The sequence below is a fragment of the Borostomias antarcticus genome, assembly GCF_949987555.1.
Source record: "Borostomias antarcticus genome assembly, contig: scaffold_159, whole genome shotgun sequence".
NCBI classification, from domain to species: domain Eukaryota; kingdom Metazoa; phylum Chordata; class Actinopteri; order Stomiiformes; family Stomiidae; genus Borostomias; species Borostomias antarcticus.
Genome location: NW_028176352.1, coordinates 1 through 72,089, shown reverse-complemented (window position 1 = coordinate 72,089; position 72,089 = coordinate 1). Strand labels below are relative to the sequence as shown.

General features: G+C 43.8%; 6 protein-coding genes across 6 annotated transcripts in view; 3 read left to right on the top strand and 3 right to left on the bottom strand.

The window, feature by feature from the left end:
- Positions 1–192, top strand: part of LOC311328596 (aspartate/prephenate aminotransferase-like) — a gene marked incomplete at both ends in the record, with an annotated part of 786 nt that extends 594 nt beyond the window's left edge. Inside the window, one exon of the mRNA XM_084462542.1 lies at positions 1–192. This exon is cut by the window's left edge and continues 594 nt beyond it. Coding sequence (XP_084318668.1) covers positions 1–192 — 192 coding nt within the window.
- A 27,106-nt stretch (positions 193–27,298) lies between these two features.
- Positions 27,299–31,078, bottom strand: LOC311328595 (fatty acid oxidation complex subunit alpha-like; the record flags this gene model as incomplete). Its single annotated transcript, XM_084462541.1, has 3 exons — positions 27,299–28,965; positions 30,847–30,913; positions 31,058–31,078. The coding sequence occupies 3 exons, from the start codon at positions 31,076–31,078 to the stop codon at positions 27,299–27,301; spliced, it is 1,755 nt and encodes a 584-aa protein (XP_084318667.1).
- Positions 31,079–34,789: 3,711 nt separating this feature from the next.
- On the bottom strand, positions 34,790–36,565 carry LOC311328594 (ATP-binding protein Uup-like; the record flags this gene model as incomplete). The annotated part of the gene is made up of 3 exons (XM_084462540.1): positions 34,790–34,795; positions 35,348–35,421; positions 35,506–36,565. The coding sequence occupies 3 exons, from the start codon at positions 36,563–36,565 to the stop codon at positions 34,790–34,792; spliced, it is 1,140 nt and encodes a 379-aa protein (XP_084318666.1).
- Positions 36,566–47,231: 10,666 nt separating this feature from the next.
- LOC311328593 (chaperone protein HtpG-like) lies at positions 47,232–50,697 on the bottom strand (the record flags this gene model as incomplete). Its single annotated transcript, XM_084462539.1, has 2 exons — positions 47,232–47,291; positions 49,093–50,697. 2 exons carry the CDS (start codon positions 50,695–50,697, stop codon positions 47,232–47,234), a joined length of 1,665 nt encoding a protein of 554 aa, XP_084318665.1.
- A 3,971-nt stretch (positions 50,698–54,668) lies between these two features.
- LOC311328591 (putative glutamine amidotransferase YafJ) lies at positions 54,669–55,421 on the top strand (the record flags this gene model as incomplete). The annotated part of the gene is made up of 1 exon (XM_084462538.1): positions 54,669–55,421. The coding sequence occupies one exon, from the start codon at positions 54,669–54,671 to the stop codon at positions 55,419–55,421; it is 753 nt and encodes a 250-aa protein (XP_084318664.1).
- Positions 55,422–61,416: 5,995 nt separating this feature from the next.
- Positions 61,417–61,902, top strand: LOC311328590 (spermidine N(1)-acetyltransferase-like; the record flags this gene model as incomplete). Its single annotated transcript, XM_084462537.1, has 1 exon — positions 61,417–61,902. The coding sequence occupies one exon, from the start codon at positions 61,417–61,419 to the stop codon at positions 61,900–61,902; it is 486 nt and encodes a 161-aa protein (XP_084318663.1).
- Between the last annotated feature and the right edge of the window lie 10,187 nt (positions 61,903–72,089).

The window sequence follows — 72,089 nt, the reverse complement described above, 5'->3', positions numbered from 1 at the left end:
GATTTCAGTGAAGCCATAAAAAAGATGGGTTTTAAGAAGGATACAGAGCTTGCCACTCTGTTCTTGGAAAAAGGCGTCGCCTTGGTTCCTGGTTCTGCCTTTGGCTCTGATGGATGCATGAGACTATCCTTCGTCACCAGCGATGAAGCTTTGGAACAAGCCATGGATAGACTGCAGACAGCTCTTTCCTGAGCTGCTAATTTCTCCAAGGAGTACCAATTTCTTGTACTCCTTGACTTGACAGACATCTCTTGATCCCCGATAGCTCAGTTGGTAGAGCAAATGACTGTTAATCATTGGGTCGCTGGTTCGAGTCCAGCTCGGGGAGCCATTCATATAGTACTGTCTATCTTATTTATCCCAATTGTTCATAGATTGCTGAAATGTAAATAGTTGCGAATTCGACTGTCACTGTGAATAAAACGACTATTGTAGTGGTTGCAGTGTTAGTGGAGCACTCTCAGTGTCCTAGTCAGTCTAGCCAGCAATGCAAGATGATAATAAACCAAGGTCATCACCTACTCTTGTTACTCCATCCCAGCACCACTTTTTTAGAAGAGCAGGATATCTATGCTGGGCCATCAGGTGCTTCTGGACAACCAATAGGCAATAGTAGTTTTATCACAAAAAATGCGCTCAATAACTGGCCAAACAACAACTAGCGTGGTAATACTAGTTGCTACTCTCAGTGAACTCAACAAGAGGAGTAACAATCATTCTTTCAACCGTATTAATTGTAAAAGCAGAAACCCTACAAAATAATGAAGAACAGGAAAACTATCGATATGTGTGTTTATATGCATGAGTACTCGTATCTACTTCTTCCCTAAGCGCCAGATGCGGATCGCAAACAACAAAGACTGCTAGCAATTGAATTTAACCAATTTGGTATTCTCAATTTCTCTATTTAACATGAGTTCGATAGTTACAGACAGTTGAGCCCCTGCCATTTAGCTATCTTTCTGATACCAAACCATAGATAACGACTGGGAGGCTACCATGTCTATTGTCAGTGTATTCTGTGATGTGGATGATTCCTGCATAACATTTGAATAACAATGGCATAGACAACTAATCTGCCATTCAAAAAAGCCTACGGTGATATCCAAGATATCGCTCAGTGAAATAATGACCACCAGCATCTATTTCCATCAGAGTGCCTTTCGCAATGTCCAACACTATTACCAGCGACTGATCACGCAACATAAATCAGACTATTCCCCGAACATGGTATCTTGCAATAGCTTTGGGTGTGGTTCCCTTACTACATGGAAGTTCCAATACTCCTGCCAATCTACACTAAAATCCAGTGAGTGTAGTTTCAACACGGTTTCTGCCCATTACACACTCCACTTTGCCATGGTTAGATCTATACGGTCATTGATCAAATGGCGGCAAGCTGCCTAAATGACTCCACTGTCAATTGGACAGCCAGCATCCAGCACCTTGTCGTATCAGAGCCACGGGCGGTTTTTTTGAAGATAATATGCACACTTATCAATGGCCTCATGTTTTGTCTGACCTCTCTTGCTCGCACTTTGCCGGATTCCTCTGGCCACCTTGCCAGACTCTCCCCTAAGTATCTTCATGGACCGTTCTGCGACCCATCTTTAAATAGCCTTATACCCATTGTCGTGTAAGCAGTCCAAAGCTTTCCACAGATATTCAAGTATATGGATAAAGTCCATGATGATGGTTGCCTTCACTCCCTTATTTTCCATAATCTAGGTAATCAGTTTACGCTGATGATGGAGCCCATCAATAACAATGACCAACTGCCGTTTCTGCTCCGGATATCGCCTGAGAGCTGCCTCGAAAGATTCTTCTAACAAGGCTTATGCCTCTCTTTCTACACTTGCCCACACTCTCTTATTTCTGACTGGAGGACGGGCTATCACAATGTTATCGCTCTTCCGATCCATGTCTATGACCGATTCTGCCGTTCGAGGATTGGGTTTTACCGTATAAACGCTGGCTACTTGTGCCATTAGTTTGTGATCTTTCTTCTCTCCTGAACTGAGCTTGGTTTGCAGCTTCTACTGACTCTTTTGCACATTCTTCTTAGTTGCTTCCATCAACCATTCTTGACGCATCACCAAGCATTACCGTCAAAACTGAGGATCTGCAGGTCTTCTGTTTGCTCAATCACACCTTGCGCCGTTCGTGAAAAGCCTCAAAGTCTTGAGCCGTATCTGCTACCAGTGGCATAACCTTTTGTTTTCCAACCATACTTGGGCAGCTCTCACGATGTCGTTTAATCGTTCGATCATAAGATCAATCCATCACATCGCTTACAATTTTTTCCCTCATGCCATCATAGTACCGGTCAGGATGGAGGTTTAACTGAGCATCAAGCGTAAACACGCTGGCTTGCTTCCGCTGACTGTAACTACGCCAAGACCCAACAAGCTGGTCAGTTACTGTGAGGTATTTTTCCTGACGTGATGCCTCTGCTCACCGTCGCTACTTGTTACCGACGATTGCTGAGGCTCATCATTAGCCTGCTTATACAGATACCAGTGAAGGATAAGGCGCAGCACTTCGTTTTCTTCAGTCCGGATATAGCTCCCTACGATGCCATACTCTTGTTAGATAGTGGATTCAAGATGCTTAATGATAGCGCCAAAATGATCACGAGCTAGAGAGAAAAATGAATAATCGCTGGTATTACCGCAGGGTGCGTTCACAAGCGAGGGTGTTATGTAGTTATTGGTTGGGCGACGTTATATCACCATAAAACCTTATCTTTTTCGTTATCTGATATATCGAAAATCATTATGTTTTAGCGTCTGCATTGTCGTACAAAAAGAGCCAAAACGTTATTATTTGCATTAGTAATAATGGACTAAAGATCAAAAATGACAGGCTTATTTCATATTGGAAGAGACTTCTTGTTACATACTGCCCAGAGTTTCTACTATGGTAGCTTGTTTTTTATTGGTAAGTTTTGTAAAAATAATGGACCTGTGCCAAAGTTGCTAAGCCTTTCTACGTAGTGATTTAAGCAAATTTTTCATTCGTGCTTCCTACATAACGTGAGTTCGACGTTAAGAAAGCCATTGGGACACCTTCTGTTAGTACTGAAACATCCAATATGTGACTTTCTGGGCTACCGAGCATAGGCAATTAACCATGCCGTCAGGTTTACAGTAAAGATAAATCTGATTGCCTCTGTGCTTCAGCCAGCTTAAGGAGACTTTTTGGCATGGGCTAGGTGCGCGCAGCCATGTAACCAAGCCTTGATACCATTGCTTTCAAATCAAAGCTCTGGTTTGATCGATAAGAGTGGAGTTCTTTTGATACAACAATGCAGCCGCTGAAACATAGTGGTTTTCGATATATCAGGTAACGAAAAAGATAGGGTCTTATGGTGATATGACGTTGTCAACCCAATAACTATATCACACCGTATATTGTGAACGCATCCTACACCAATACCAATACCATTGATTATTCATTCTTATCACCAGCTCGTGATAATTTGGACTCTATCATTCAGCACCTTGAATCAACTATCCAGCAAGAGCATGTCACCATAGAGAGCTATATACATACTGAAGGCAACGAAGTGTTGCGCCTTCTACTTCAAGGGTATCTGGATAAACAGACCAATGATGATCCGCAGCAATCGTTGGTAACGAGTAGCGACGGTGAACAGAGAAATCACGTTAAAAAAATACCTCACGACAACTGACCAGCTTGTTTGGTTCTGTCGTAATCAAGCGTCGCAGTTACAGCCAGCAGCAGCAACCAAGAGTGTTTTCTCTGGATGCTCAGTTAAACCTCAATACTGACAAGTACTCTGGTGGCGTATAGGGAAAAATTGTAAGTTATGTGATGGATCGCTCTTATGATCGAACGATTAAACGACATCGTGAGAGTTGCCTAGGGATGGTTGGAAAACGACAGACTATGCACCTAGTAGTGAATACGGTTAAAGACTTTGAGGTTGTTTACGAACAGTGCAAGGTTGGGATTGAGCAAACAAAAGACCTGCAGATCATCAGTTTTAACGGTCAGGGTTTGGTGATATGCAAAGAATGGTTGAGGGAAGCAACCAAGAAGAACGCGCAAAAGAGTCAGCAGAAGTTGCAAACCAAGCTCAGTCCGGGAGATAAGAAAGATCGCAAACGAGTGCCACAGGTAGCCACCGGTTATACGGTAACACACAATCCTAGAACGGCAGAATCAGTCATGGACATGGATCGGAAGAGCGACAACGTTCTTAAATTCCGGCCTTCAACCAAGAATAAGAGAGTGTGGGCCAGTGTAGAAAGAGATGAGGAGGACGTGATAGAATAAGTTCTCTAGGAAGCGCTCAGGTTAGATCAGGAGCAGAAACGGTAGTTGGTCATTGTTAGTGATGGCCACCCGCATCATGGACTTTATCCATGTACTTGAATATCTGTGGAAGGCCGGTCACTGCTTACACGGCAATGGTGAGAGGATATTGAAAACTGGGTGGCAGAACGGTCCATAAATATACTAAGGGGAGAGTCTAATAAGGTGGCCATGGGAATATCTGGCAAAGTGCTAGCAAGAGAGGTCTGACAAAACGTGAGGTAATTGATAAGTGTGCAGACTATCTTCAAAAAAACCGCCCGGGGCTCTGCTACGACAAGGCGCTGGTGCTGGCTATCGATTGCCAGTGTAGTCATTGATGGAGCTTGCCGCCATTTGATCAATGACCGCGTGGAACTAACCGGGACAAAGTGGAGTTTGCAATGGGCAAAGGCTGTGCCGAAGCTACGTTCACTGGATTCAAGTGGAGATTGGTAGGTGTATTGGACCTTCCATAAGGAATGCTCGCGCTTTCGTAATCTTGGAGAACTAATGAATTTGGCGTCATAACAATGGACAACACCAAGTTAATTTTAAGGGCTCTAGGCGGAATCTTTTTTTGAAAAGTACCAAGTGGCTCCTTCTGAGCCTTGCCAGCTAATAACGTGCTCAAATCACTCTTTCCCTGTAACATAAATATGCACAAAAATTCTCAAACCTATGTAGTGCAAGGGATTATCTCGTCAAACTTACGTTAACAATTAAACGACATCATGAGAACTACTCGAGTATGGTTGGAAAACACAGGCAATGCAACTGGTAGCGGATACTGCTCAAGACTTTGAGGCTGTTTACGAACAGCAAAAAGTTGGGTTTGGGAAAACAGGATACCTGCAGATCCTCAGTTGTGATGGTAATGGCCTAGTGATGCGCCTGAAATGGTTGATGGAAGCAACCAGAAGAACGCGTAAAAGAGTCAGTCAGCATAGGCTACAAACTAGGCTCAGTCCTAGAGAGAATAAAGATCACAAACTAATGGCACTGGTAGTCACCGTTTATACGGTAAAACCAAATCCTCGAACGGCAGAATCTGTCATGGATATGGCGCGGAAGAGCGACAACATTGCTAAATTCCATCCCCCTCTAGGAATAAGAGAGTGTGGTACAGTGTAGAAAGAGAGACGAAAGCCTTTATAAAAGAAGCTTTTGAGGAAGCTCTCAGGCTAGATCCTGAGCAGAAACGGCAGTTGGTCATTATTATTGATGGACACCATCATCAGCGGAAACTGATTACCGGGACTATGAAAAAGAATAGAGTTAAGGCAACCATCATCATGGACTTTATCTAGGTACCTGAATATTTATGGAAAGCTGGTCACTGCTTACACGACAAAGGGTGATTAGGCTATGGACAGCTGGAAGGCAGAATGGTCCATGAAGATACTCAGTGGAGAGTCTGGCAAGGTGGCCATGGGAATCCGGCAAAGTGCGCGCAAGATAGGTCTGACAAAAATGGTGGCCATTGATAAATTTACAGACTTTTTCCAAAAAAACCGTCCCAATCTATGCTACGACAAGGCGTTAGATGCTGGCTATCGATTGCCAGTGTAGTCATTGATGGAGCTTGCCGCCATTTGATCAATGACCGTATGGATCTAACCGGGGCAAAGTTGAGTTTGCAAGGGGCAGAGGTTGTGTTTAAGCTACTCTCACTGGATTCAAGTGAAGATTGGCAGGCGTATTGTAATTTTCATAGGGAATGCTCTTGCCTTCGTAATCATGGAGAACTAATGAATTGGGCGTAGTAGCAAGGGACCCACTCCATATCCGTTCGACCGTGGTCAAGATTCAGAACAAGGCCAATACATAAATCAATGCCACAGACAAGAAGCTACGACACCATCAGCCAGCCTGCTTCAAGAGCAACTGCCTGTTGAAGGTATTGATCATGGTAACTATATGCCATTGTAGGTAGCAGGCGCGTAAACAACTTCAGAAAGCGCCGAACTCGTCCACCGTCCTGATTTACACACATCAAGATGTCAGGACGTAGCTCATGTATTTCACTGGTCATAGTCTTAATTGATCCATGCTTTGGTAGCTTTTTGAGAAAATAACCACACCTGCGATACTTTCAAGAAGCATAAATGGTTCTTCTTCAGCAGTTAGCTGTGTCCACTCAAGATAAATCAGAAGAACACCACTATTTTACCTCTAAGCACCAATTGTTACTACAAATACGAATAAGAATAAGAATGGTATTAGGTAAGCTGTATATCGATCTTAATGCCTGCGTCAATACTATCATACAAGTCAAGAATATCGGTGCCATGCATACGAATACATCCACGAGAGCCTGGCTCACCCATAACAGCAGTATCTGGCGACCCGTGAATATAGATGTACCGTCGCATGGTATCGACATTGCCCAGACGATTAAATCTAGGCTCAAGACCGCTAAGCCATAAAATCCGCGTTAATATCCAGTCTTTTCTTCCATGATATTGATCACAGAGTTCTGCCGAATAAATTTCCCCGGTAAAGCGACGACTGACAAATACAGAGTTGACAGGCAATCCAGAGCCAATTTTTGCCCTTATAACATGTAATCCCAGAGGTGTTTGCCAGCTACCTTCCAGCTGCCCAGTACCTTTACTGGCAGTTGATATTGAATAATGCCGTTGCTTGCCCTTCTGTCCATGAAGGACCATCACCTGACTAGCAATATGCACGGTAAGATGCATCAGTTTAGATAGCCCCTAGTTTATATCAAGTATGTGCCTTCAGACCTGCAGCCATGAAAGGAACCATCTTTCTCATGATTTCTTCCAGTTCGTAGTGGACCCCATAATCACTTTCAGCAATCGCTCTCAATGCATTTGCACCAGAAAGTGTAAACACTGCTGAACCGAGTATAAAATAGACACGCCAGAACAAATCATCCATTGGAAGGTTTGGGCAGGCTTTGACTAACAATTGAAGGTAGGCTTGGAATACATCACCATAGACTTCTCTCAAATATTTCTTCAAATGTCCCTGCCCTTGGGTGTATGCAAGTCCAATCAATCGCATACATACGGAAAGATCTTCTGAACTTCTAGGCTTAACAGCCATAATCTGGTCAACTAGCAAATGCATTATTCCCTCCAGATCAATAGCATCCTTATTATCCTGATACTTAACCAATGCTTGGGAAATGTTACTGACAAAAGGATCCAAGAACCTTAAAAAAACGGCCTGTATGAGAGATTTTTTTGAACCAAAATGGTAATTAACAGCGGCCAGATTTACTCCGGCCTTACTGGTAATTGAACGCAGGGAGGTCTCTGCAAATCCATGCTCAGCAAATAACTTCTCTGCAGCGTCCAGAATCCTGCCTACTGTCGCTGACTGTGACATGCCAAAATAGCCTCCATGTAAACATTTGTTTAAAACTAACGTTCGCCAACTAAAATATCAAGTCAGATTTATAGTTTGATTGTTGCAGCACCAAAAATACTGTATATAATTACATATACTGCGTGGTGCGTGACTTCCATTATTTGCCAGAAAAGTTGACATTTCCTGATTTTAAATGGCTCCAGCCAATACGCCATATGACCAAACTCTGGAAACTCGAGAATAACGCCCAACTTAAACGTAGATAGCCGGCATATTAAGCATAACCATGCTGCATGTTGTGCTAACGTACACATTTACGTTGTAACCATTGGTTTAGTCAGGTATTTTAAACTTCCCTGTCTCTAAAAAAATAGAACATCACGTATGCACTGTATAAAAACACAGATTAGAATATGTATAAATTGACCAAGCGCCAGACAGAAATCCTTGACCTGATAAAGTCGCATATTGAAGAAACCGGCTTTCCTCCCACACGGGCAGAAATAGCAAAGACTTTCGGCTTCAGATCTTCCAACGCATCAGAAGAACATCTCAGAGCTCTCGCCCGAAAAGGCGCTATTGAGATAACTCCTGGAGTATCCAGAGGCATCCGTGTACCATGGACAGAATACTCAGGCCTTCCTATTGTAGGACAGGTTGCAGCAGGAAGTCCCATTCTCGCTCAAGAACATATTGAAGATCATCTATCTATAAACCCAGAATTCTTTTCACCAAAAGCCGATTTCATGCTTAGAGTCAAAGGCATGAGTATGAAGAATATCGGTATTCTTGATGGAGATCTTCTTGTTGTCCATAAGACATCAACTGCATTTAACGGACAGATCGTTGTGGTAAGAATAGAAGATGAAGTGACGGTTAAGCGCTTCAAACAAATCAGAAACAGAGTTTATCTTCACCCAGAAAACGAAGAGTTTGCAACCATTGAAGTGGATCTCAGTGTTAATGCTTTTGCTATTGAAGGCCTGAGTGTAGGGATTATAAGGAACTAGGCTCTGTTGACCTGAGATTATGTCCCACGTAGCGCCAGTTATAGAGGAGCTGGCATGCACGCATTGACATCATCAGTCCACCAAAGTGGCAACTGTTCTTTTCATGACAATGAGTCTACAAGCTTTATTGATGAGCTGATACTCTCAGGGCCACCATGGCAGGCAGAACGCTTTTTGAAGCCAGTGTTAAGTGACTTGACCAATGATCATAATTAATGGCGTTGGCCATTAATTTTATTCAGTGATCGACATCATCTTGCATCAGTAGACACATATTACAAATTCTAAACCCATCAACACAATCAGACCAATTGAAACTAACTCGCTAGGCACCGGTGTCAGGAACCAACCATACAGTCGCCAGCTGTATTAGTCAACTGGCTAGCATTACCAGTTCAGAACTTGAGACTGCTGATCGTTCTGTGCGATGCCAACAACTGGCAATCAGAAATAGAGCTTAATATTGAGCGAATCAGTGCAGAACCATATTTCTAGGAACGTATTCTCCAGCTTCAGCTTTCCGCCTTGCTTCAGCGATACAGGCATCCAGCATAACTCTGGCTACTGCAACATAATCGCCTTGGAGAAAGTCGAGAAGTTCCTCAGAAAATGACATAGTCACCAATGGTTCAGCGTTTTCTTCATTACTGCGGCGCAACACGATTTCACCTGAAGATAACTCAACAATTTCAAGGAACGACGCTGACATAGTGATACCGGAACTTAGTGATAGCAATAAAGCATTGTGCATGAGGTGTCAGAGGCTTTCAAGGCTTTCAGTACATAGATGCAATAATCTAAACAACTGATCTGATTGCGGGAAAATAAAATCGTATGTATGCTTTATTACTGTTTTTCACCATCACAATTGATATTTCCCTGAATCCCACTGTCCAAACGGTAAAAGGCATTGGATGTGGTTCTTTTGATACGACAATACAGCCGCTCAAACATCAAGGTTGTCTACATCTTCCGGTAACAAAAAATAGACGGTTTTATGGTGATATAACGTCGTCAACCCAATAACTACATAACTCCGTCTGTTGTTAACGCATCCTACGCCAATACCCTAGATTATTCATTCTCCCCACCAGCTCGTGATCATTTGGACGCTATCATTCAGCACCTTGAATCCACTATCCAACAAGAGCATGGCACAATAGAAGCTATATCCGGACTGAAGCCAATAAAGGGTGCACCTTATCCTCCAATGGTCTCTGGATAAACAGGGCTAATGATGAGCTACAGCAATCGTCGGTAACTGGTAGCGACGGTGAGCAAAGAAATCACGTTAGAAAAAATACCTCACTATAGCTGATAAACTTGTTTGGTTCGGTCGTAGTCAGGCGTCGCAGTTACAGCCGGCGGAAGTAATCCAGCGTGTTCCCGCTGTATGCTCAGTTAAACCTCAATACTGACAAATACTCTGATGGCATGAGGAAAAAAATTGTTATGATGTAATGGATCGCTCTTGTGATCGAACGATGAAACTACATTGTGAGAGTTGCCCAAGTACGGTGGGAAAACGACAAGCTATGCAACTGATAGTGGATACGGCTCAAGACTTTGCGGATTTTTACGAACAGCGCAAGGTTGTGATTGAGCAAACAGAAGATCTGCATATCCTAAGTTTTGACGGTAAGGGCCTAGTGATGCGCCAAGAATGGTTGAGGGCAGCAACCAAGAAGCACGTGCAAAATAGTAACAGAAGCTGCAAACTAGCTCAGTCCTAGAGAGAGAAAAGATCGCAGACGAATCGCACAGGTAGCTACCGGTTATACGGTAAAACTCAATCATGAACGGCATAATCGGTCATGGATATGGATCGGAAGAGCGACAACGTTGTTAAATTTCGTCCTACAATCAGGAATAAGAGAGTGTTGGCCAGTGTAGAAAGAGAGGCGTAAGCCGTGATAGAAAGCGCTTTCTAGGAAGCGCTCAGATTAAATCAGGAACAGAAACGGCAGTTGGTCATTGTTATTGATGGGCACCAGCATCAACGGAAACTGATTACTTGGATAATGAAAAAGGAGGTAGTTAAGGCAACCATCATCATGGACTTTATCTATGTACTTGAATATCTGTGAAAAGTGGCCACTGCTTACACCACAAGTGGGATGAGGCTAATGACAGCTGAGTGGCAAAACGGTACATGAAGGTACTAAGGGAGAGTCTAACAAGGTTGCTAGGGTAGTCAGGCAAAGTGCTAGCAAGAAAGGTCTGACAAACTTAGAGGTATTGATCAGTGTACAGACTATCGTCAAAAAAACCGTCTCAGACTATGCTATGACAAGGCGCTGGATGCTGGCTATCCGATTGCCAGTGGAGTCATTGATGGAGCTGGGCGCCATTTGATCAGTGACCGTCTGTATCTTGCCTAGGCAAAGTGAAGTTTGCAAATGGCAGAGGCTGTGTTGAAGCTACGTTTACTGGATTCAAGTGGAGAGTGGCAGGCTTATTGGAACTTCCATAAGGAATGTTCTCGCCTTCGTAATCATGTAGAACTAATGGATGTGGCGTCGTAGCATGGGAACCACACCCAATTGCGATAGGCACTCTGATGTAAATTAGGTGATTAGGGTCATTATTTCACTGAGCGATAGCTTGGATATCACTGTAGGCTTGTTTAAATGACATATGCGTTGTCTATGCCATTGTGATGAAAATGTTATGCAGAAATCATCCACATCACAGAATATACTGACAGTAGACACGTGAGCATCCAGTTCGTTATCTATGGTGTGGTATCCGAAAGATAGCTAAGTACTGTGGCTTACCTGTCCTGCACCAACGAACTCATGTTATTATGCCGCACTTACGTGCACTATTAGCGCTGTAATCATTACTAAATCAGAGATTTAACACTTACATTGCTTCTTAAAAAGTCTAACATTGCGTATGTACAAGCAGCTTGCTTCGTAGCATACGAGAAGTACGAGGATGCACAGGCTTCACTGGGTTGTTTGATGTTGGGCACGAACGACCTGAATCAAGAAGATCTGAATGCAGGTGAATTGTTGTCTACCTATAAGTCGCAGCAACATGTTGAAAGAGGATTGCGATTTCTGAAGAGCCAAGATTTCTTGGTGTCGTAACTTTACCTAAAAAAGCCTGAACGCATTGAAGCGATTCTGATGGAGTATTTTCCAATCCTAAAATGAGCCTGAAAAGAGCATAAGTCAGTGATTTCAAGCCTTTCGTTCAAAAATGGTTTTAAATAACGTGAATTCGACGCTCAGAAAGCCATTGATACACTTGCTGTTAGTACTGTCATATCAATATGTGGCTTTCTGGGCTGCCTTGCATAGGCAATCAATCATGCCATCAGGTTTACAGCCAAGTTAAACCTGATGGCCATCTGACCTAAGCCTCCTTCTCGTCTAAACTTACAACACTGTTTTTCCTCGAAGTATAAGATGCATCATGGCCAAGAACAAAATTCAGTTTCAAAAAGGCATAAGCCTTGTAGAGTTGCTTTCAGCAATATGGCCAAGAACAACAATGCCGTGCCAAGTTTTTCAAATGGCGCTGGCCGAATTAGTTTGAATGTCCTCTGTGTTGTTGTCAGGAGTATTGCACTCTAAAAAACCGTGAGCTCTACCAGTGCAATCGCTGCCGTCACCAGACATCATTGACCAGTGGCACCATTCTGGGAGCTAGCAAACTGCCCTCTACCACTTGGTTGATAGCTAAGTGGCTGTGACTTACCTGTCTTTCGCCATGAACTAACGTTAACTACATAACACAGTCTATTGTTAATGCATCCTGCGCCCATACCTTATATTATTCAGGCTTCTCACCAGATCATGATCATTTTGACGCTATCATTTCAGTACCTTGAATCCACTCTTCCACAAGAGCATGGTACCATAGAGAACTATATCCAGACTTAAGGTAACGAAGTGTTGCGCCTTCTCCTACAAGGGTATCTGAATAAGCAGGACAATTATGAGCCGCAGCCATAATTGGTAACTGGTAGCGGCGGTTAGCAGAGAAATTACGGCAGAAAAAAATACCTCCCAACAACTGACCAGCTTGTTTGGTTCTGCCGTAGTCAGACGTCGCAGTGGCAGCCAGCGGAAGCAATCCAGCGTATTCCCGCTGGAGGCTTTGTTAAACCTTATACTGACCAGTACTCGGATGGCATGAAGAAAAAATTGTCAGCGATGTGATGAATCGCTCTTATGATAGAATGATTAAACGACATCGTGATAGTTACCTAGGTATGGTTGGAAAACGACAGGCTATGCACTGGTAGCGGATACTGTTCAAGACTTTGCAGTCTTTTTACGAAAGGTGTGGTTCCCTCACTACGACACCACATTCATCAGTGCTCCATGATTACGAAGGCAAGAATATTCCTCATGGAAGTTCCAATACGCCTGCCAATCTCCACTGGCATCCAATGATACGTAGCTTCAACACAGCCTCTGCCCCTTGCAAACTCCACTTTGCTACGGTTAGATCCATGCGGGCATTGATCAAATGGAGGCAAGCTCCCTCAATGACTACACTGGCCATCTGATAGCAAGCATTCAGCACCTTGTCACAGCAAAGCTTGGGATGGTTTGTTTGAAGATAGTCTGTACACTTATCAATGACCTCACGTTTTATCATACCTCTCTTGCTCGCACTTTGCCTGATCCCCCAAGCCACCTTGTCAGACTCTTCCTTTAGTATCTTCAGGGACCGGTCTGCCACTCAGCTTGCAATAGCTTCATACCACTTGTTGTGTAAGCAGTGACTGGCTTTCCACAGATATTCAAGCACATGGATAAAGTCCATGATGATGGCTACCTTCACTCCCTTCTTTTTCATAATCTAGGTAATCAGTGTGCACTGATGAGGGTGCCCATCAATAACAATTGGTAGGCTCTTTTGATATGACAATGCAGTTGCTAAACATCGTGGTTTTCGATATATCCGGTAACAAAAAAGAGACGGTTTTATGGTGATATAATGTTGGCAAACCAATAATTACATAACACTGTCTCTTGTGAACGCATCCTACTACAATACCCTCTATTATTTATTCATTCTTATCACCAGCTCATGATCATTTTGACGCTATCATTCACCACCTTGAATCCACTCTGCAACAAAAGCATAGCACCATTGGTAGATATACTCGCTGGATTCAAGTGTAAATTGGCAGGCTTATTGAAACTTCCATAATGAATGCTCTCGCCTTAGTAATCACGGATAACTAATGAATGGGGCGTCGTAGCAATGGAACCACACCCTAATCAGGTTCCGCTGATGAGGGTGCCCATCAATAACAATGACCCTCTGCCCCTTCTGCTCCGTATCTCGCCTGAGCGCTTCCTAGACAGCTTCTTCTATCACGGCTTACGCCTCTCTTTCTACACTGGCCCACACTCTCTTATTCCTATCTGGAGGACGGGATTTAACAACAATGTTGCTCTTACAATCCATATTCATGGCCGATTCTGCCTCTTGAGTATTGGGTTTTACCGTATAACCGGTGACTACCTGTGCCATTCGTTTGCGATCTTTTTTTTCTTTAGGGCTGAGCCTAGTTTGCAGCTTCTGCTCACTATTTTGCGAGTCTTTCTAGCTGCTTCCCTCAACCATTCCTAGCGCATCACCAAGCCATAACCGTCAAAACAGAGGATCTGCAGGTCCTCTGTTTGCTCAATCACAACCTTGCGCTGTTCGTAAAAATCCTCGAAGTCTTAAGCCGTATCTCTACCAGTTGCATAGCCTGCAGTTTTCCAACCATACCGTGGCCACTCTCATGATGTCATTTAATCGTTCGATCATAAGAGCGAGCCATCACATCGCTGACCATTTTTCCCATCATGTCATCAGAGTACTTGTCAGTATTTAGGTTTAACTGAGCATCCAGCGGAAACACACTTGATGCTTCCGTTGGATGTAACTGCGAGCCTGACTCAGACAAAACCAAACAAGCTGGTCAGTTGTATGGAGGTATTTTTTCTAACGTGATTTATCTGCTCATTGTCGCTACTCATTGCCGACGATTTGCAGCTCATCATTGGCCTATTTATCCAGATCACCTTGGAGGAGAAGGCGCCACACTTTATTGTCTTCAGTTAGGATATAGCTCTCTATAGTGCCATGCTCTTGTTGGATAGTTGATTCAAGGTGCTGAATGATAGCGTCTAAATGATTACTAGTTGGTGAGAAGAATGAATAATCTATGGTATTAGCGTAGTATGCATCCACAATAAACGGTGTTACGTAATTATTGATTTGACGACGTTATATCACCATAAAACCTTCTCTTTTTCGTACCGATATATCGAGAACCATGATGTGTTAGCGGCTGCATTGTCATATAAAAAGCACCACCCCCAAGACAAGGCCGATTCTTTCCAAATCAGCAGAAAAGGCCCTGCCAGAACCACACGTCAGATGGGTATTATTCTGTTTTGGTGTGGTGCCCTTGCTCCGACGCCACATTCATTAGTTCTTCATGATTACGAAGGCAAAAGCATTCCTTATGGAAGTTACAATACGCCTACCAATCTACACTTGAATCCAAGTGAGCGTAGCTTTAACACAGTCTCTGCCCCTTGTGAACTCCACTTTGCCTAGGTTAGATCAATACGGCCATTGATCAAATGGTGGCAAGCTTCCTCAATGACTCCACTGGCAATTGGATAGCCAGCATCCAGCGCCTCGTCATAGCAGAGCCTAGGCCGGTTTTTTTGAAGATAGTCTGCACACCTATCAATGGCCTTCCGTTTTGTCAGACCTCGCTTGCTCACACTTTGCCTGATTCCCATGGCCACCTTGTCAGACTCTCCCATGAGTATCTTCAGTGACTGTGCTGCCACCCAGCTTTCAATAACTTCCTCCAGTTGTCGTGTAAGCAGTGACCAGCTTTCCACAGATATTCAAATACATGGATAAAGTTCATGATGATAGTGCCTTAACTCCCTTCTTTTTCATAATACAAGTAATCAGTTTCCGCTGATGATGGTACCCATAAATAACAATGAGCAACTGCCGTTTCTGCTCCTGATCTAGCCTTATCGCTTCCTAGAAAGCTTGTTCTATCACGGCTTCCACCTCTCTTTCTACACTGGGCCACACTCTCTTATTCCTAGCTGAAGGACGGAATTTAACAATGTTATCGCTCTTCCTACCCATATCCATGACTGATTCTGCCGTTCGGGGATTGTGGTTACCGTATAATCGGTGGCTACCTGTGCCATTAGTTTGCGATCTTTCTCCTCTCTAGAATTGAGCCTGATTTGCAGCTTCTGCGGACTATTTTGCGCGTTCTTCTTGGTTATTTCCCTCAACTCTTCCGGGCACATCACTAATCCCTTACCGTCAAAACTGAGGATCTGCAGGTCTTCTGTTTGCTCAATCACAACCTTGCACTGTTCGTAAAAATCCTCAAAGTATTGAGTGTATCCGTTACCAGTAGCATAGCCTGTAGGTTTCCAACCATTCTGTGACAACTCTCACGATGGCGTTTCATCGTTCGATCATAAGAGTGATCCATCACATCGCTGACAATGTTTTCCCTCATGCCATCAGAGTACTGGTCAGTATTGAGGTTTAACTGAAAATCCAGCGGAAACACGCTGGATTGCTTCAGCTGGCTGTAACTGCGACAGCTGACCACAGCAGAACCAAACAAGTTGGTCAGTTGTCGGGAGGTATTTTTTTTGACGTGATTTCTCTGCTCACCGTTGCTACTCGTGACCGACGATTGCTGCGGCTCATCATTTGCTTGTTTATCCAGATACCTTTGAAGGAGAAGGCGCAACACTTCGTTGCTTTCAGTCCTGATATAGCTCTCTACGGCGCCATACTCTTGTTGAATAGTGGATTAAGGTGCTGAATGATAGTGTCGAACTGATCACTAGCTGGTGAGAAGAATGAATAATCGATGGTATTAGCGTAGGATGCGTTCACAATAGACGGTGTTATGTAGTTATTGGTTTGACGACATTAAATCACCATAAAACCGTCTCTTTTTCGTTACCTGATATATCGAAAACCATGATGTTTGAGTGGCTGCGTTGGCGTATAAAAAGAACCACCACCTTCTGTTTTCATGGAATTAATGAGTTAATGATCAATAATCAATAGCAACATGTGGTTGGCTTGAAGGAAAAACAACGGCCGATCATACAAATGGTAGGTGTTTTTTACGAGTCGGTATATGCCTGATAGGGGTGATGAAAGACAGATACAATATAAATCAGACTATTTCCCAAACTTGGTATCCTACAATCTCTTTGTAGAACTCATGAAACAGGCTTTGATACCACTGACGGTTTATCTAAAGTCTCAGTGCATGTGGCAACCACAGGGGATGTCATTCATGATTCGACACCTATAGTTGACTGTTACAACCATAGGATCAACAGCCACAAGGTCTTCAGTGAAGAGGCTAAACGTGGGAAAACGTCTACAGGGTGGAAGTTTGGTTTTAAGTTACCCCTTATAATCAACCATCTTGGATAATTATATCATTGTGGCTAACAACGGCTAACAACGATGACCATAAACCAGTACCAGATATCATTGAAGAGTTAACTGGTTTGATTTATGGAGATAATGGCTATATCTCTGAGAAGTTAGTAGCCTAGTTGCAGGATAATAGCCTGAACCTAGTAACAAAAATCAGGAAAAATATGAAGCCAAAAGAGCTGAAGGCATTTGACAAAGTGATGTTGCGGAAACTGGGAGTAATAGAAAGCGTTAATGATCAGTCGTGGAATATTTCGCAGATCGAACATACTCGACATCGGTCATCATTTAACTTCCCTATTACCACTGTTCATCAGCACGCCTAAGGATCCTTGCTGGCATTGGGCAAGTTAGCGCAGCCATGTAACCAAGCCTTGATATCATTGCTCTCAAATCAAAGCGCCGGTTGAATCGATAGCAATATTCAACAAGGTATCTGAGCAGATGTTTCTGATAAATATTGTGGTAACTGCCTTTCAGAGAACTTTTTGACGTTCCCTATCATAGTGTTGACCCACGTAAACAACTTATTAGCCATTGATTCGTGACCACCCCCTGTCACCACTGCTGTATGTTGGTGTCCGGCGTCGGCTATTCATGTGAATGCACTGAGGCCATTACTGACAATACAGCAAGTATGATCACCGAGACGCTTTTGCGCCCAGAGTTCCAGCTCCTTTCCTAGGAAACTGGTGGCAATGCGGAAACGCATATACAACTGGTAGTTGTCCTAGTTGGTTTGCACGGAGGCAACAAACTGGCGTTTGTTTTCATAACCTCTTCCACGTTTGCCTCCATGTTTTTCACCACCCAGTAGGAATCATCCATCTGAACATGTCCCTGCATAGGACGGCTGTCATCACGTTCTTTCATTACCTGCATAAACTTGTGCTTCAAGCGCCAAGTAGCATTATAAGAGATTCCCCGCTGTCTCTAGAGCTCTAGAGCCGATATACCATTCTTGGTCTGAGTTATTAAAAACATGTCCAGAAACCAAGGGGTAAAGGGCAGTTTACTAGCTTCCAGAATGGTGCTACTGGTAAATGATATCTGGTGACAGTAGCGATTGCACTGGTAGAGTTCACGCGTTTTAGGATGCAATACTCCTGACAACGACACAGAGGACATTCAAACCCATTTGACCACCGTCATTTGAAAAACTGGGCATGGCATTGTTGTTCCTAGCCATATTGCTGAATGAACTCCAAAATGCTCAGGCCTTTCTGAAACTGCATTTAGTTCTTGGCCATGATGTACCTTCTACTTCGAGGAAAAACAGTGTCGTAAGTTTACACGAGAAGGAGGCTTAGGTCATATGGTAATCAGGTTTAACTGTGCTGTAACCATAATGCCATGATTGATTGCCTATGCACGGCAGCCAAAAAGTCACATATTGATGTTCCAGTACTAACAGAAGGTATAGCAATGGTTTTCTGAGCGTCGAACTCACGTTGGTTAATAAGAAAATATTATTACGTGTAAGCAGTTTTGATGAGGTGATAGGTGGCATTACTTGTTGCCAGACCATTCGTGTAGAGGATAGTTTGATTAAAATGTCAGCGGGGAATTAGAGTTTGATATTGGCTTTAGCATGCAAGAAATAAGGCTTTCTCATGGTTTTACCAGAGAAATAACCCAGATCTTTACGGGAAATAGGGTGATGGTTTTCCTTGACCGATTATTGACTTCGCCTGATATGGCCTTATATATTTAAAGAATTTCTATCCCGGCTTTTCTTGTTCTGGCGATAAGATCTATTCGAGCAGATCTAAATATTCAGTATGCAGCATGATGGGCGATTTATCTGCTCGCAGATCTGACCAGCTAGGACAATGGAACAGATGACAGGACGTGTAAGGCAGCATGGGTAAATCACTAGTTATTGTGGAGTCGCCAGCCAAGGCGAAAACCATCAACAAATATTTAGGCAAAGACTTCGTTGTCAAGTCCAGTGTTGGTCACATAAGGGATTTGCCAACGGCTGGTGGGCCTAAAAAAACCGTAGATGCAAAGGCTAGGGCGCAGGCAGTTGCTGAGTCAAAAAAACTGTCTCCAGAAGAGCGTGAGCACCGTAAAAAGATCAAGGCCCGTGAGCAGTTGATTGAGCGCATGGGCATCAATCCCAATAATGGCTGGGAAGCGAACTATCAGGTTCTGCCTGGTAAGGAAAAGGTGGTTGATGAGCTGACTCGTCTGGCTGAAGATGCTGACACCATTTATCTCGCGACGGATTTGGACCGGGAAGGAGAAGCTATTGCCTGGCACCTGCAGCATGCTATTGGTGGAGAGCCAAGACGTTATCGACGTGTTGTTTTCAATGAGATTACCAAAAAAGCCATTAAATCTGCGTTTGAATCCCCTAGTCAGTTAAATCAGGATCGTGTTGATGCGCAACAAGCACGCCGCTTCCTTGATCGTGTTGTTGGCTATATGGTTTCCCCGCTGCTATGGGCAAAGATTGCCCGAGGACTGTCAGCAGGACGGGTTCAATCTGTTGCTGTTAAGCTGATCGTTGAACGCGAAAGAGAAGTTCGTAGCTTTGTTCCGGAGGAATATTGGGAAGTTTATGCAGACCTTTCTGCGGCTGGGAAAGATGCTGTCCGCTTTCAGGTAATGAAAGATAATTATGCTAACTTCAGACCGACCAATAAGGCTGAAACAGATAAAGCGCGGGCTTTGCTTGAACATGGTCAATACTACCTAACGAACCGTGAAGATAAGCCAACACAGAGTGAACCTTCTGCTCCATTTATCACATCAACTCTGCAGCAGGCTGCGAGCACTAGGCTTGGATTCAGTGTCAAAAAGACTATGATGCTGGCGCAGCGCCTCTATGAGGCTGGTTATATTACCTATATGAGAACTGATTCCACCAATCTAAGTCAGGATGCTGTGGACAGTGCTAGGATTTTTATCACCAAACAGTATGGTGTGCACTATTGTCCTGATAATCAGAATGTCTATAGCAGTAAAGTTGGTGCTCAGGAGGCTCATGAGGCCATACGTCCATCCAGTGTTACATTACATCCAGATAGCCTTTCCTGTATGGAACGTGATGCTGAGCGGCTTTATGATCTGATCTGGCGTCAGTTTGTAGCTTGCCAGATGACGTCGGCTAAGTATATCAGTACATCACTGATTGTTGATGTTAAAGGTTTTCAGCTCAAGGCTAAGGGGCGAACCATGAAGTTTGATGGTTATACTAGAGTACAGAAGCCAATGGCTCGTAATGATGAGGATATTATCTTACCTGACCTTCAAAAAGGTATTCCTCTGGATCTTCATAAGCTAGACCAAAAACAACTGTTTACCAGCCCCCCTGCTAGGTTTAGTGAAGCCGCTCTGGTAAAGGAGTTGGAAAAGCAGGGGATTGGTCGACCATCGACTTATGCTTCCATTATCTCAACAATTCAGGATCGTGGTTATGTTTCTGTAAAGAATCGTCGCTTTTACGCAGAAAAGATTGGGGATATTGTTACTGACCGTTTGAATGAGTCTTTCCATGGGCTTATGGATTACCACTTTACGGCTCGAATGGAAGAAAAGCTGGATGACATAGCTGAAGGTGAAAAAAACTGGAAGCAGGTTCTTGATGATTTTTACTATGACTTTACCATTCAGCTGGCACAGGCTGAACAGGTTGAAGGTGGGATGCGGGCTAATGAGCCTTCCTTAACAGACATTGAATGTCCTACCTGCAGTCGTTCCATGATGATTCGCACCGCTTCTACTGGTGTGTTTTTTGGCTGTTCTGGTTATGTTTTGCCTCCGAAAGAACGCTGTAAAACGACAATCAACCTAGTTCCGGGCGAAGAAGCGGAAGATGCTGATGATGAAAATGCAGAAGTGAATGCTCTGCGTGCGATGCGGCGCTGTTCGAAATGTTCTACCGCTATGGAAAGTTACCTCATTGATGAACATCGTAAACTCCATGTCTGCGGTAATAACCCTGACTGCTCTGGTTATAATGTAGAGCATGGTAGTTATAAGTTGAAAGGCTATGATGGTCCTATTCTCGAATGTGATAAGTGTGGTAGTGGGATGCAGCTTAAGACAGGCCGTTTTGGCAAGTACTTTGGCTGTACTAACAGTGAGTGTAGAAATACGCGGAAGCTACTTAAAAGTGGTGAAGCGGCTCCACCTAAAATGGAGCCTGTTCCAATGCCAGAGCTGAAGTGTGTTAATGTTGAAGATCACTATATACTGCGAGATGGAGCCTCAGGCCTGTTCTTGGCCGCCAGTCAATTTCCCAAGAACCGGGAAACGAGGGCTCCTCTTGTTACTGAGTTATTGCCACATCAAGACATGATTGACCGTAAATACGGTTATCTTATGAATGCTCCACGTCAGGATCATGATGGTAACCCAGCAATTATTCGATACAGCCGTAAGACAAAACAGCAATATGTCATGTCTGAAGTAGAGGGAAAGGCTACCGGCTGGAGTGCTACCTATGAGAATGATAGGTGGAATGAAAAGCTGACTAAGAAGCTTAAATCTAGCTAGATTTTAACTAAAGTTTCTAACTTATTGCGCTATGTTCAACTTTTTTAGAGCCCATGAAAGTTTAAAATCCATGGCTTCCCCATGGTTACAGCGAAAATAGTGTACGTTAGCGAAACATAACTATGCTTAATCTGGCGCCTATCAACGTGTAAGTTGGGCACTATTCTCGGTCTTACAGAGTTTGGTCATATGGTAGTATTGGCTTAATCCATTGAAAATCAGGGGATGTTCTACTTCCTTAAAGTAAGAAAAGTAGAACATCGCATCCTTATTTTTATATGGCCATTATGCCCTCTTATACTGTGGCTAATATTTTGCTTTTTACATGGCCATCTGTGTGTGTTCAGTAAATGGTGGAGTTGGTTATGACAAACAATTGGCAGGGATATACCAATAAAATGATCTTCCATTCACGCCTGCTTATGGAGGCATGTAATGATGCGGAGGAGCTTGCCAAGGCGGCGTTTCGTGAAGCCTGTCTTAACACTATGGTTCAGGCCTATCGGTCATTACTAGCTGAAATCATGACGAATTACCGTTTACCTGTCAATCAATTGCCTTCTCTGAATGAAGCAATTAGTAGTGTTCATTATAAAGGGGAAGCTTCTTCTGAATTGCAATATATAGAGAGCTTAGAGCAACATGACTCATGGCTATCAGCTCTGTTGAAAAGCCACCAAGAATGTTCGATGCCTATCCAGAGCAAAAGTATAGATCGCAATGAAATTCCTCTTTTCAATGCTAGTGCCATTCGTCTTGATCAACCTGAAATCTTTTTATCTATGCTTGTAGCTCTTAAAGAGTTAGTGATATACGGCAGAAATTTCAGTCTTGAGTGGTAATAACTGTCTTTCACCACCCATATCAGGAATATACCTACTCGTAAAAAACACTTAAAAGTTGGATAATCGTCAATTATCTTGCCTTCAAGCCAACCACATGTCGCTCTTTATTATTGATCGTTAACTCATTCATTCCATACAAACAGAATAATACACATCTACTGGTGTGGTTCTGGCTAGGCTTTTTCTTATGATTGTGGTGAGGTTCTTTTGGTACGACAATGCAGCCGCTAAAACATCATGGTTTCGATATATTTGGTAACGAAAAAGAGACGTTTTTATGGTGATATAACGTCGTCAAACCAATAACTACATAACACCGTTTATTGTGCACACATCCTACGCCAATGCCATGATTATTCATTCTTCTTAACAGCTAGTGATCATTTGGACGCTATCATGCAGCACCTTAAATCTACTATTCAACCAGAGTATGGCACCATAGAGAGTTACATCATGACTAAAGAAGATGCAGTGTTGCGCCTTATCATCTAATGGTATCTGGATAAACAGGCCAATGATGAGCAGCAGCAATCATCGGTAACGAGTAGCTACGGGGAGAAGAGAAATCACGTTAGGAAAATACCTCTCGACAACTGACCAGCTTGTTTGGTTCTGTCGTAGTCAGACGTCGCAATTACAGCCAGCGAGAGCAATCAAGCGTGTTTCCGCTGATGTTCAGTGGGACCTCGATACTGACAAGTACTCTGAGGCATAAGGAAACAAATTGTCAGCATGTGATGTATAGCTCTTATGATCGAACGATTAAAGGGCAACGTGAGAGTTGGCACGGTATGGTTGGAAAACGACAGGCTGTGCAACTGGTAGTGGATACGACTCAAGACGTTGAGGATTTTTACGAGTAGCACAAGGTTGTGATTGAGTAAACAGAAGACCTAAAGGTCCTCAGTTTTGACGGTAAGGGCCTAGGATGCACCAGAATGGGTTGAGGTAAACAACCAAGAATAACGCGCAAAATAGTCAGCAAAAGCTGCAAATTAGGCTTAGTCCGAGAGAGAGAAAAGATCGCAAACGAACGGCACAGGCAGCCACCGTTTATACGGTAACACCCCATTGATGTGGTTCTTTTGATACGACAATGCAGCCGTTACAACATCATGGTTTTCGATATATCCGGTAACGAAAAAGAGATGTTTTTATGGTTATATAACGTCGTCAAACCAATAACTACCGTGAGTTAGACGCTTCAATTTTGGCTACATAACTTAGATTTTAAGGACTTGAGGCATAGTGATGTTTTTTAACAAAAAAAAGTCCACAATAGCTACTTCTTAGCCTTTGGCTGACAATAAAGCACTCAAACCACTCTTTTCCTGTAACATTAATATGTACAAAAAGGCAAAAGCCTATGTAGCGCAAGGGATTATCTCGTAGAGCTCACGTTAACTGCATAACTCCGTATATTGTGAACGCATCCTACGCCAATACCCGCGCCTATTCAGTCTGTCCACCAGCTCATGCTCATTTGGACGCTATCATTCAGCACCTTAAATCTACTATCCAACAAGAGCATGGCACCATAGAGATCTATATCCTGACTGTAGGCACCGAAGTGATGCGCTTTCTTCTCCAATGATATATGGATAAACAGGTCAATGATGAGCAGCAGCATCGTTGGTAACTGGTAGCAACGGTGAGCAGAGAAATCACGTTAGAAAAAATACCTACAGATAACTGCCAGCTTGTTTGGTTCTGTCGTAGTTAAGCGTCGCAGTTACAGCCAGCGGAAGCAATCAAACGTATTCCCGCTGGATGCTCAGTTAAACCCCATGGGTGAGGCTATTTTTATACGACAATAAGATGCTAAAACAATATGATTTTCGATATTCCAAGTACGAAAAAGAGACTGTGTTATGGAGTTTGGTGTGGTTCTCTTACTACGACGCCACATTCATTAGTACTCCATGATTACGAAGGCGAGGGCATGCCTTATGGAAGTTCCAATACGCCCGCCAATCTCCACTTGAATCCAGTGAGCGTAGTTTCAACACGCCTCTGCCACTTGCAAGCTCCCTTAATGACTCCACTGGAAATCTGATAGACAGCATCCAGTTTCTTGTCATAGTAAAGCATAGTATGTTTTTTTGAAGATAGTCTGCACACTTACCAATGACCTCCAGTTTTGACAGACCTAACGTGCTCGCACTTTGCCTGATTCCCTAGGCCTCTTGTCATGCTCTCTCCTGAGTATCTTCAGGGACCGTTCTGCCACCAAGCGTCAATAGTCTCATCCCCATTGTCATGTCAGCAGTGAGAGGCGTGCCACAGATATTCAAGTATGGATAAAGTCTATGCTGATGGTTGCTTCAACTCCATTCTTTTTCATAATCCCGGTAATCAGTTTCTGCTGATCAGCGGTGCCCATCAATAACAATGACCAACTGCCGTTTCTGCTCAGTATCTAGCCTGAGCGCTTCCTAGAAAGCTTCTTTTATCACGGCTTACGCCTTTCTATCTACACTTGGCCATACTCCCTTATTTCTAGCTGTAGGACGGAATTTAACAAAATTGTCGCTCTTCCGATCCATATTCATATCTATGACCTATTCTGCAGTCTCAAGATTGAGTTTTACCGTATAACCGGTGGCTACCTGTGCCATTCGTTTGCGATCTTTCTTCTATCTAGGACTGAAACTGGTTTGCATCTTCTGCTGACTCTTTTGCGTGTTCTTCCGTGTTGCTTCCATAAATCATTCCGGCGCATAACCAAGCCATTACCGTCAAAACTTAGGATCTGCAGGTCTTCGGTTTGCTCAATCACAACCTTGCGCTGTTCATAAACAACCTCAAAGTCTTGAGCCGTATCCGCTGCCAGTTGCATGCCTGTCGTTTCCCACCACACCTAGGCAACTATCACAATGTCGTTTAATAGTTCGATAATAAGAGCGATCGATCACATCGCTGACAATTTTCCCATCATGCCATCAGAGTACTTGTCAGTATTGAGGTTTAACTGAGCATCCAGCGGTAACACTCTGGATTGCCTCAGCTGGCTGTCACTGCGACGACTGCCTACGACAGAACCAAACAAGCTGGTCAGTTGTTGTGAAGTATTTTTTCTGACGTGATTTCTCTGCTTACCGTAGCTACTCGTTACCGACGTTTGCAGGGGCTCATCATTGGCCTGCGTATCCAAATATCCTTGGAGGAGAAGGCGCAACATTTCGTTGCCTTTAGTGCTGATATAACTCTCAATGATGCCATGTTCTTGTTGGAGAGTTGATTCAAGGTACTGCATGACAGCGTCTAAATGATCAGGAGCTGGTGAGAAAAATGCATAATCACTGGTATTGGCGCAGGATGCGTTGACAATAGACGGTGTTATGTAGTGAGTGGTTTGACGACTTTATATCACCATAAAAACGTATCTTTTTCGTTACCTGATATAACGAAAACCATGATGTTTTAGCGGCTTCATTGTTGTATCAAAAGAACCACTCCAGAAACAATTAGTCAATAATGGCATGCAAAAGCCAAGAACCATGGTTACAGACTAAGTATTGTTGTGGTCATGAGAAAACAGTATCAGCCCGCAATTCATCCACCTATGGTATCAAACACGCTCGAAAATAGTTGTTATACCCTGCCCAAAACCTACACACATGGTTGCCAGCCCAAGCGTTCCACCATTTTGTCTCATAACATTCAACAGTGTTCCTGATATACGTGCCCCAGAACAGCCAAATGGATGCCCAAGTGCAATAGCGCCACCATTCAGGTTGACTTTCTGGTCCATTTTATCAAGCAACTTAAGATCTTTCAGTACTGGCAGTGCCTGCGCCGCAAAAGCCTCGTTCAACTCCACTTGATCAATATCGTCAATGGTCAAACCAACACGCTTCAATGCCTTTTGACTGCTTGGAACCGGACCATACCCCATAATTGAAGGATCAACTCCAGCCACAGCCATAGCCTTGACCACAGCCATGGGTTGCAGGCCGAGATCTTTTGCCCGCTGTGCAGACATTACAATCATACAGGACGCACCATCAGTAATCTGGGAAGACGTTCCAACAGTTACCGTACCTTTGTGACTAAATGCTGATTTAAGCTGGGCCAGACCTTCTGCGGTAGTCTCTGGGCGAATGGTTTCATCCCAGCTGAACAGCTGCAGATTGCCATCAGCATCATGCCCTTGCATTGGAATAATCTCATCCTTGAAATTACCAGCCTCAGTCGCTGCCCAAGCTCTCTGATGTGAACGAGCACCAAACTCGTCCTGTGCCTGACGACTGATACTATGCATCGTTCCGAGCATTTCCGCCGTCAATCCCATAATGCCTGCAGCTTTGGCATCATATTTAGAGAGTTTTGGGTTTTGGTCAACACCATGCATCATGCCCACGTGCCCCATATGTTCAACACCACCCACAACAAAAACGTCACCGTTATTGGTTTGAATGGCTTGCACGGCAGTGTGCAAAGCGCTCATGGATGAACCACACAGACGACTTACGGTCTGGGCGCTTGATGTATTCGGGATGGGCGTCATCAATGATGCCATCCGGGCAATATTACACCCCTGCTCCAGAGTTTGGTTAACACAACCCCAGATAACATCTTCCACTTCAGCAGGGTTCAACTCAGGATTTCGGTTAAGTACGCCAGTAATCAACTCTGCAGACAGGGTATCTGCCCGAACATTACGGTACATCCCACCCTTGGAACGACCCATAGGGGTACGCCCATAATCAACAACTACAGCATCTCTTGGATTCAGGCTCATGGTATTCTCTTTCTTATATTCCTAGGAAATGGTTCAAAGTCGTAGAAGAAGGCCTATTGGCCGTAAAATGTCTTGCCTTCACGAGCCATTTCCAAAAGCTTGTCAGTTGGTGCATTCAGTGGACTGATGTGAGCATATTGATCTGCCAGTTCGACAAACTCAGAAACACCCATACTGTCGATATATTTCAACGCACCACCACGGAAGAGAGGGAAGCCAATACCCATAATCAGTGCCATATCCGCCTCCGCCACCGATGCAACAATACCATCCTCCAATGTCCGTACTGTCTCCATGCAAAGAGGTGTCATCATTCGGGCAATGATTTCCTCATCATCAAAGGCCTTACTCTCGGCACAGACTTCATCCAGCAAAGCATAAACCGACTCATCAACGACCTTCTTCGGCTTACCTCTTTTGTCCTGCTTATACTGATAGAAGCCGGCACCATTTTTCTGGCCAAAGCGCTTATTCTCAAACAGCACCTCCAGTGCAGTCTTAAAGTCACGTTTCATGCGATCAGGGTACCCTTTAGACATAACGCCATCGGCATGAATACCTGTATCGATACCCACCACATCCAGCAGATAGGCAGGCCCCATTGGCCAGCCAAATCGCTCCATGACCTTATCAACCTGCTGAAAATCAGCTCCATCACGGAGTAAGGAAGAAAACCCACCAAAGTATGGGAAGAGAACCCGGTTCACCATAAACCCTGGGCAATCATTTACAACCACCGGGGTTTTGCCCATTTTCCGGGCATACTCTACAACAGTCGCAATGGTCCCTTCACTGGTTTTTTCACCGCGAATCACCTCAACCAGAGGCATGGCGTGAACAGGGTTAAAGAAATGCATACCACAGAACTGTCTTGGCCGCTTCAGATCATTGGCCAGCTCAGTGATTGAGATAGTCGAGGTATTGGATGTCAGAACTGTATTTTCTAAAACATGGCTTTCAACTTCCGCCAATACCGCTTTTTTAACCTTGACGTTCTCAACAACAGCCTCAACCACCACATTGACAGAGTCGAAATCGCCAAAAGACAATGTCGGTACAATACTATTCAGTATCACCCCCAATTTACTTGCATCAATGCGACCTTTAGCCACCAGCTTGGAAAGCAGTTTAGTGGCTTCAGAAAGCCCCAGATCAAGGCCATCCTGATTGATATCCTTCATTAAAACAGGGATGCCTTTCAGAGCTGATTGATAGGCAATACCTCCACCCATAATACCAGCACCAAGGACAGCAGCCTTATTGGTTGCACCAGCAAGTTTTGACGAAGCCTTTGCTTTTTTCTTCAACTGCTGGTCATTAAGGAACAGACCAACCAGCGCATCACATACAGATGATTTAGCGAGTTTGATAAAACCTTTTGCCTCAGCTTCAAGCGCTTTGTCACGCTCCATAAAGGCGTGCTTCTGAATAGTATTGACGGAAGCAATCGGTGCCAGCATATGCGGTCCAGCCTGCTGCTTAACCGCAGCAGCGGTGGTTTCAAACACCATCATTGCTTCAACAGGTGGCAGTTTCAGCTTATCTTTTTTCTCCTGTTTCCGAGCTTTGTAATCCAGCTCACCGGCGATACAGCTGAGAACCAAGACAACGGCAGAATCTTTCAACTTCTCCGGAACAACCACCCCATCAACTGCCCCTACCTTCAAAGCCGCATCAGGACTATACTCCTTGCCACTGGCAATCCATTCTACCGCATTATCTGCACCAATCACACGCGGTAGCCTGACAGTTCCACCCCACCCAGGATAGATACCCAACTTGACTTCAGGCAGTCCAACTTTTGCTTTTGTAGAAAGTAAGCGGTAGTCCGCACAAAGGCAAATCTCAAAGCCACCACCAAAAGCTATACCGTTAACAGCAGCCACGGTTGGCATATCAAGATCTTCGAAACTGGAGAATACATTATTAACAGACATCAATTCGGCAAATAACGTTTCATCATCTTGTTTGAACATCTGCGTAAACTCATTGATATCAGCACCAACGCTAAAAGTGTCCTTGCCGCTGGTGAGTATCAGGCCTTTTATATCATTATTAGAACGAATGGCATCCAGTGCCGCGGCGAGATCCTCAATGGCAGAACGGCTGAATTTATTGACACTTTCACCGTAGAGATTGAACTGCAGTTCGGCGATACCAACTTTCACAGGCAGAACCCTGAACGCCTTCCCTTGGTGGATCATGAACTTCTCCTTTCGGATTTAAGATAGCTAGACAATCCATATACCAGTTATAAGAGCAGTCTTTTACCCCCCCCATTAAACCTTTATAATATGACATTAACTATGGCAGCTATCTGATTATGATTGCTTTACTTCCTGACTTTACACGGGAGCCTGATGGACTTGAGACTGTCCTCCTGACTCTGGGCAAAAACCAAATTCCTTCATGCAAATTCATATGATTATTTGAATTTAGTGCTAAACGTGAGTTTGACGCTTTAATTTCGGCTACAGCCCTTTGATTTTAGTGGCTTTAGGCATAGTGATGTTTTCTGAACAGTGCCCAATGGCTACCTCGTAGCCTTTGCCAGCCAATAAAGCACTCGAATCACTCTTTTCTGTAACATAAATATGTACAAAAAGGCTGAATCCTATGTAACGCAAGGGATTGTCTCGTCGAACTCACGCTGCTTACCTTCTGTGAAATGGTGTTTAAAGTCAAGCCTGAAAGACTATGTAGATACCACCTTTTCCCATATTTACACGCAATGTTCGACTTTTCTTACTTCCAGGGGAAGTCGAATATTCCATGATTTTCAATATATTAAGCCAATACGGCCATATGACCAAACCATGGAAACCCGAGAATAACGACAAACGTACACATTGATAGCTTGAAAATTAAGCATAATATATATTGCTCTATCATACTATTTACGTTGCAATCCTTGGGGAGCCAAGGATTTTAAACTTTCATGGTCTCTAAAAAAGTCAAACATCACGTATTCTCACGCCAACTATACACACAGAAACGTTGATATTCATAATCTGGATCATTGTTCCTGATAATTACCTGACAGAGAGCGAATAAACCCATGAATAAAACCGCAATTGGCCTTACAATAGAAAGGCCATGGCTTGAGAAGGTTTCACACAAACGCCGCAACATTGAATAAGCCATTCGACTAATTGTATTGAGGAAATTGTGACAGCTGGCTGACCATCTATTATAAAACTGGCGTATAACTTGTTGCATTAATACGCGAGGCTCTACTTTTTTAGAGGCTATCTTAATTTTAAATCACTGACTTCCCAATGGTTACAGCGTAAGTAAATAGTGTACGGAGCACAACATAATCATATTTAATCTGACACCCAGTGACGTGTAGGTTTGGCGTTATTCTTGGTTCCCAAGAGTTAGGTCATATAATTGTATTGGCTGAAGCCCGTGAAAGTCAGAGAATGGTCGACTTTTCGGGAAAGTGAGAAAAGTCGAACATCGTGTCATTTATTGAAGAAGGAAGACAGCCTATGAGCCTATACAAGCACATTCTGGTTGCGGTTGATTTGTCCGACGAAGCCGATGAAGTACTAGAAAAAGCCAAATCCATTGCTGAAAAAAACCATGCAAGACTCACCATGGTTCATGTTGTAGAACCGTTGAGTGTTGCTTATGGCTGTGATATCCCCCTTGATCTCACAACACTACGGGATGAGATCACTGAACAGGCGAGAGAACGCATAGCCAGCTTGTCTGATTCAATCCAGCTGAAGAAAGGTGAGCAACATGTCGTCTATGGACGACCTGAACGAGAAGTACATCGTATTGCTGAAGGGTCTGATGTTGACCTGATTGTAGTTGGTAGCCATGGTCGTCATGGGCTTGCTCTTATTTTTGGCTCTACTTCAACCAGTATTCTTCACGGAGCCAACTGTGATGTTCTGGCAGTAAGGGTCGGCAAAATCTAGAGCTACATGAGTTCGACGCTCAGAAAGCCATTGGGGCACCTGCTGTTAGGACAGGAATATAAATATGCAGCTTCTTAGACTATCGTGCATATGCAATCAATCTTGGCATTCGGTTTACAGCAAAGTTAAATGGTGAACACTGTCAAGTATGTTAGATCTGCAAAATATTATTCAACTGATCATTTACGCTTTCTATTACTGACCGTTTCCATAACATCACTTTATCAAAGGCCTTTAGTTCTTTTGGCCGCATATCTGTCCTACTTTCGTTACCAAGTTCAGGTCTTTATCCTGCAACCAAGCTACCAACTCCTCAGAGGCACAGTCATTATCTTCATAAATTCAAAAGGTACTCTGAGGTAAGTTCTAGTACTGGTGTAATGGCGTACTGGTGTAATGGCGTACTGGCGTACTGGCGTACTGGTGTACTGGTGTACTGGTGTACTGGTGTACTGGTGTACTGGTGTACTGGTGTACTGGTGTACTGGTGTACTGGTGTACTGGTGTACTGGTGTACTGGTGTACTGGTGTACTGGTGTACTGGTGTACTGGTGTACTGGTGTACTGGTGTACTGGTGTACTGGTGTACTGGTGTACTGATGTACTGATGTACTGATGTACTGATGTACTGATGTACTGATGTACTGATGTACTGATGTACTGATGTACTGATGTACTGATGTACTGATGTACTGATGTACTGATGTACTGATGTACTGATGTACTGATGTACTGATGTACTGATGTACTGATGTACTGATGTACTGATGTACTGATGTACTGATGTACTGATGTACTGATGTACTGATGTACTGATGTACTGATGTACTGCCATCGGCATTGGACGTTGCCTGACAAAATTATAGAATTTCTCCAAGACGGTTAATGATAAGGTGTAACTTAAAACCAAACTTACAATCTGTAGACGTTTTCCCCAGTTTAGCCTCTTCACTGAAGACTTTGTGCCTGTTGATCCTATGGTTGCCACAGACAACGATGGGCGTCAAATCATGAATGACATGCCAGTTGGTTGCCACATGCATTGAGACTTTAGATAAACCGGCAGTGGTATCAAAGCCTGTTTCATGAGTTCTACAAAGCGATTGTAGAATACTAGGTTCGGTCAATAGTCTGATTTATGTTGTGTGATCAATTACTGTTAATAGTGATTTAAATTGCGAACAGTACTATGATGGAATTAGATGATGATGGGCATTATTTCACTGAGCGATAGCTTGGATATCACTGGAGACTTTTTGGAATGATGGATGAGTTGTCCATGGCATTGCGATCACGAAGTTATGCAGAAATCATCAACATCACAGAACACACTGACAATAGACACGGGAGCCTCAGTTCGTTATCTCTGTTTTAGTGTACGAAAGGTAGCTAAGTGCCTTTGGCTCCACTGCCTTACATCATATAACTCACGTTAGAGCTAATCCTTTTCACCCCATTATATAAGCACTTTGAAATCAGAAAGGTGCGCCTCTTTTGATACGACAATACATCCGCTAAAACATCGTGGTTTGCGATATACCTGGTAACGAAAAAGAGAAGGTTTTATGGGTATAGAACATTGTCAAACCAATAACTACATAACACCGTCTATTGTGAACGCATCCTGCGCCAATACCCTCTATTATTCATTATTCTCACCAGCTTGTGATCATTTGGATGCTATCATTCAGCACCTTTAATCCACTCGCCAACAAGATCATGGCACCATAGGGAGCTATATGCGGACTGAAGGCAACGAAGTGTTGCGCCTGCTCCTACAAGGGTATCTGAATAAACAGGCCAATGATGAGCCGCAGAAATCGTCGGTAACTGGTAGCAACGGTGAGCAGATACATAACGTTAGAAAAAATACCTCCCGACAACTGACAGCTTGTTTGGTTTTGTCGTAATCAGGCGGCGCAGTTACAACCAGCGGAAGCAATCAAGCGTATTTCCGCTGGATGCTAAGTTAACGTTAGTTCGACGATTTAATTTTGGCTAGATCACTTTGATCTTAATGGCTTTAGGGATAGTGATGTTTTTTGAACAGTGCCCAATGAGTCCTTCTGAGCCTTTGCCAGCCAATAAAGTACTCGAATAACTCTTTTCCTGTAACATGGATATGTACACAAAGGCTTAAGCTTATGTAGCGCAAGGGGTTATCTCGTCGAACTCACGTTAAGTAAACCTCAATACTGACAAGTACTCTGATGGCATGAGGAAAAAAATTGTCAGCGATGTGATAGATCTCTCTTATGATCGAACGATTAAACGACATCATGAGAGTCGCTTAGGTATGGTTGGAAAACTACAGGCTATGCAATTGGTAGCGGATACGGTTCAAGACTTTGAGGCTTTTTACGCACAGCGCAAGATTGGGCTTGAGCAAACAGAAGACTTGCAGATCCTCAGTTTTGACGGCAATATCTTGGTAATGCGCAAAGAATGGTTGATGGAAGCAACTAAGGAGGACGCGCAAAAAAAGTCAACAGAAACTGGAACCCAAGCTCATTCCTAGAGAGAAGAAAGATCGCAAACGAATGGCACAGGTAGTCACGTTTATACGGCCAAACCAATCCTTGAACGTCAGAATCGGTCATGGATATGGATCGGAAGAGCGACAACGTTGTGAAATTACGTCCTCCAGTTAAGAATAAGAGAGTGTGACCCAGTGTAGAAAAAGAGGTGGAAGCCGTGATAGAAGAAGCTTTCGAGGAAGTGCTCAGGCTAGATCCGGAGCAGAAACGGCAGTTGGTCATTGTTATTGATGTGCACCATCATCAGCGGAAACTGATTATCGTGATTATGAAAAGGAAGGTAGTTAAGGCAACCATCATCATGGACTTTATCCATGTACTTGCATGTTTGTGAAAAGCCTGTCACTGCTTACACGACAACGGTGATGTGGCTATTGAAAGCTGGGTGGCAGAACGGTACCTGAAGATACGAAGGGGAGAGTCTGACAAGCTGGCCCGTGGAATACGGCAAAGTGCGAGCAAGAGAGGTCTGCCAAAACTGGATATCATTGATAAGTGGCAGACTATCTTCAACACAACCGGTCCATGCTCTGCTATGACCATCCGCTGGATGCTGCCTATCCGATTGCCAGTTGAGTCATTGAGGGAACTTGCCGCCATTTGATCAATGACCGTATGGATCTATCAGTGGCAAAGTAGAGTTTGCAAGAGGCAAAGGCTATGTTGAAGCCACGCTCACTGGATTAAGTGAATATTGGCAGGCGTATTGGAACTTCCATAAGGAATGCTCTTGCCTTCGTAATCATGGAAAACTAATGAGTGTGGCGTCGTAGCAAGGGAACCACACCAAAATTAGAAAAAGGTCACGAAGATCAAGAATAATCTCAGTGCCTTTTGGTAGGGAGCGTTCTCAATTAGACATGTGACCAGCCGCCCATGGTTTGTGCCAGTCAAGGCGCGAATTGCACGATGTGGTTATTGCCACACAAGCAGCCAGCAACGCAGTATCACATCAACCATGGACGGCCATTATGGTTGATTACACAAGCACTAATGCAGCGTTGAATGATTTGCACATAGAACAAACATGCTCTGCGTCGTTCGCCTTGCCTGAGTTCTTATGTATCAGCTGGTCTCATGGCTAATGGAGAACACCACATAAAAAGAGTTACATATTATCCAGTTCTTCCCAACGCTCCATTTTTTCTTCGAGCAACTCATTGAGCTCAGCAAGCCTATTCAGTACTGTCTGAACCTCGCCTTGATCTCCAAGATAAAAATCCGACTCAGCAGTTTTTACTTCCAGATCCGTCAGCTCTTCCTCAAGTGACTCAATTTCGCCAAGTAAAGCATCCAGTTCACGCTGAAGTTTATAACTGAGCTTCTTTTTAACAGGTTGATGTTCAGTTCCTGATGGTGCAGCTACAGACTTTGTTTTTTCTTCTTTGTTGTTAACGGCAGCTTCAGCAACCAGTTGTGAAATTGCACCACCCTGCCGCAGCCAATCATCAAATCCACCTACGTAATCACTCACATGACCACTAGGGTGAAACACTAAAGAACTGGAAACCACATTATCTAGGAAGGTTCTATCGTGACTAACTAACAACATTGTGCCGGTAAACTCAACCAGCAATGATTCCAGCAATTCCAGAGTTTCAACATCAAGATCGTTAGTCGGTTCATCCATTACCAGCAGGTTGGCAGGCTTGCTAAACAAACGTGCCAGTAGCAACCGGTTACGCTCACCTCCTGACAACGCCTTAACTGGCACACGACAGCGTCTTGGAGGAAACAGGAAATCACCCAGATAACCAATGACATGACGGCTTGACCAGTTAATTGTGATACTCTCGCGTCCTTCAGCCACATTATCAATCACACTTTTCTCAAGATCAAGCTGGTTACGAAGCTGGTCAAAATAGGCCACCTCAAGCTTTGTCCCCATTTTAACGCTGCCAGACTCAGGAGTAAGGTTACCCAGAAGGATACTTAGCAGTGTTGATTTCCCTGCACCATTCGCTCCGATCAGACCAACCTTGTCACCACGCATAAGACGAAGACTAAAGTCTTTGATAACCGTATGATTATCAAATGACTGGGAGACATTCTTCGCTTCGAGCACTAACTTGCCAGAAGATTCTCCTTGCTCCAGCCAAAAGCTGGCGTTACCTTGAACTTCACGCCGCTGGTAGCGTTCTGCTCTTAACTGCTTCAGATCACGAACCCGTCCTTCATTGCGAGTACGACGGGCTTTAATACCTTGGCGAATCCAGACCTCTTCTTGGACCAGCTTTTTATCAAATAGGGCATTCTGCTCGGCCTCAACCTCAAGGGCATGAGCTTTACGTTCCAAGAAAGTGGCATAATCACACTCCCAGCTGGTCAACTGCCCACGGTCCAACTCGATAATACGTGTTGCTACTGACTGCAGGAATGAGCGGTCGTGAGTGATGAATAGCAATGCCCCTGCAAAGTCTTGTAGCTGTTTTTCAAGCCAGTCAATGGCAATAATGTCCAAATGGTTAGTGGGCTCATCAAGCAACAATAGATCTTGGTCGCCCACCATAGCTCTGGCCAACTCAACCAGACGTCGCCAACCACCAGATAACTCTTTCATCTGTTTTTCTGCAGGCAAACCAAGCCTCTGGATTACGGTATCCACCTTCAGGCTCATACTCCAGCCGTCCACCGACTCAAGCTGCTGTTGAACCTTCTCCAGAGCTTTCATATCAGCATTGGTACTGATATTTATGGACAGGCTGTGGTAACGACTGATCAAATCGCCAACGGCTTCCATACCTGAAGCCACTACATCGTAAACCTTCTCATCATCATGGCTAAGGAGATACTGATTAAGAACACCAACCTTAAGCCCAGGCTTGCGCCAGATAGCACCGTCATCCGGCATAATACTGCCTGATACCAGTTTCATCATGGTAGACTTACCAGCACCATTTCGGCCCAGTAAGCATACCCGTTCACCTTTACGAATCTGAAACTCGGCATGATCAAGCAAAGGCTGATCATCATAAGCCAGACTGACTTTGTTGAATCTAAGTAACGGCATTATTCATCCAAACAACCATGAGCTGAAAGTACCGCCATCCTCAACCACCAAAATACTGGTAGAGCCAAAATAATACTCCGAAAGGAAATGTGCAGACCACCTCTGTCAATTATGACTCTGGCCAGAGGTATATCAACTGAAAAGCATTCAATAAAACTGATTAGAGAAGCGGCATAAACAGTGAATGAATAGATCATTCACTGTTTTTCAAGCTCTCGTTTAAGAAAATCGCAACCACCAGAGCCAGTAACTGGCAGACCAACAATGGCAAGAAGGCAACCTGATAGTCTTGAATGGTTAAAGCGCTCAAACCATCATGCCCAAGATTCTCTAGGAGAAAACCAATCAACGGCTGCATTACAGGGCCAGCCAGCAACATAGAACCATTGGTAACAGCCAGTAAAACACCCACTCTTGCTTGATTACTGATTCTTTTTACGATAGGAAATGCCAACATATACCCCCCGCAGCTAAAACCGGCCATAAAGCAAAAGAAAGCCAGAATGGTCATAGTGCTAGGGGAAAAAATCAGCACGCTAAATAAAATTGGGGAAATGGCAGCACATATCACCATAATTTTTCGCGTCGAATCAACACGACAAGCCAGCCAGCCAAACAAAGGAGCACCAATAGCAGCACCAACAAATACCAGCGCAACCATATCAGCAACTGCTTCCTGCTCTCCAGGAAAACGCTCATAGAAGAAGGGAATTCCCCATAGCCCACCAAAACTGGTGATCATAGCAAATAGACCAAAACCATAGAGGCAACACAGAATGAATGAGAGTCGATTTGAAGGCGCGTTAAATTTGTTTCCGCCATCAGAAACATAATCACAGGTGACTTCATGCAGTTTGACGTCATTTTCTGATACAATGGGCGCACTTTTAACAAATAGTGCGATCATGACAGCCAATACAATACCAAAACAAGAAACAATTTGCATTGTTCCCTGCCACCCGTAAGCATCCATGAGATTGGGCAATACCATAGGACCAAGCCCCCCTCCAGCTAGAGCAAAAGCCTCTATCAAACCAGCCAGTGTAGAAAAATATCGTTCGGGAAACCAACGACTGGCCAGTGTCATACAAACCACAATCACCGGTGATGTAATTACTCCCATAAATGCCCGTGATGAGCTGGCAGACAGCATACTTTCAGAAATACTGAACCAGTAGCAAGCAACAGCCATCAGCAAACTGCATACCACCAGCAATACCCGTGCATTACAGCGATCTGCCAGATACCCCCCAGGGACTTGAAACAACAGATAGAGACAAAGAAAACTGCTGGTTAACCAGCCAACATCAGCCACATCCATATCAAATACAGCCATCAGCTGGGGAACCATAACGGACGTGGCCCCTTGCAACATGAATTGATATGAGCAGAACAAGGCTGCTACTGTACAGACCAGAATGCCTCTGAGGCTTATAAAACTTGTCGCCACCGTACTTTCCCCCTACCTATCCGTACACTCTTTCCCTGCCTAAAGCACCAATAACATGGAACATGAGCATCATTAGATTAGATGGCAAAAATCAAGTCATTAATAAATCAGCGGACCACCAATAGATTCAAAGCTATCACCCAATACAATGTTGCAAGATGAGATAAATCAACTTATATACTGCGGGAAATAACCAAATTTATCGTTTAAAAAACTAAAGCCAAGCCTAATGGTGGCGTAATTTTAATAGCTTGGCAGTTTGAGACTTACGATTCAGGTAATATGCGCTCAAGGACTCTGGCCATCCTTGGAGCAACAACACACATCTCCAAAATCAAAGCCATTCCCGTTTGAAACGATGGGCCAGATCTAGGGACTCCATCGCACAGCAGACCAGATAGATAACCAACCATGGGCATATGGCTGGCCAGCATGATAACACCAGTTCTAGGCAACACCCGCAATATAGCCTGCAGACTACCATCAGGCTCCAGCTCAGAAAGTGTTTCGATGCTACAACCTAAAACCTCTGCAGCAATCCTAGCAGTTTGCTGGGCCCTAGAATAAGGGCTGGCAAAAATTCGGTCAACCTTCTGAGCCGTCAGGGAGGCAACAGTCCTAGACACCTCTCGAACCCCATGTTCAGTAAGTGGCCTTTCCATATCAGATGGTGCCGACCATGAAGCCTGACCATGACGCATGATTATAAGTTTCATGCTTAATCGTTATCCAACTCGTTTACAACTTTACCTGCTGAGTTCGATGACTGCGGCCAGTCCGAGAAAGGATAGGGCTTGACATCAGAGTTATAGGTGAGGAACCTAGCAATCTGATAAATAAACTGGTTAACTCCAGCACTGAATTTTAAAAGACGCTCATTTGGCTCACTCATAATAAAACCGTGAACAGTCTGTATAAGCGCAATCGACATAACGAGGAATGCCGCAAGGTAGGCGACAACACCAAAGATAACCATAAACACAAGTCTTAACCAGCGAGACTCCGATTTTAGATTATTAACGACCTTCTCATCCATTGAACTTCTCCACTCTTCTCCACCTAAGATTGTCAAAACAAAGTCCAGAGCCTAGCTCAATAGCCATGATCTTTATATAAATCATCTGAACATAAATTCCACATCCGTTTTCTGTTCCCTGAGCATCATCTCCTTTACAATGACTCCAATGGCATTACCTTCAAAAATGGTGCTGTATAAACCATCTACTAGAGGCATGTATACCACAAGTTCATCGGCCTTTTGCTTCACCTGTTTAAGTGTATTAACCCCTTCAGCAACCTGGCCTAATCTGAATTCAGCTTCTTCCAGCGAATCACCTTGACCAAGCGCATAACCAACTCGGAAGTTACGACTTAAATCAGAAGTACATGTTGCTACCAGATCACCAACACCAGCCAACCCCAAAAAAGTCATTGGGTTAGCTCCAAGCGTTACCGCAAAGCGACTCATTTCTGCAAGACTACGGGTGATCAACATACTTTTTGTATTTTCACCCATTCCCAGTGCAGCACCAATGCCAGAGACAATCGCGTAAATATTCTTTAAGGCACCTGCCAGCTCAACACCATACACATCGCTGTTCGAATAGACCCTGAAATAGTCACAGTGCAATACAGACTGAATGATCTGGCATAATTCATCATCTTCACTGGCAATGACCGTAGCCGTCAGTGCTTTGGCTACGATTTCACGGGCCAGATTTGGTCCACTGAGCACACCAATACGTGCATCATTGATCTCCTCTCCTAGAATCTGGCTCATCAGATAAAAGGTAACAGGCTCAATACCTTTAGTAGTACTAATCACTATCTTGCCTGAAAGCAATTCTCCGGTTTGCTTCACCACTTCTCTGAAGGACTTGCTTGGTATCGCAATAAAAACGATATCAGAGTCCGAGACCACAGCAGAAAGATCAGTGTCAGCGGTAACGCATGGATGAATCTGAAACTCCGGCAGGTATCTGGCATTAACATGATTATTGTTAATGCTGCCAACCTGCTCTGCATCTCTCATCCAGAGTTTTACTAGGTGCCCATTGGTTGCAGAAATATCAGCTAGGGCCGTACCGAAACTGCCACCGCCAAGAACGGCGATCGTATATCCTCTGGCACCACTATTATCAGCCGTGCTATCAGGCCTATCTGTCATACTGTCAATCCTAGTTTACAAGCTAAAAAATAACTGGCTCTAAATTGCCGTGAGCTGCTTTATAATAGTCAAAAGCTTATTTAATCACACTAGCCAACCCGGTTGCACAGTTCTGACACACCAGAAACAAAAAAATGGATTATCGTCTGCAATTGCACTCATGTAGCATATCCGTTCATAACTAGCAAACCATTCACGACTGTATTACCTTTATCTTTTGCTGGTTATGCCAGTTTTGTAACAGGTTCAATGGTAATAAAACACTATGAAAATTATCATTGCTTGCCTTTTCGGTGGTGCAGTGTTGTTTTTTTGTTACAAACAGGCCAAGAGCATTATGACAGATAAAATGCAATGGTATAGTTCAACTCCGGAACGATAGTATGCATTTTGCAAGACTGTTGGGATTAAGTGTGGCCATCAGGCCCTAATGTGAACGCCGTATCGGCAGGAATGTCCAGATCAGAGTATCGGCCTCACTGGTGTAATCACTGGCCTGATACCATGCAGGTGCTGGACCTTCAGGAACCAATAAACTAATGAAGCAACCATTTAAACAAGACTCCTTCAGCAAAGAAGATTTGTTTCGCTGCTCACATGGAGAACTCTTTGGTGTTGGCAATGCGCAGTTACCAGCACCTAATATGTTGATGCTGGATCGTATTGTACGTATTTCTGAAGAAAGTGGCACCTATGGAAAAGGCGAAATCATTGCAGAACTGGATATCAACCCAGACCTGTGGTTCTTCTCCTGCCACTTTCCAAGCGACCCTGTGATGCCAGGATGTCTCGGGCTTGACGCCATGTGGCAACTGGTTGGCTTCTATCTGGGGTGGATGGGCAACCACGGACGTGGACGCGCCCTTGGCAGTGGTCATGTAAAATTTACAGGCCAGATTCTGCCTACTAACAAAAAAGTAACATACCGGATTGATATAAAACGTATCATCACACGTAAACTGGTTCTGGGTATTGCTGATGGAACAGTCAGTGTTGATGATCGGGAAATTTACACCGCGGAAGGACTGCGAGTCGGTCTTTTCCAGAATACCGATTCTTTCTGACTCTCTTGTTCTTGTTCTTAAGTAGAGGAAGAGAGCGAGATTGAAATTCTGACTCTGATTTTTCTGACTAAACGGGCTATTCAGGTTGACATCAATGAAACGTGTTGTAGTTACAGGGATTGGCATCACATCCTGCCTGGGCATCACCCAAGACGAGGTAGCTGAGAGCCTTAAACATGGGCGCTCCGGCATCAGCTTTAATGCAAGCTACAAGGAGCATGACTTCCGCAGTCAGGTATCCGGCACAGTAGACATCGATTTCGAGCAGTTTATTGACCGCAAGACCCTGAGATTCATGGGTAACGCCGCTGCCTATGCCTATATTGCCATGACACAGGCAATCGAAGATGCAGGTCTGACGGAAGACCAGGTCTCCAATCCTCGTACTGGACTGATAGCTGCATCCGGTGGTGCTTCATCAGAAAATATTGTTGATTCTGCGGATATCATGAGGGAAAAAGGTGTTAAACGAGTAGGCCCCTATCGCGTCACTCGCACAATGGGCAGTACGGTCTCTGCCTGCCTTGCTACACCCTTTAAAATCAAGGGTGTTAACTATTCTATAACCTCTGCCTGCGCAACCAGTGCACACTGCATTGGCAATGCTATCGAGCAAATTCAGCTGGGTAAGCAGGACATCGTATTTGCCGGTGGTGGTGAAGAAGAACATTGGACACAGACCGGCCTGTTTGATGCCATGGGCGCATTGAGCACCAAGTATAACGAAACGCCTCAACAGGCTTCACGAGCCTATGATGCTGACCGTGATGGTTTCGTTATCGCTGGTGGCGGTGGCATGATAGTTGTCGAAGAGCTGGAGCATGCCAAAGCCCGTGGCGCTAAAATGTATGCTGAAATTACCGGCTATGGTGCAACTTCTGATGGCTACGACATGGTTGCCCCATCCGGCGAAGGTGCCACGCGCTGCATGCGCATGGCCATGGAGACCCTTAAAGAGCCCATTGATTACATCAACACTCATGGCACCAGTACCCCAGTCGGGGATGTTGCAGAGTTGAAAGCAATAATTGAAGTGTTCGGCAACCAAATGCCAGTGATCAGCTCTACTAAATCACTTTCTGGCCACTCTCTTGGCGCAGCCGGAGTTCAGGAAGCTATTTATTGCTTGTTGATGATGAAACATAACTTCATTACTGCCTCTGCAAACGTACAGAAACTGGATAGAGCGGCAACAAATCTGCCGATTCTGGTTGGAGAAGCTCGTGAACAAACCCTGAATCAGGTAATATCCAACAGCTTTGGTTTTGGTGGCACGAATGCCTGTCTGGTATTTGAGCGTTACCATGGCTAGAAGTTATCAAGCAGACAAAAGCCGGCTTAAAGCCGGCTTTTGTCTGCAGAAGGCATATTAAAAGTCATCCTTGATACTGCCTTTTTACACACTAAAACTGTTTTAAAGCGATCTACAATTGGTGCTGCTCTTTTGTTACGACGCCACATCCGTTAGTTCTCCACGATTACAAAAGCGAGAGCATTCCTTATGAAAGTTCCAATGCGTCTGCCACTCCCCACTTTAATCCAGTGGGCGTAGCTTCAACACAGTCTCTGGCACTTGCAAACTCTACTCTGCCTCGGTTATAGCCATATGGCCATCGATCAAATGGCGGCAAACTCCCTCAATGACTCCACTGGCAATCGGATAGCCAGCATCCAGTGCCTTGTCATAACAGAGCTTGGGCCGTTTTTTTTAAAGATAGTCTGCACACCTATCATTGATCTCACGTTTTGTCAGACCTCTCTTGCTTGCACTACGCCAGATTCCCCTAGCCACCTTGTCAGACCCTCCCCTGAGTATATTAAAGGACCGTTTTGCCACCCAGCTTGCAACAGCTGCACCCCACTTGTCATGTAAGCAGTGACCGACTTTTGCCAGATATTCCAGTACATGGATAAAGTCATGATCATGGTTGCCTTAACTCCATTCTTTTTCATAACCACGGTAATCAGTTTACGCTGATAAGCGGCGCCCATCAATAACACTGATCACTGCCGTTTCTTCTCCTGATCTATCCTGTGCGCTTCCTTAAATCTGATTCTATCACGGCTTCTGCCTCTTTTTTTTACACTGGCCAACACTCTCTTATTCTTGGAGGGAGGGCGGAATTTAACAGCCGTGTCGCTCTTCCGATCCATATCCATGATCGATTCTGTCGTTCGAGGATTGGGTTTTACTGTATAAATGGTGGCTACCTGTGCTATTCGTTTGTGATCTTTCTTCTCTCACAGACTGAGCTTGGTTCGCAGCTTATGCTGACTCTGTTGCGCATTCTTCCGTGTTGTTGCCCTCAACCATTCTGGGCGCATCACCTCGCCCTTACAGTCAGAACTTAGAATCTGTAGGTCTTCTGTTTGCTCAATCACAACCTTGCGCTGTTCGTAAAAAACCTCAAAAGCTTGAGCAGTATCCGCTACTAGTTGCATAGCCTGTCGTTTTCCAACCATACCTAGGCAACTCTCACGATGTCGTTTAATCGTTAGATCATAAGAGCGATCCATCACATCATTGACCATTTGTTCCCTCATACCATCAGAGTACTTGTAAGTATTGGGGTTGAACTGAGAATCCAGAGGAAACATGCTGGATTGCTTCCGCTGTCTGTAACTGTGATGCCTGACTACGACAAAACCAAACAAGCTGGTCAGTTGTCGGAAGGTATTTTTATTGACGTGATGCCTCTGCTCACCGACGCTACCAGTTACCAACGATTGCTGCGGCTCATCATTGGCCTGCTTATCCCGATACCCTTGGAGGAGAAGGCGTAACACTTAGTTTCCTTCAGTCTGGATATAGCTCTTTATGGTGCCATGCTCTTGTTGAAGAGCAGATTAAAGGTGCTGAATGATAGCGTACAAATGATCACGAGCTGGTGAGAAGAATGAATAATAGATGGTATTGGCGTAAGATGCGTTCATAAGTGAATGGGTCATACAATTGACGGTCTGACAACGTGATATCACCATAAAAACCGTCTCTTTTTCGTTACCTGATATATCGAAAACCATGATGTTTTAGCAGCTTCATTGTCGCATCAAAAGAGCCTCACCAAAATCATTACAATATTAATAGTGCAAAAACAGGCTTAACCACCACGATTGTTCAAAACAGGAAGTAGATCAACTTATAAGAACTTACTGGAACTAAGCCATTAAAAGATAAAGAAGGTCTGGAATACCACAAATCAAAAAAATAATTATTGTGATCTGAATCAAAACACAAAAAGCACAAATTCTGTACAGTACGTGCCAACTTCTAATTAACGATTGGTAACACTACATGTCACAAAGCTTTACTCATTACATTGCTGTAAATGGTGTCTCTACGGGCGGTTGGGAGAAACGTGATACTGAATCGATGCTGGCACTGTTTGGCACAGCAATTGGTGACGGCGTGTAATTTCTACTAATTAATGCAGACCTATGGGGCGTCTGTCCTCTGATCCTGAGGACCCTACTTATAGGCTCAATGCCCTTGATGGCTCACAGCGGGCCGAATCGTCTTTATCTGTCTTTCAAAAAACACTAAGCCAGTATTACTGAAACCATTACCAAGCACTTCGGCCAAAAGGCTGGCAGCCTGATCATCATGGGCTACTTTTGCTTCTATCTACCAGATTCTTCTGGTCTATGACTACGGTATTATCAGTACTATCAGCTCTCTTATGGTGAATCAGTTAGGCATGTAAGATCCAGACCGGACCATATTTAGCTTTGTCTGGGTGCCGCTATGATCAGTCTCTGATCAGAAGCCGGTATTGAACGTCACCAATGCCATTGTTTACACCCTGATAACCGTACTTTTTGGTACATCTTTGTACCTGATCCAAGAATGTAATACCTTACAGTTTGAAACCTCTGTTTATGCTGGCGATTTCCTGAAAACCGTTTCCCTGACCATTCCGGCTCTGGTATTCGCTTTCAACCACTCTCCAACCGTCTCTTCTTTTGCTTCTACGTATAGCAAAGAGCTGGAAATATACAGAACATCAGACCAGCAAAACATTGAAACGCACACCATGATGCTAGTTGGTTTCACCATATTATTTGTTTACACCTGCGTTCTGACGATGTTTCCGCAGAACTTCTGCAAGCAGAGGCTGGCCACCTGCCGATTCTGTCCATTTTTGCAGAGCGCTCTGACAACCAGACTCCTGCCTAGCTCAGGTGATTGTGATTGTTGCCATCTATTTATCCTTACTTTGGACACTATACGGAAACAAGTGAAGGCTTACAGGGCAAGATCTTTAACCGCGCCACAGGTATAGCTGAAAGCCATTGATAAAGGCATTATTGTCTTCAATACCATGTCCGTATGAGCCGCAGCTTACGCCAACGTCAGTGTAATGGGTATGATCTAGTCTCTGGTTACCTCTATCCTAGTAATGATCCTCTTCATCCTAGAGGTGTACGCAACCAACAAAGCACCTTCACCGGCACAACACTGTTCCAAGGCCAACATCTCTACGGTGTTGATGAGACTAAGTGCCATTACCAGCTGTATTACCTAGCAACTGATAGGATTACCGATCAGTGATATGGAAGTACTTAGCAATTCGCAAATAGCATTCGAAACCTTGGAATTATTATAGTACTCAGTACTACCTACCAATGGTAAATAACGCCACATAGAATAAGAACTTTTCATAAAAGAATGCCTCAAACAATCATGAGCAATTAATGCCAAAGCACTGAAAGATAATTTCTGAACTCTTTCTCTGTTCAAACTATCAATAGAGCCAGCAATTACATGCTAAGTATTTTTGATAGTTTTAAACCAGTCATTGGTCCATCCAGCTCACACACTGTTGGCCCAATGCGGGCAGGACATAGCTTTTTAAACGAGCTTTAAGACAAAGGCATTCTGGCCAGCATCACTTCAATTCGTGTCTGACTCTATGGATCTCGGGCCCTGACAGGCATTGGTCACGGAACCGGTAAAGCGACATTTTTAGGGCTGGCTGGCTATAGCCCTGATACCATTGACCCTGATGAAACCGATCAAATTTTCGACAATATCAAAGCCAATAAAATGTTCCAGCTTGCTCGACGACATACGATTGAGTTGGATTACGACTCACCCATGATTTTCCATAATGGCGAAACACTGCCTGAGCACCATAATGGTATGCGGATTTTTGCCCCAGACAACAATAGTATCGTGGTGTACTACAAGTCCTATCTGTCTATTGGAGGTGGCTTTGTTGTCAGCGCTGATGAATTTCACCAGCCTGAGGCCGCTAATGGCTCAGAAGACTCATGCCCTATTCATATCCATTAAGAACAACAGCAGAGTTACTGCGTCTGTGTAATGAGCACAATTTAATCATTGCTCAACTCAGCATTGAGAATGAGATTGCACGTACAATGGTGATGCATAGTTGGTCAACACAAAAATTGATTCTATCTGGGAAGTGATGCACGCCTGTATAGAGAGAGACCTGCGTATGGAAGGAACGCTTCCTGTCAGTGGCCTTAAGCGTCGTTCGGCAGACATGTACAGAAAACTGACCAATAACTAGGAAGCCATGTGTATTGATCACTTTGCCATAATGGACTGGGTCACCCTGTTTGCTATGGCCGGGAATGAAGAAAACGCCTGTGGTGGTCGTGTGTCACAGCCCAACCAATGGTGCTGCAGGCGTTATTCCTGCAACGCTGGCTTATTACACAAGGTTTATTCCCAGAAATAACCAGCAGGGAATTAGAGACTTCATTGCCACTGCTGCAGCTATTGGCTCGCTAATTAAAATGAATGCATCAATTTCTGGGGCTGAAACCGGATGCCACGCTGTAGTGGGCTCGGCCTGCTCAATGGCACCAGCTGCACTTGCGGCTGTACAGGGTGCAACCATGGAACAGGTTGAAATGCTGCAGAGATAGGAATGTAGCACCTCTTGGGCATGACCTGTGACCCAATTGCCAGATTGGTGCAGATTCCGTGTATTGAGCGCAATGTCATGGATGCAATCAAGGCCATCACGGCATCCAGCCTTGCCATGCTAGGCGATGTGGATCATGCAGTTTCACTGTATAGCTGCATTGAAACTATGTACCGCACGGGTTTGGATCTTCAGGTAAAATATCGTTAGACATCATTGTGTGGCTTGGCCAGTGTATGCCATGGTTCAACCAATTAAACTGATAAAAATGGTATCCTGAAGATAGTAAACGTTTCTACCGAGAGTTCAACGCTCAGAAAACCATTTGTACACATTATGTTAGTATTTACACATCAACATGTGGCTTTTTTAGCTTCCGTGCATAGACAATCACTCCTTCCATCAGGTTTACAGCAAGTTAAATGGGGAACGATGTCAAGTATCGTTAGATATGCGAAATATTCTTCAACTGATCATTTACACTTCCCTATTACTGGCAATTTCAGCAACATCACTTTAGCAAAGGCCTTCAGCTCTTTCGGCTTCATATTTTTCCTGACTTACGTTCCCATGTTCAGGCCTTTCTACTCCAACCAAACTACCTACTTATCAGAAACATAGCCCTTATCTCCATAAATACAACCAGTTAACTCTTCGACGAGATATGGTACTGATTTACTGTTATCGGTATTAGCCGTTGTCATGCAAAATGATAGAATTTCTCCAAGATGGTTAATGATGGAGTGTAACTTAAAACCAAACTTTCAACCTGTAGACGTTTTCCCCAGTTAAGACTCTTTACTGAAGACCTTGTGACTGTTTATCCTATGGTTGTCACGGACAGCGATGGGCGTCGACTCAGTGAATGACAGGCCAGTTCGTTACCACATGCACTTGGGCTTTAGATAAACCGTCAGTGGTATCAAAGCTTGTCTCATAGTTCTACGAAACGATTGTAGAATACTAGGTACGGGAAATAGTCTGATTTATGTTGTGTGATCAGTCACTGGCAATAGATGATGACGGTCATTATTTCACTGAGCTCTAGACTAGATATCACTGGCGCCTTTTTTGAAAGGCATATTAGTGGCCTATGTCATTGTGATTAACATGTTGTGCAGAAATCATCAACATTACAGAATACACTGACAATAAACTCTGGAGCCTCCAGTTCGACGTTTCAACTTTAGCTACAGCCCTTGTATTTTATGGGCTTTAGTCATAGAGATGTTTTTTGAAAAGCTCTCACTGCTCCTTTGGAGCCTTTGCCAGCCAATAAATTTCTCAAATCACTCTTTTCCTGTAACATGAATTCGTACAACATGGCTGACGCCTATGCCTATGTAATGCTCGTGGTTAACTCGTAGAATCACATTAGCTAACGTGTCTGTGGCTCTACTGTCTTTCACAAACTAACTCACGTTTTCTACACAAGTAAAGACGAAGTCATGACGCACCTTTGTTTTATCAATTCACACTGATCAACCAGCCATTTCCAGCAACAACTTGTTCAGGCGCTGAACATAACTTGCAGGATCATACAACTGACCACCAGCAGCCAAACTAGCCTGGTCAAACACTACACGGGTCAGATCGGCAAAACGATCCTCATCGACTTCTTTATCCAGTCGACCAATCAGTGGATGCTCATGGTTAATCTCAAAGACAGGCTTCGATTCAGGCATACTTTGACCTGCTGCTTCCATAATACGTCGCATCTGCATGCCCATATCATGCCGCCCAACTACCAGACAGGCTGGAGAATCGGTAAGGCGATGGGTAACACGCACCTCCTCAACATCATCACCAAGAACATCTTTGATCCGTTTAACTAGATCTTCATTTTCTTTTGCCGCATCTTCCTGAGCTTTCTTCTCATCATCAGAATCCAACTTACCGAGATCCAGATCACCACGACCAATATCTTCGAAAGATTTACCGTCGAACTCAAACAGATGAGACATCAACCACTCATCAACCCGGTCTGAAAGCAATAGGACTTCAAGGCCTTTCTTGCGGAAAACTTCCAGATGAGGGCTATTGGCTGCAGCTTTGGTGGTCTCTGCCGTAATGTAGTAAATCTTGTCCTGACCTTCCTTCATGCGGTAAACATAACCTTCCAGAGACTGGTCTTGTTCAGTCACCTTACTCTCAGTGGAAATGAATCGCAGAAGTTTGGCAATACGCTCTCGATTTGCATAATCTTCTGCAGGCCCCTCCTTCAGCACCTGTCCAAACTCTTTCCAGAATCTTGCATATTCTTCAGGCTCCTTTTTGGCCGTTTTATCCAGCATATTCAGTACACGCTTGGTCAGCGCTGTTTTCATACTGTCAACAGCAGGATCTTTCTGCAGAATTTCCCGAGAAACGTTCAGAGATAGGTTATTAGAATCCACCACACCTTTAATAAAACGCAGATACATCGGCAGGAACTCATCCGCCTGGTCCATTATAAACACACGCTGAACATAGAGCTTCAGGCCTTTCTGCATATCACGGTTATACAGGTCAAACGGTGCTTTGACGGGAATAAACAGCAAACTGTTGTATTCCAACTTACCTTCTACCCGGTTATGGCTCCATTTCAGCGGATCGGTATGATCATGACTGATGTGCTTGTAAAACTCCTTGTACTCTTCATCCGTTATCTCACTTCTGGAACGAGTCCACAAAGCCTTAGCCGTATTCACGGTTTCCCATTCAGGCGTTGTATCCTTAGCGTTTTTTTCCTCATTATCTCCTGTAGACATCTCTTCCTTGCGCATTAGGATAGGCGTGGAAAGATGATCAGAATATTTGCGAATAATATTACGCAAACACCAGCCATCGGTGAACTCTTCAGCTTCCGGCTTTAGATGCAGAATAATGGTGGTACCGCGTTTTTCCTTGTCAATAGGCTCAACAGTAAATTCACCAGAACCATCAGATACCCAGCAAACACCTTCTTCTGAATCGACCTTACGGGTCTCTACAACAACTTTGTCAGAGACAATAAAAGCTGAGTAAAAACCGACGCCAAACTGACCAATCAACTGGGAGTCTTTCTTCTGATCTCCTGTCAGTGTACTCAGGAAGTCCGCAGTCCCTGACTTGGCAATGGTACCTAGGTGCGAGATCACATCTTCACGGTTCATCCCTATGCCGTTATCAGTGATAGTTACTGTCTTGGCGGTTTTATCGAAATCCACTCGAATCTCAAGGTTTGGATCACTATCCAACAGCGCACTATTATGGAGAGCCTCATAACGCAGTTTGTCCGCTGCATCGGACGCATTGGAAATCAACTCCCGCAAAAAAATCTCACGGTTGGAATACAAAGAGTGGATCATGAGGCGTAAAAGCTGCTTCACCTCAGTTTGAAAACCCAGAGTCTCTTTTTTCTCTTCGACAGCCATTTGAACCTCAATCTCGGTTAATCATCACATTGAGTATTTTGATACTACGGAGATATGGGCAGAGAATTGAATTTCAAGCCTCCAAAACACAAAGCATGAAATTGAGGCAAAAAATCAGGAAAATCGTCAGGAAGATTGTAACCGTCCGGAACTTTGAAAACCTTGGAATGGAACTCTCACCTATAAATAATAACCACCACAAGCACAGCTGAAGCCAGCAGGCATTTTAGATCAATAAACCAGTTCAAGGTTGCCATTGCAAAATAATACGCTATAAGGTCAAAGTTAAAGTGTTCCGCTGTAAGCATCATTATAAAATCGGAAGCTTTTGCATAATCTAGCTGCTCAGATGATTTATGTTCAACTTTCAGGTAAAGCGATGCGACTTCCCGTACTCACACCACAGAAGTGATTAGAGTCGTAAACTACAGGTGAATGCGAGGCTACGCTCCTTTTACTGGTTGGTGACAACGAGGTTCAGTTATTCTCTTAATCAAACCCACGCCAGTTAGCTTTATAGCTCCTATCATATCTCTCCCACATGCCAGATAATGTGGCAGGTACTCTGTTGCAACTCCGTTAAATACACCACCTATCCAGCGTTGCAAGTGGCTAAGGCAAGAATTTACATACTGGATATGGAAAATAACGTGGGTTCTACGAGATAATCCACTGCTCTACATAGGCTTCAGCATTTTTGTCCATATTCATGTTACAGAAAAAGAGTGATTTGAGTACTTTATGGTCTGGCAAAGGCTACGAGTGAGCCATTGGGCACTTTTCAAAAAACATCACTATGACTAAAGCCCTTAAAATCCAAAGGATGTAGCCAAAATTGAAGCATAGAACTCACATTAAATACCTTGGATGCGGCTCTTTTGATACGACAATGCAGCCGCTAAAACATCATGGTTTTCGATATATCCGGTAACGAAAAAGAGACGGTTTTATGGTACCATAACATCGCCAAACCAATAACTACATAACAACGTCTCTTGGGCACGTATCCTGCGCCAATGCCATCTATTATTCATTCTTCTCACCAGCTCGTGATCATTTGGACGCTATCATTCAGAATATTCAATCCACTCTCCCACAAGAGCATGGCACCATATAGAGCTATATCCAGACTGAAGTCAACGAAGTGTTACGCCTTCTCCTCCAAGGGTATCTGGATAAGCTGGCCAATTATGAGCCGCAACAAGCGTAGGTGACAGGTAGCGACGGTAGCAGCAAAATTACGTCAGGGAAAATACCTTCAGACAACTGACCCGCTGATTTGGTTCTGTCGTAGTCAGGCGTCGCAGTTACAGCCAGCGCAAGTAATCCAGCGTATTTCCGCTGTATGCTCATCAGTTAAACCTCAATACTGACAAATACTCTGATGGCATGAGGGGAAAAATTGTCAGCGATGTTATGGATCGCTCTTATGATTGAACGATTAAACAACATCTCAAGATGTTGTCCAAGTACGGTTGGAAAACGACAGGCTATGCAACTTGTAGCGGATATGACTCAATACTTTGAGGCTTTTTACGAACCGCGCAATGGTGTGATTGAGCAAACAAAAGACCTGCAGATCATAAGTTTTGATGGTAAGTGCTGGTGATGCGCTAGGAATGGTTGATGGAAGCAACACGGAAGAACTCGCAAAAGAGTCAGCAGAAGCTGCAAACTAGGCTCAGCCCAGAAGAGAACAAAGATCGCAAACGAATGGCACAGGTAGCCACCGTTCTATATGGTAAAACCAAATCCTCGAACGGCAGCATCGGTAATGAATATGAATCCGAAGAGCATAACGGTGTGAAATTCCGCACTCACGCTAGGAATGAGAGAGTGTGTCCGTGTAGAAAAAGATGCAAAAACCATGATAGAAGAAGCTTTCGAGGAAGTGCTCAGGCAAGATCAAGAGCAGAAACGGCAGTTGGTATTGTTATTGGGTGCGGCTCTTTTGATACAACAATGCAGCCGCACCCATTGTTATGAATGGGCACACTCATGAGCGGTAACTCATGAGCGGGATTATGAACAAGAAGGAAGTTAAAGCAACCATCATTATGAACTTTATCCATGTACTTGAATAATCTGTGGCAAGCCAGTCACTGCTCACACGACAAGGGGGATTAAGCTATTGAGAGCTGGGTGGCAGAACGGTTCCTGAAGATACCCAGTGGAAAGTCTAACAAGGTGGCCTTGGGAATCCGGCAAAGTGCGCGCAGGATAGGTCTGACAAAACGTGGATGCATTGATAAATGTGCAGACTATATTCAAAAAAACCGCCCAAGGCTCTGCTATGACAAGGCGCTTGATGCTGGCTATCCCATTGCCAGTGGAGTCATTTAGGGAGCTTGCCGCCGTTTGATCAATGACCTTATGGATCTAACCGGACCAAAGTGGAGTTTGCAAGGGGCAGAGGTTGTGTTGAAGCTACGATCACTGGATTTAAGTGAAAATTGGCAGGCGTATTGGAACTTCCATAAGGAATGCTCTCACCTTAGTAATCATGGAGGACTAATGAATGGGCGTCGTAGCAAGGGAACCACACCAAAATGTAATCAACAAATTTCTAACAAAGGTTCAGGTTACATAAGATAACCCCTACAACTCAGGAAACAGTATAGGTTTAGTGCATTCAACCACTAACGGGCACCTAGCCTGAATTCGAAAAATGGACAAACAAAAACAATCACCAAGGCAAACATTTTCAGCTACCACAACTCTCGGGTAGTGGTATTGACAAACGGTTTGGTTGAAAGAACACCAACAGCCTCTGCAGATGCATCAATTCCGGTAATCAAACCAGCCCAGACAAGAGTCGATATGTAGGTTACAAGGCTTACACTTGCTCCAAGGCTGCTCAGTAAATTGGCATCAGATGTCGGTTTTCTCTGGCTATAACTAAAACCGTCCAGTCCTGCTGGTATCAAGCCAGTGCACTGGAAAGGCAAACGACATTACACGCTTTATAACTGGCATAGCAAGTGCAACCAATCCAGCTGGTCCGCAGCTGTTGTCAAAACCAGTCAGTCCTGAAAACTACCCAGCACTTAAAAACATTGTGATCTTGCCTTTTCCATATTGGTATCAAACTATTCCATGATCTCCCGGCAAATCAATGTATTTACCGGAAGAACGGCGCAGCTTGGCTGCCTGAGCTGTTTTTATTGCTCATTGCTATGGCCGCTTAACTAACATGGCTTCTCCAGATATGCCATGATGTGTATGAACAACCATTGTTATAGTTAAAGGCTGTTTTCATCTGCTACCAAATTAATGCAAAATGCACCTCTGAAGATTGTTTAATATAGTCCAGAGCGCCATTTTAGTCTGCAATCCATGTACGCCTTCTCACATGCAGAGCAATAAAGCCTCATCAATGAAGGGGAAAGAGACATTCTATTTCTGCCATTCATCATAGGGTGGTTGTTGGAGAATCTATGACGGAAACGCAATATCTGTTGGGCTGGGCTGTTTACCTGACAGGCGCAGTCGGCTGTCTGCTAAGCCTTTGGTTTATCATCCGTAAGTGGCATCCGAGACTTAAACGCCCGGTGATGATGACTTTTGCTGTTCTTTTTTTCCTGCCAGGAACAATTTACCCAGAACAGCATTTCCTTAGCCCTGCGTTTTTGGTCAGCTTATACGATGGCTTAAGCCTAGGCGTTGATGCCATGTGGCGCAGTGGACAGGCAGTTGCTATAACAGCCGGGTTTGCTGTTATCATTGGACTATTACTACCAGTTAGCAACGTAAAAGCTAAAGTCAGTAACGGGGGGGGGAAATCACAGCAGGGGGGGGGGGAACGATCGCTATCAACGTCAAAGAAAAGGGTAACCTTATTAAAAATACCGTAGCAATAATGAAAGTACTCTACCACACCTTCTTCTATAAAAAGAGTGAAGCGATGTATTTTTCATCAAACAACATGCAACCTAACGACGGCTTTTAAGCTCATGTGTGAACTTCTCGGAATGAGTGCCAATACACCAACGGACATTGTTTTCAGCCTTAGCGGCCTGATGCAGCGTGGCGGAAAAACAGGCCCCCATAGCGATGGCTGGGGCATTGCCTTTTATGAGGGGAAAGGGTTACGGGAATTTCGTGACCCCGCCCCCAGCTGCGATTCGGAAATTGCCAACTTGGTTTGTAGCTACCCCATCAAAAGTAACATTGTCGTCAGCCATATTCGCCAGGCCAATGCTGGTAGAATCGCCTTGGAAAACACCCACCCATTTACCAGAGAGCTTTGGGGGAAATACTGGACCTTTGCCCATAACGGTCAGTTGAAAGGCATTAAGAAGTTTCCATTGAAGCACTACCTGCCAGTGGGTACTACGGACAGTGAGCATGCCTTTTGCTGGATTATGGATCATATCCGGGAGCGCTTCGCCAGACCACCCAAGCGAACAACTACGATCCAGAGGTTTATTCAGAAACTCTGTGGTCAACTCAGGGAACTTGGTGTATTAAATATGTTGTTGACCGACTCACGTTACTTGTTTTGTTACTGCAGCACACGGTTAAACTGGATTACCAGAAGAGCCCCCTTTGATCAGGCCAGCCTGAAAGATGCAGATATCACTATAGATTTTGCCAAGGAAACCACAGAAAACGACGTTGTTACGGTCGTTGCAACTGATCCTTTAACCATTGATGAAACATGGCACCCTATCCAACTTGGTGAGATGGTCGTTTTTAACAATGGCGAGTTGTGCCAACGTTGATTGAATCAAAAACTGATATGCAAGGATTTTCAAGACACTTTTTTACGCTGTCCTAGCAAGTTTCTGTTCATACACGAACGCTGCCAAGTAGCCATTAGTCGAGTGCTTTCTCTGTCGATTATAAAACGCTTCTGTATATTCCAAAATTGCCTGTTGTGCCTCTTCCCTCGTCAGGAAGTCCTCATGATGAGTCAGTTCTGTCTTCAGTGTATGAAAGAAGCTCTCGGCTACAGCATTATCACAGCAATTCTCTTTGCGACTAATGCTGCATATATAGCTATTGTCGTTAAGCAACTGCTGATAGCGATCATAGACATATTGACGACCCAGATCACTGTAACCAAAAACCTTTCTGTGGCTGCTCTTTCACATCGCCATTTCCAACAAGTCAGTGACCAGCGTTGCTGTCATTCGATCGCTCATAGACCAACCAATAACGCCCATAGAGCACACGCCGATAACGACACACAGGTACAGTCAGGCATCACGAGTTGGCACATATGTATGTCGCCAGCATACGCCTGCTTGGACTGTGCCGCTGACAATATCGATCTAACACATTTCTGCCACTGGTTTGTTATGGCAGGAATTTGTAGATGCTTTAAACTTCCTCTTGGTTTTGTAGGCTAGGTTTTCTTCATCCATCAAACGACAATCTTCTTCCAACTAACATGTTTGCCCATATCAGCCAGATCGTCTTTTGGTGCGGCTTTTTTGATACGACAATGCAGCCGCACCCCACCTTAATATGTACAAGTCTCTGATGGCACGAGGGGGGAAAATTGTCAGCGATGTTATGGATCGCTCTTATGATAGAACGATTAAACGACATCGTGAGAGTTGCCCTGTATGATTGGGAAACAACATGCTATGCAACTGGTAGAGGATACGACTCAGTACTTTTAGCTTTTTACGAACAGCGAAGGTTGTGATTGGGCCAACAGAAGACCTGCAGATACTCAGTTTTGACGGTAAGGGCCTAGTGACGAGCCAAGAATGGTTTATGGAAGCAACATGGAAGAACGCGCAAAGGAGTCAGTAGAAACTGCAAACCAAGCTCAGTCCAGAAGAGGAGAAAGATCGCAAACGAATAGCACATGTAGCCACCGTTGATATATACGGTAAAACCAAGTCCTCGAACGGCAGAATTGATCATGGATATGGATCGGTAGAGTGACAACATTGTTAAATTACGTCCTTCCGCGAGAAATAAAAGAGTGTAGGCAGTGTAGAAAGAGAGGCGGAAACTGTGATAGAAAAAGCTTTCGAGGAAGCGCTTAGGCAAGATTCGTAGCAGAAACGGCAGTTGGTCATTGTGATTGATGGGCACCATCATCAGCAAACACTGATTGCCATGATTACGAAAAAGAAGGGAGTCGAGGCAACCATCATCATGAACTTTATCAATGTATTTGAATATCTGTGAAAAGCCGGTCACTGCATACACGACAAGGGGGGATGAGGCTATTGGAAGCTGGGTGGCAGAATGGTCCCTGAAGATACTCATGTGGAAGTCTGACAAGGTGGCCCGAGAAATCCGGCAAAGTGCTAGCAAGAGAGGTCTGACAAAACGTTAGCCATTGATAAGTGTGCAGACTATCTTCAAAAAAAACCGTCCCAAGCTCTGCTATGACAAGGCTCTGGGTGCTGGCTATCAGATTGCCCGTATAGTCATTGAGGGAGCTTGCTGCCATTTGATCAATGACCGGATGGATCTAGCTTGGGCAACGTGTAGTTTGCAAGTGGCAGCAGCTGGTTGAAGCTACACTCACTGGATTCAAGTGGAGATTGGCAGGTGTATCGGAACTTCCATAAGGAATACTCTTGCCTGCGTAATCATGGAAAACTAATGAATATGGCTCCGTAGCAAGGGTACCACACTTAAATGCATTAGATGCGCTATGGAAGCACTCAGGACTTTTCGAGCATTATCCAGCTATACGATCCAGCCGATTAATTTTGATGGTGACCACTTTTAGTAGCCATTGGTTGTATGGTACACGATGTTCGACTTTTCTTACTCCCACGTAAAGTAAAACATTCCCTGATTGTTAAGGGCTTCAACTAATACACCATATGGCCAAACTATGGAAAACCGAGAATAATGCACAACTTACACATAGCTAGCTCCCAGATTAAGCATAATTAACGTGAGTTAGACGCTTAAATTTTGGCTACACCCTTTGTATTTTAAGGGCTGTAGGCGTAGTTATGCTTTTTGAAAAGTGCCAGAGGCTCCGAAGGAGCCTTTGGCAGCCAATAAAGTACTCAGATCACTCTTTCCCTGTAACATGAATATGTACAAACAGGCTGAAGCCTATGTAGAGCAAGGGATTATCTCGTCGAACTCACATTAAATAGCTATATCTAGGCTGAAGGTAAAGAAGTGTTGCGCCTTCTCCTACAAAGGTATCAGGATAAGCAGGCCAATGATAAGCCGCAGCAATCGTCGGCAACTGGTAGCAACGGTGAGCAGAGAAATTACGTAGAAACCAATACCTCCAGACAACTGACCAACTTGTTTGGTTCTGTCGTAGTCAAGCGTCGCAGTTACAGTCAGCGTAAGCAATGCACATGTTTCCGCTGGATGCTCAGTTAAACCTCAATACTTGCCAGTACTCTGCTGGCATGAGGGGGAAAATTGTCGCGATGGATGGATAGATCTTATGATTAAACGATATCGTGAAAGTTGCCACGGTATGGTTGGAAAACGACAGGCTATACAACTGGTAGCGGATACGGCTCAAGACTTTGAGGCTTTTTACTAACAGAGCAAGGTGGTGATTGAGCAAACAGAAGACCTGCAGATCCTCAGTTATGACGGTAATGGCCTAGTGATGCGCCCGGAAGGGTTGAGGGAAGCAACACGGAAGAACGTGCAAAAGAGTCAGCAGAAACTGCAAACCAAGCTCAGGCCGGGAGAGGGGAAAGATCGCACACGAATGGAACCGGTAGCCACCGTTTATACATATCTGGTAAAACCCAATCCTCGAACAGCAGAATAGGTCATGGATATGGATCGGAAGAGCAACAACGTTGTTAAATTCCATCCTCCTGCCAAGAATAAGAGAGTGTTGGCCAGTATGGCAAGAGAGGCTCAAGCCGTGATAGAAGCAGCTTTCTAGGAAGCTCTCAGGCTAGATCCGGAGCAGAAACGACAGATGGTCATTGTTATTAATGGGTACCATAATAAGCTGGAACTGATTACTTTGGTTATGAAAAAGAATGGAGTTAAGACAACCATCATCATGAACTTGGGTATAGTTCCCTTGCTACGACGACACATTCATTAGTTCTCCATAATTACAAGGCGAGAGCATTTCTTATGGAAGTTCCAAGACGCCTGCCAATCTCCACTTGAATAAAGTGAGCGTAGCTTCAACACAGCCTCTGTCCATTGCAAACTCCACTTTGCCTAGGTTGGATCCATACGGTTATTAATCAAATGGCGCCAAACTCCCTCAATGACTACACTGGCACTCGGCTAGCCAGCATCCAGTGCCTTGTCATAGCAGAGCCTAGGACAGTGTTTTTGAAGACAACCTACACACTGATCAATGGCTAACGTTTTGTCAGACCTCTCTTGTTCGCACTTTGCCGGATTCCTCTGGTCACCTTGTTAGACTCCACCTGAGTATCTTCATGGACCGTCCTGCCACCCAGCTTTCAATAGCCTCATCCCCTTGTAGTGTAAGCAGTTACTGGTTTTCCACAGATATCCACGTACATGTATAAAGTCCATGATGATGGTTGCCTTAACTTCCTTCTTTTTCATAACCAAAGTAATCAGTTTCCGCTGATGAGGGTGCCCATCAATAACAATGACCCACTGCCGGTGCTGCTACGGATCTTGCCTGAACGCTTCCTCAAAATCTGCTTCTATCACGGCTTTAGCCTCTCTTGCCATCCTAGCCAACACTCTCTTATTTCTAGCTGAGGACGGAATTTAACAACGTTGTCGCTCTTCCGATCCATATCCATGACCGATTCTGCTGTCCTAGGATTGGGTTTTACCGTATAAACGCCGGATACTTTCGCTGTTCGTTTGCGATCTTTTTTTTCTTCCGGACTGCGTTTGGTTTGCAATTTCTACTAACTCTTTTGCGCGTTCTTCCTAGTTGCTTACCTAAACCATTTTTGGCCGCATCACCTAGCCCTTACAGGTAAAACTGAGGATCTGCAGGTCTTCTGTTTGCTCGATCACGACCTTGCGCTGTTCGTAAAAAACCTCAAAGTCTTGAGCCGTGTCTGCTACCAGTTGCATAACCTAGTTTTCCAACCATACTTAGGCAACTCTCTCGATGTCGTTTAATCGTAAGATCTATCCAGCATATCACTGACAATTTTCCCCCTCATGCCATCAGAGTATTTGTCAGTATTGAGGTTTAACTGTGCATCCAGCGGAAACATGTGAATTGCTTACGCTGATTGTAACTGCGACGCTTGACTACAACAGAACCAAACAAGCTGGCCAGTTGTCTGGAGGTATTTTTCCTGATGTTATTCCTCTGCTCTCAGGTGCTACTTTTTACCTCCGATTGCGGCGGCTCATCATCGGCCTGTTTATACAGATACCCTTGGAGGAGAAGGCGCAACACTTCGTTACCTTAAGTCCTGATATAGCTCTATATGATGCCATGCTATTGTTGTATAGTGGATAAAAGACACTGAATGATCACGAGATGGTGAGCAGAATGAATAATAGATGGTATTGGCGCAGGATGCATTTACAATAGCCGGTATTATGTAGTTATTTGGTTGACGACATTATATCACCATAAAACTATCTCTTTTTCGTTACTAAATATATCGAAAACCACAATGTTTTAGAGACTGCATTGTCGTATAAAAAGAACCATCACAAAAGTTAAATGGTGAACTCTGTCGAGTATGTTATATCTGCAAAATATTCTTCAACTGATCATTTACGCTTTCTATTACTGCCCGTTTCCGTAACATCACTTTATCAAAGACCTTCAGCTCTGTTGGCTTCATATTTTTCTTGACTTTCGTTGCTAGGTCTAGGCCTTTCTCCTGCAACTAAGCTACCAACTTCTCAGAGGCATAGCCTTTATCTCCAGACATCCAACCTGTTAACTCTTCGAGTAGATATGGTACTAGTTTACGGTCACTGTGCTAGCCGTGGTCGGCCAAAATGATAGAATTTCTCCAAGCTGGTTAATGATAAACTGTAACTTAAAACCCAACTTTCACCCTGTAGACGTTTTCCCCCATTTAGCCTCTTAACTAGGACCTTGTGGCTGTTGATCCTATGGTTCGCACGGACAACGATTGGTATCGATTCAATGAATGGCAGGCCCGTTGGTTGCCACATACACTGATACTTTAGATAAACAATCAGTGGCATCCAAGCCTGTTTCATTAATTCTACAAAGCGATTGTAGGATACCAAGTTCTTGAAATAGTCTGATTTATGTTGTGTGATAAGTCTCTGGTAATAGTGATGATGGTCATTATTTCACTAACCGAGAGCCTGAATATCACTATAAGATTTTTTGAATAACAGCTGAGTTGTCTATGCCATTGTGATTCACAATATTATACAGAAATCATCCACATCACATAATACATTGACAAGAGACACTGGATCCTCTAGTTCGTTACTTCTGCGGGGGTATCCGAAAGATAGCTAAGTGGCTGTGGATCACCTGTCTTTCACCACCGAACTAACGTTACACTATTTACGATGTACCAACTTGAAGTCATGGATTTTAAACTTCCATGGGCTCTAAATAAAGTCTAACATCTCGTATAATCAATAAATACCTAAACAATTAGATAGTTATTTGCCCATACATTCACGTAACATACCGATTCTTTCGCCACACCTCACACTGGCATTTTAAACACCTATTTTTGTACAGAGTCAGTCTCTGGCTAACGAGATTACCGAATGAAAAGCAGTATTCGTTTGAGAGCGCTGGAAAAGAAAGACCTACGTTTTGTACACTCTCTCAATAATAACCGCAACATAATGTCCCACTGGTTTGAAGAGCCTTACGAGTCTTTCGATGAGCTGGAAGACCTCTATGGCAAACACATCCATGACAACACCGAGCGACGGTTTGTTGTGGAGCATACAGCTACAGAAAGCGATGAAGCTGAGTCTATTGGTCTGGTTGAGTTGATTGAAATCGACTACGTCCATCGTAAGGCAGAGTTTCAGATAATTATTGCACCTAGTTATCAGGGCAAAGGCCATAGCAGGGACTTGATCAAGTCCGCTCTGGACTATGCCTTTACCATACTGAACCTGAACAAAGTTTATCTGGTGGTCTCCGTTGAAAATGAAAAAGCTATTCATCTCTACGAGCAGACCGGCTTTATTGACGAAGGTCGTATGATTCAGGAATATTTCACCAATGGTCATTACTGCGATGTATTAAGAATGTACATTCTTCAACAGGACTATTTGAATAAAACCAAACAGGCTAATGCTGCACCACCGGCACACCCATAACGTCGTGCATTGTGTCCGATGTTACTACGTAGAAAACAGTAGTCACACATGCAACTATCACCGTATAATGTGATAAATAAAGACAATTACTTGATTATCATCAGATCTAAGCTCCTTCTCCTCTAAACTTACGACACAGTTTTTCCACGAAGTAGAAGGTGCATCATGGCCAAGAACAAAATTCAGTTTCAGAAAGGCATGTGCCGGTGGCAGAATTGGTGTGAATGTCCTCTGTGTTGTTGTCGTGAGTATTGCACTCTAAAACCCCGTGAGCTCTACCAGTGCAATCGCGGCCGTCTCCAGACATCATTGACAGTGGCACCATTCTGGAAGCTAGCAAATTGCCCTTTACGACTAGTTCTAGGTATGTTTTTAGTGACTCAGACCAAGAATGGCATATCAACCATTAAAGACAGCTGGGAATCTCTTATAATGCTGTTTGACGCTTGAAGCACAAGCTTATGCAGGTAGTGAAAGAACGTGATGACAGTCGTCCTATGCAGGGACATATTTAGATGGATGATTCCTACTGGGGTGGTGAAAAACATGGAGGCAAACGTGGGAGAGGTTCTTAACACAAACACCCATTTGTTGCCACCGTGCGAACCGACAAGGAAAACTACCAGCTGTATATACGTTCCAGCATGGTCACCAGTTCCTAGGGAAAGGAGCTGTAACTCTGAGCGAACAAGCATCTCGGTAATCATACCTACAGTGTTGTCAATGGTGGCCTCGGTGCATTCACAGAAATAGCCGACGCCGGACACCCACATACAGCAGTGGTGGCAGGTGGTGGTCACGAATCGATGGTTAATGAGTTGTTTATGTTGGTCAACACCATGATCTGGAACGTCAAAAATTATCTGAAAGGCAGTTACCACAATATTAACCAGAAGTATCTGCCAACATACCTTGCTGAATATTGCTATCGATTCAACCGGCGCTTTGATTTGAAAACAATGGTATCAAAAGGCTTGGTTACATGGCTGCACGAACTTGCCACATGGCAGCAAGGCTTCTTCAGGTGACTGATGAACAGTGATAATCAGGAATAATTATGGCTAAATTAGGTAATCGACCATACCAGTATCACCAGATGGAACCATCTTCTATCATGCCACACCATTACCTAATGACCATCTCCTTGGTTGGCTCACAGTATTACTGTAACCATCACTATAGAACGGTCTTTCACCACCCCTATCGGATATATACCGATTTGTAAAAAACACCTAAAATTCTGATAATTGTCCATTGGCTTTCCTTCAAGCCAACAACATGTAGCTCTTGATTATTGAGCGTTAACTAATTAATTCCCTGAAAACATAATAATACCCATCTGGAGGTGTGGTTCTGACAGGGCTTTTTCTTCTGATTTAGAAAGTATAGACTTTGTCTTTTAAACGTGAGTTAGGTGCTTCAATTTTAGCTACATCACTTTGGTTTTAAGGACTTTAGGCATAGCGATGTTTTTTGAGAAGTTCCCAATGGCTACTTCTTAGCCTTTGCCAGCCCATAAAGTACTCAAATAACTCTCTTCCTGTAACATGAATATGTCCAAAAAGGCTGAAACATATGCGCGCAAGGGCTTATCTAGTCGAACTCACGGTTGTTAGCTCATATATTATTCCGTGCTGTAAAGCAGTGTAAACCATCAAACAGAGTGTCATTACCATCAGCAACGCTTCAATGCGTTCAGTCTTTTTAAGGTAAATGGCCGACACTAAGAAATCTTGGCTCTTTAGAAATAGAAATCCTATTTCAATATGTTGCTGCGCCTTATAGGCAGACAATAATTCATCTGCATTCAGATCGTCCTGATTCAGGTCATTCGTGCCCATAATCAAGCAACCGGTAAAGTCTGTGCATCCTCGCACTTCTCGCATGCTACAAAGCATGCTTGCTTGTACATGGTATTAAATATGGTCAGGTTAACTATCAGTTGATGGGCGGCATTTTTCCATAGCAGAGCTTGCTGATAACCTATGGATCTGAGCTTTAACAGTATTCACATTGCGTTTGCCAGAGAGACAATGTCTTCAAAGCATCATACCGGCGGCTGAATGCCTTCGGGTGCGGTTTTTTTTGATTTTCATCCAGTAATCATGTACGACAGATCATAAATTACAGGCTCATTTAATGTTGGGAATAAGGCTACCCTTCAGGCTCATTTCATATTGTAAGAGACTGATAATAAGGACACTACATCCGATGGTCTATGCCACTGTACAGCACAGAATAACAAGACATGAACTGAAAAAACAAAGCCGATTCTTTCCAAATAAGAAGAAAAAGCCATGCCAGAACCACACCACAGATGGGTATTATTTTGTTTCATGGGATTAATGAGCTAACGATCAATAATCAAGAGCGACATGTGGTTAGCTTGAAGGAAAGACAATGGACGATCATCCAAATCTTGGTTTTTTTGACGAGTCGGTATCTCCATGATTAGTGTTGGTAAAGACAGTTCTGAGCCTTGGTCAGCCACCAAAGTACTCAAATCACTCTTTCTTGTAACATGAATATGTACAAAAAGGATCAAGCCTATGTAGCGCAAGGACTTATCTTGCCGAACTCCCGTTATTTAACGTGAACTCAACGCTCATAGCGCCCATGGCCCACCTTCTGTGAGCACTGAAACATCTAATGCTAGGCTTTCTGGCTGCCGTACGTAAGCAATCAATCCTGCCATCAAGTGTACTGTAAAGTTCTATGGTGGACGATGTCAAGTATGTTTGATCTGCTGGATATTCTTCAACTGATCATTTACGCTTTCTATTACGGCTCGTTTCCGCGGCACCACTTTATCAAAGGCCTAAAGCTCTTGTAGCTCCATATTTTCCTGACTTTAGTTACCAAGTCCAAGCCTTTCTCTTGCACTAGGCTACCGACTTCTCAGAGACATGCCATTATCCACATAAGTACAACCAGTTAACTCTTCATGAGATCTGGTACTGGTTTGCGGTCAACGGTGTTAGCCGTTGCCAAGCAAAATAATAGAATTTCTCTAAGATGGTTAATAATAAAGTGTAACTTCAAATCAAACTTACAACCTGTAGCTGTTTCACACCATTTATCCTCTTCACTGAAGACCTTGAAGCTGTTGATCCTATGGCTGTCACAGACACGGTGAGCGTCTATTCAATGAATGCATGATAGACCCATTTGTTGTCCCATGCACTTAGCCTTCCATATAAACAGTTAGTGGTATCAAAGCCTGTTCCATGAGTTCTACAAAGCGATTGTAGGATACAAAGTTCGGGGAATAATCTTATTTATTTTGTATGATCAGTCGCTGGTAATAATGCTTGAAATTGCGAAAGGCACTCTGATGGGAATAGATTATGATGGTCATTATTTCACTGAGCAAGAGCGTGGATATCAATGGAGGATTTTTGGAATGACAGATGAATTGTCTATGCCATTGTGCTTCACAATGTTATGTAGAAATCATCCACATCACAAAATACACTGACAATAGACACGTAAGCCCACAGTTCGTTATATCTGGTTTGGTATCCGAAAGATATCCAAGTGGCTGTGGCTCTATTGTATTTCACCATCTAACTCACGTTAATTATGTTGCGCTAACGTACATTGTTTACGCTGTAACACTTGGTACGTCAGAGATTACAAACTTTTATGGTCTCTAAAAAAGTCGAACATATCATTGTATGCTTAAAGAGGCTGAAACGTATGTTTCTGTTAGTAACATGAGTTAGCCGCTCCAATTTTGACTACAGCCCTTGGATTTTAAGGGATTTAAGCATAATGATGTTTTTGAAAAATGCCCAAAGGCTAATTCTAGTCTTTGCCTGTCAATGGAAGTACTCAAATCACTCTTTCCCTGTAACATGAATATGTACAAACAGGCTGAATCCTATGTAGTGCAGGAGATTAGCTCGTAGAACTAACGTTTAGTAGCTGTTTTGTTGAATGCACGATCAAAATTATTATTCAATAGATAGTTGCCGACTATCGTATAGTTTATTTTCCTCCTCTTGATTTGGCTTAATCTCAATGTTGTGCTCTGAAGTTGTGCTAAATTTGAACAGTTGTGTCAGATAGCTGTTCTGTTTTTGTAAATCAGGTTATACAATTCCGTTGATTTATCTGTAGTTCTGACTTGGTAACCGGTCGGAGCTGATCATCAATTTGAGGTAACTTGTTTCCATGCAAATACTTATGAGTCTGGTTGGTGTTGCCGTTTTGTTCGCAATGGCCTTTTTATTATCTGATAACAGAAAAGCCATTAACCTGCGAACGGTAGGTGGCGCGTTTGCCGTTCAGGCTATACTGGGAGCCTTGGTTCTTTATGTTCCGTATGGTCAGGAAATTCTTGGTAATATCTCCAATACGGTCAGTAACGTTATCAGTTACACTAACCATGGTATAGATTTCATTTTTGGTGATCTTGGTAATTTAAACATAGGCTTTATCTTCGCGGTAAACGTTCTACCTATTATCATCTTCTTCTCATCTCTCGTTGCTGTTCTGTACTATCTTGGCATTATGCAGAAAGTGGTCACCGTTCTCGGTGGTGCTCTGCATAAGTTACTAGGTACCAGTCGTACAGAATCCATGTCTGCGGCAGCTAATATCTTTGTTGGCCAGACTGAGGCGCCATTGGTGGTAAGACCTTATATTGGCCGTATGACGAACTCTGAGTTGTTCGCCGTTATGGTTGGGGGTCTTGCTTCAGTGTCAGGTTCTGTTCTGGCTGGCTATGCCAGTATGGGTGTTGAACTTAAATACCTGATCGCGGCAAGTTTCATGGCTGCACCTGGGGGCCTGTTAATGGCTAAGATGATCAAGCCAGAAACTGATACTCCTGATAATTCTGAGTTGGTTGATGACGAAGGTGACAATGAGAAACCTGCAAACCTGATTGATGCCGCTGCCTATGGTGCTTCTTCTGGTATGAAACTGGCTGCCAATGTGGGTGCAATGCTGCTAGCCTTCATCTCTCTGATTGCAATGCTAAACGGGATCGTGGGTTGGATTGGTGGTTTTCTTGATTATCCAGACCTGAGTGTCGAGATGATTATTGGTTATCTGTTCAGCCCGCTGGCATTCCTGATTGGTGTGCCTATGAATGAGATTGTCACTACAGGTAGTTTTATTGGGCAAAAGCTGGTAGTCAATGAGTTTGTTGCCTATATGAATTTTGTGAATTATTTGGATCCTCAAGCAGCTACTGGTGTAGAGGTACTTTCTCAGCGTACTCAGATTATAGTCACCTTTGCACTGTGTGGCTTTGCTAACCTGTCTTCCATTGCGATCCTGCTAGGGGGCCTTGGAGTTATGGCTCCTAACCGTCGTCAAGATATTGCCAGAATGGGTGTTAAAGCCTTAGCAGCAGGGACTCTGTCCAACTTGATGAGTGCTACTATTGCTGGTCTTATGTTTTCTCTGTAACTAGCCTTTTCAAGGCCATGTGGTTACCCATGGCCTGCATCTTATCTTTCACATCACACAGTTTTTCTTACCAAACACCTCACACTTTTTCTGAAATGGTCGAATCACTTTTAACTGAAAAGTGATTGAATGTTCATGGGTCACAATAAAGCCTATTGATCATGTACGTTCTTCCAGACCTTTCCTGAGTATGCAAGGATGAATCTGACAACAAGAATTTTGTGCTCCCGTAAGGATAAGAAGTTGTCGCAGGAGGCGTTAGCCTGTTTGATTGGAGTATCAAGAAGCGCGCTGGCTCAATGGGAGACCAGTATGAGTAGCCCAAGTCTGAACAACCTCCGAAAAATGGCCGAGATTCTTGAGGTTTCTTTTGAGTGGTTGGCTACCGGGCGAGGAAACCAGTATCTGACTCTGGCAACAGATGCAATAAGTGACTCCGATGTTAATGGCGAGATTATCAACCAATTACATCGGATGAACCTGATGAAGAAAAGAGCCATTCTCAATGTAATGAGAGCTATGGCTTGATGATAAGTATGTATCGGTTTAAAGCGCCTTTAAGGAGCTTTGCATTCTAAGCTACCATGCCTTAATGACAAGCAGCATAACAATATAAAACGTTTCTAGTGCTATTTGATCATTTCCCGAAATTTATTACCTGGTTTGAATTGTGGTAATTTACAGGCGGGGATATGGATTTCTTCTCCGGTCTGAGGGTTTCGGCCCTTTCTAGCAGAGCGATCCGCTACTGAAAATGTGCCAAAACCAATAAGTTGAACAATATCCCCGCTTGCCAGCGTTTCCTGTGTACTTTTGATAAAGACATTGACAACCAGTTTGGCCTTACTACGTGGCAGGTTTGCTTGTTCAGCGACTTGTTCAACCAGTTCTTTCTTGTTCATATCCAGTCTCAGGGAATTACCAGTTATGTGGAAAGAAAATACCAGAATACCTGATTGATCAGCTTCTGGCTTCGCTCAGCTCAGCTCAGCTCAGCTCAGCTCAGCTCAGCTCAGCTCAGGATAATCATGGACAGGTGATAAAACACAATCAACCTAGGAGTTTATCTCTTGCTTGAAAAAGCATTGATGGGAGAAAGTCCTCGGTAGACAATATAGAAGTTTTTAGGCACTTTATCAGGTTTCGTTACGGAATGAGGTAAATTTATTTGAGTGTGGTTCCATCGCTACGACGCCACATTCATTAGTTCTCCATGATTACGAAGGCAAGAGCATTCCTTATGGAAGTTCCAATACGCCTGCCAATCTCCACTTGCATCCAGTGATGCATAGCTTCAACACAACCTCTGCCCCTTGCAAACTCCACTTTGCCTAGGTTATATCCATACCGTCATTGATCAAATGACGCAAGCTTCCTCAATGACTCCACTGGCAATCGGATAGCCAGTATCCAGCGCCTTATCATGGCAGAGCCTAGGACGTTTTTGTTGAAGATCGGCTGCATACTTATCAATAGCTTCACGTTTTGTCAGACCTTTCTTGCTCGCACTTTGCCAGATTACCATGGCCATCTTGTCAGACTCTCCCCTGAGTATCTTCAGGAATCGTTCTGCCACCCAGCTTTCAATAGCCACATTCCCCTTATCGTGTAAATAGTGACCGGCTTTCCACAAATATTTAAGTACATGATGATGGTTGCCTTAACTTCCTTCTTTTTCATAATCTAGGTAATCAGTTTCCGCTAATGATGGTGCCAATCAATAACAATGACCAACTGCAATGTCTGCTCCGGATCTAGCCGGAGCGATTCTTTGAAAGCTTCTTCTACCACGGCTTACGCCTCTCTTTCTACACTGGCCCTTACTCTCTTATTCTTGGCGGCAGGACGTAATTTAACAACGTTGTCGTTTTCCAGATCCATATTCATGACTGATTCTGCCGTTCGAGGAGTGGGTTTTACCGAATAAACGATGGCTACCTGTGTCATTCGTTTACGATATTTCTTCTCTACCTACTAGCCTAGTTTGCAACTTCTGCTTACTATTTTGCGCGTTCTTCCTAGCTGCTTCCATAAACCATGCCTGCGCATCACCAAGCCATTACCGTCAAAACTGAGGATCTGCAGGTCTTCTGTTTGTTCAATCCCAACCTTGCGCTGTTCATAAAAAGCCTTAAAGTTTTGAGTCATATCAGCTGCAAGTTGCAAGCCTGTCGTTTTCCAACCATACCGTGGTAATTCTCACGATGTCGTTTAATCGTTCGATCATAAAAGCAATCCATCACATCACTTACAATTTTTTCCTCATACCATCAGAATACTTGTCAGTATTGAGGTTTAACTGAGAATCAGCGGAAACACGCTTGATTACTTCCGCTGGCTGTAACTGCGACGCCTAACTACGACAGAATCAAACAAGCTGTCAGTTGTTGGGTGTATTTTTTCTAACGTGATTCCTCTACTCTCCATCGCTACTCGTTACCGACGATTGCTGTGGCTAATCATTGTCCTGTTTATCAAGATACCCTTGGAGGAGAAGGAGAAACACTTTGTTACCTTCAGTCCTGATATAGCTCCCTATGGTCCCATGCTTTTCTTGGATAGTGGATTCAAGGTGCTAAATGATAGCGTCAAAATGATCACTAACTGGTGAGAAGAATGAATAATCGATGGTATTGGCGTAGGATGAGTTCACAATAGACGGTGTTATGTAGTTATTGGTTTGACGATGTTATATCATCAGAAAATCGTCTCTTTTTCGTTACCAGCTATATCGAAAACCATGATGTTTTAGAGGCTGCATGGTCGTATTAAAAGAACCACACCCAATAACAATGACCCACTGCCGTTTCTGCCCAGGATCTAGCCTGAGCGCTTCCTCGAAAGCTTCTTCTATCACGACTTACGCCTCTATTCCCATACTTGCCCACACTCTCTTATTCCTAGCTAGAGGACAGAATTTAACAACGTTGTCGCTCTTCCGATCCATACCCATGACCGATTCTGTCATTCGAGAATTGGGTTTTACCGTATAAACAGTGGCTATATGTGCCATTCTTTTGCGATCTTTCTTCTCTCCTAGACTGAGCTTGGTTTACAGCTTCTGCTGACTCTTTTGCGCATTCTCCCGTGTGGCTTACCTCAACCCTTACGGGCGCATCACCAAGCCATTACTGTAAAAACTGAGGATAGGCAGGTATTCTATTTGCTAAATACCACCTTGTGCTATTCGTCAAAATCCTCAAAGTCTTGAGCCATATCAGCTACCAGTTGCATAGCTTGTCGTTTTCCAACCATACCGTGGCAACCCTCACGATGTCGTTTAATCGTTCGTTCATAAAAGCAATCCATCACAACGCTGACAATTTTTGCCCTCATGCCATCAGAGTACTTGTCAGTCTTTAGGTTTAACTGAGCATCCAGCGGAAACACTATGGATTACTTCTGCTGGCTGTAACTGCGACGCCTGATTACTATAGAACCACACAAACTGGTCGGTTGTCTGGAGGTATTTTTCCTGACGTGATTTATCGGCTCACCGCTGCTGCCGACGATTGCTGCGGCTCATAATTGACCTGCTGATCCAGATCATCTTGGAGGATAAGGCGCAACACTTCATTACCTTCAGTCTGGATGTAGCTCTATATAGTGCCATGCTCTTGTTGGAAAGTTGGTTAAAGGTGCTGAATGATAGCGTCTAAATGATCACGAGCTGGGGAGAATAATGAATAATAGATGGTATTGGGGCAGGATGCGTTCACAAGAGACGGTGTTATGTGATTATTGGTTTGACGACGTTATATCACCATAAAACCGTCTCTTTTTCGTTACCGGATATATCTAAACTCCTGATGTTTTAGCGGCTGCATTAATAGTATCAAAAGAGCCGCACCAATCTCTATTGAAGTCATTCTTTTCTTGATCTAGGATATACGCTTTCACAACTTCTTCATCAAGCCAAACTGTCGAGACAAAGTAGCCTATTGCTCAAAAGTGCTAACCATTGAAGTTTTTTTGCTTACCTTTAAAGTGCTTCATAATCTCAATTGAGCACTTTTCCTGCAGGTAACCAACTACTTGTGAAACTGGATATTCCGGATGGATACTAATGCACATATGTACATAATCTGGCATCAAATACCTTTACAAAATCTTGCAACTTTGTATTCTAGCAAGGTCATGGAAAATTTTTCCAAGATACTCCCGGAGTATTCCGTAAATAACGTTAGTTAGACGCTTCAATTTTGGCTACAGCCTTTGGATTTTAATGGCTTTAGGCATAGTGATGTTTTTTTGAAAAGTGCCAAATGGGCCCTCCGTAGCCTTTGCCAGCCAATAAAGTACTCACAGCACTCTTTTCCTGTAACATACATATGTACAAAAATGCTGAAGCCTATGTAAAGCAATGGCTTATCTCATCAAACTCACGTTAAATACTCTTAAGCCGTCTATTCTGAATAAAGATAAGGTGATACTTACAATCCCACCGCGTATGGGCTAAACTCTTATAAACTCGCATTCAGGTTCCTTCACGTTTTTTGGTCGAAACATGCAGATTAGCTACTGTCGCCACGGTAAAACCTATCCGAGTCACCACAGCATAGCCGTAGGTTTATCAGATACTAATTAATTTTGGTACGGCTCTTTTGATACGACAATGCAGCCGCTGAAACACCATGGTTTTCGATATATACGGTAACGAAAAAGAGACGGTTTTATGGTGATATAACGTCGTCAAACTAATAACTACATAACACCGTCTCTTGTGAACGCATCCTACGCCAATACCATTGCTTATTCATTCGTCT